This window comes from Episyrphus balteatus, chromosome 2 (genome assembly GCF_945859705.1).
Source record: "Episyrphus balteatus chromosome 2, idEpiBalt1.1, whole genome shotgun sequence".
Taxonomy (NCBI): Eukaryota; Metazoa; Arthropoda; class Insecta; order Diptera; family Syrphidae; genus Episyrphus; species Episyrphus balteatus.
Genome location: NC_079135.1, coordinates 44,045,981 through 44,106,928, shown reverse-complemented (window position 1 = coordinate 44,106,928; position 60,948 = coordinate 44,045,981). Strand labels below are relative to the sequence as shown.

At 30.3% G+C, this 60,948-nt stretch overlaps 1 protein-coding gene across 1 annotated transcript; it reads left to right on the top strand.

Moving 5' to 3' along the window:
* Positions 1 to 4,116: 4,116 nt before the first annotated feature.
* On the top strand, positions 4,117 to 34,539 carry LOC129912141 (uncharacterized). The gene is made up of 3 exons (XM_055990265.1): positions 4,117 to 4,220; positions 30,298 to 30,772; positions 30,863 to 34,539. The coding sequence occupies exons 2-3, from the start codon at positions 30,309 to 30,311 to the stop codon at positions 34,419 to 34,421; spliced, it is 4,023 nt and encodes a 1,340-aa protein (XP_055846240.1). The 5' UTR covers positions 4,117 to 4,220; positions 30,298 to 30,308; the 3' UTR covers positions 34,422 to 34,539.
* Positions 34,540 to 60,948: the final 26,409 nt, after the last annotated feature.

The window sequence follows — 60,948 nt, the reverse complement described above, 5'->3', positions numbered from 1 at the left end:
GATTTTGATAAAAAGAAAGGTAGGCCTAAAAACTCCTGGTACAAGCAAATGCAAAAACACCAGCATTCAGTTGGCCTTAGAAATGGAACAATACAAAACCGGGAGGCTTGCCGCCGATTTCTGAGGTCAACCCGGCGAACCCCACAAGCGGATCACTAGTGTGAAGCAGTAACGTGGGATAGTTATGATCCCCTCGACATCGAGATCATAACAGCGCCGAGAAAAAAGGAAAAAGAAGAAGAAGGCAATATTTGATTTTTCATTTTTATTAAATTCGAAAACAATGAACTTCTTAGGATATTTGCCGATTTGAAAGCTATACGAACATTATCTTTATTTCTTATTGGAGCATTTAACATTCTATTGGAAAGATTTGGAATGTATACAATACTTTTGTATGAAAATGGAGTAACATTTACTACTGAATTTATCTGCAACAATGGATTGAAATATTGATTCAGTAATGTTTTTATTATATTTAAAGGAAATGAATTGGAAAGTAACGTATCCATAATTATTTGTATGTTTTTTTGACGAAAGACAATGTCACTGATATCTAAAACTCTATTAACAAAATTTTGAAAACAACGGCAACACCTACAATATTTGCATACACCTTTTAAAAAAGCCAGAATCTCATTTCTATCTGTACAATTTAAATCCACTAAACTTAATCAAGAGTTTTTGAAAGAATTGTCCTCAACTCAATATTTTGGAAAAAAATGACTTTTTTCAAACTTTTTCGTGGTAAAATATGAATTTATTTAAAAAAAAAAAATTTGGTCAAATATAGGTATAATCAGTTGAATCCCGAAGAGGAAAAGATAATATATATACATTAGGGTGTCCGTTATTTCCCAAAGTGATGTTCACCCCCCAGATCTAAAATTTAGGGCCTAAATACGGGGAATTTAGCAAAAACAAATTTTTTGGGGGTCATTAACCCGTGCCTCTAAGGTCATACTTTCCCCATACAAATTTGTATGGGAAATTTTTAACTCATACATAAAATTTTTTTTCTCTCGAGTTAAATCATCTATTTTTAAAATGTTTGTTGATTCTGGTTGGAAAATAGTTCCTTTAAAAGATTACATTCAAAATTTCCCGTTAAAAATTTTTTTTATATTTTATTTCGGTTTTTGAAATTATTAGCTGTTTTCGTAGTTTTTGCTTTCACCTATCACATAATTTTAAATGTAGATTTATTGGTTTTCAATTCTTTTCAAATATTGCATTCAAAAATTTGTGTATAAATCAAAAATTTTAATTTTTTTAAATTTTTTTTGAAATTTTTGCCGTTTTTATACGTTTAAATTTATTTTTTTCGAACTACAAAAGATATGTTTACAATATTTTTATTGAATTTTGTTTAAAAATTATTCACCTAAAAAATGACATCAAAAAAGTTGCAAACAAGAAAGGGTAAAGTATTTAATAAAATTTATTTAATATAATAACGGCAAAAATTTCAAAAAAAATTTTAAAAAATTAAAATTTTTGATTTATACACAAATTTTTGGATGCAATATTTGAAAAGAATTAAAAACCAATAAAACTGCATTTAAAATTATGTGATAGGTGAAAGCAAAAACTACGAAAACAGCTAATTTCAAAAACCGAAATAAAATATAAAAAAATTTTTTAACGGGAAATTTTGAATGTAATCTTTTAAAGGAACTATTTTCCAACCAGAATCAACAAACATTTTAAAAATAGATGATTTAACACGAGAAAAAAAAAATTTATGTATGAGTTAAAAATTTCCCATACAAATTTGTATGGGGAAAGTATGACCTTAGAGGCACGGGTTAATGACCCCCAAAAAATTTGTTTTTGCTAAATTCCCCGTATTTAGGCCCTAAATTTTCGATCTGGGGGGTGTCACCCCCGAAAACATCACTTTGGGAAATAACGGACACCCTAATATACATATATGTATGTATATTATATAATTTTTCCAAAATATTGAGTTGAGGACCATTCTTTCAAAAACTCTTGATTAGGTTAAGTGGATTTAAATTGTACAGATAGAAATGAGATTCTGGCTTTTTTAAAAGGTGTGTGCAAATATTGTAGGTGTTGCCGTTGTTTACAAAATATTTTTTTTTGTGTTTGAAGTCAATTTGTGAGAAAATTGCATTTATCGCCTAAACGATGGAAGTTTGTACTTCACCTTCATATAGTTGTTTTCCTTTAATTGCCTAAACAATCTTTTGGCATTAGTAAATGTATAAAATTTAAGCAAAATTTTTGAAAAATTTTTTTTGTTCACAAAAATCTTCATTTAAATTTAATTGCGTTTTTGGGTTCGTCTGTCGGGTGTTTGGGCGCGGTTAAAACGTCTGTCATGGGTGTTTTTGCAATCAGGGAGTCAAAGAAAACAGAACGGGACTAATTTTAAGTGGTTACCCCAAGTCCTTGCTTTTTTATTTCGCGATAAAGATCGTGATTTAGGACTCGTCTGGTGGGAGTTTGGGCGCAGGTAAAACGTCTGTCATGGGTATTTTGCAATCAGGGAGACGAGGGTGTCAGGATCCAATTATTTCCAGGTGGTTACCCTCACTAAATCAATTTTCAGAAAAAATGTACTTTTGATGGACTTTTCCTCAGCAAAGGCGCAGACAAATGCTGGCAGACGTTCATTTTCGTCATCACCATGACTGGGACTTATTCTAATATTAATATGAATCGGTTACCTCTCACGCAAAAAACCTGCTCCCGGCTCTTAGACTATGTACTTTAGAAAATTTTATTAAGTAATAAATTACTTTTTTGGAGACTTTATATGAGTTCTTTTAATAAATGATATATAAAGAATATTTTCTTATACTCATATAATGTTGTTTATTTATTAACAAACGTTTTCGAGAAATCTTCTCATCTTCAGGCTTAAGCAAATTATAAATATTATTTTAAAAATTTTTTTAACACAAAAATCAATTTATAGAAATTTCTTAAATTTAAAAAAATTAAAGTAATTTTTAAAAAAGTATCAAATATAAGAAATGTATGAATTTTAATTTGGTTTTAATACAAAATAAGATCAATGAATATATGCGTTTCAGAATTTTGTCTCAAATATGTCTTTAGCTATTAATGGTTTCAAAAAGTATGAAAGGAAGATCGTTCAAATAATTTGTTTTTATTCATATATTATTTGTAGGTACGATGAATATATATTTTTTCGTATGCATTTAATAATTTTGAAGATGAGAAGATTTCTCGAAAACGTTTGTTAATAAATAAACAACATTATATGAGTATAAGAAAATATTCTTTATATATCATTTATTATGTACTTTAGAATGAAATAGAACTTTTTTGAGAAGATTAATTATCACAAAGGGTGCACTATTAAATTTTATGGGAATATTTTACTTATCGCCAAGATCAAAAAGAATTTAGCTAATGTAGATGAAGTGATATTTTCTAGTAAGATGCGATCAACCAACAAAAATACCCTAAGTCATAAGAAAAAGCATTAAATTATGTGATATCAATCACAAAAAAAAAATTATATCTTTCTTGGACCAGAATAGTTTATATCATCCAAATCATTCCAAAAATACCTACCTACTTCAAAAAGAAAAATTCTAGCTCACAAGTGTATGCTTTCAAAATTTATCAAAAACACTTGTTTGAAACATTTTCCACCCTCTCTTTCAAAGAGCAAAAAAGAAATAAAAGAAAAACAAAACAATATCAATACAACCCAAAAAATAAAAAAATCCTCTCGCTTATGTGTGTGTGAGTGTGGTACATGCTCGCTCAGAGTTTTCCAGATGATACGTTGTTTGTTTTTTTCTTCTTCTTCTTCTATTTTCCAACCACCCCCGTTCATTGTCCTTTTTTTCCTCAATTTCTTCTGTCACACGTTTTTTTTTTCCAACAAAACCGAAAAAAAGAGAGAATCTTATTCACATTAGTATTTGTCAATTCTTCATTTGTGTGTACCTATACAAACACATATTCTAAACTCTAAACATGTATTAAAAGAAGAAATAAAAAGAAAAAGAAACTGAAAACTTCACAAAAATAAAGGAGAAGGATATTATAATCTTTGTATCCTTATGGGTTCTTGCCAAGGCTATTGAAATGCCACAATTCAGTCTACAGAAAACGCGTTCGTGAACAAGAAGTAGCCGGTTGTGGCTACACTCTCTCGGCGTGTAAGGTTTTTGTCGGTATGATAAACAAGTGATACACCCTGTTAGAGTTCTGTAAGTGTTTCTTAAATAAGAATTTTTTTGTTGTTTGGTTTTTTTTTATTTTCTAAAAATTCATCTCATCGTTAATTTGCATTTTTAATGTAAATTAATGAACGTCAAAGCAAAAACGATACAAAACTCAATAAAAAGGATAACAAAAAGGATGCGATATATAAAGAAAAAAAAAAATTTGAAACTTAAAATAAAAATTCTCAAACATCCTTAGTCCATTTCTACTACTTATCGATTTAACAAAAGGATACAATACCCGACAGAAAAAAAAACTAAATAAAACAGGATACTTCGATACGAACTCCTTTTTCACTTTTTTGGAAACATTTTTTTTTTTTTGTAATTTGTTTAAAGCGCAACACAAACACCTACGCGTGATTGTGATTTGGATTTCCTCCCCAAAAAAAATTGGGCATCCCCTATTTTTTGTCCTTTTCCTCCAATTTTTGGCTTCTGTTGCTGCTCGTGTATGTTGTGTGTTGTCCCGGTGGTAACTGGTGAGGTTTGAGGTGCCAAAGGACAAGGACCAAGGAGCAAAAGCAAACGAGGGAAGGGGTGGGTGGATGGTGATTTCAAGAAATTAGTATCTACCTGCCTACCTTGTTTCCGAGGGGTAGTTAGTAATCGGTAATAAGCCATTACCCCTCATGAAATATGAATAAAAATATGTATATTGGTGCTCAGAGGGTTGGGGTGGGTTGCTGGGGTGATTTGGGGTTGATCGAATTCACAATTTCAATACATTCCATCAGCTCAACCAACCCCCCTCTCCCCGGTCCCATTTCGGTAGTGGAACACACTAAAACATATCACAGTGGAAAATAGTAGATGAGTTGATGCGAAAGAGAGGATTTTTTTTGCAGCAGCGTGCGGGGTGATGAAGGATATCTATAAAAAAAAATTCTTCGACAAGAACAAGAAAAATACAAAATCAATATACTGTTTTTTTTTTCTTCTTCTTCGTTGTTGTTGTTGGGTTACTGATGATGGCTGGCTGCTGCTTCTGTTGTTATTATTATTACACACTCTTGCACCCCCTTTTTGAATGTTTTGCTTTTGATATACCTACGTACACTTACACGCGTACACATAACTGGAAAATAATATTTTTTGAGTGTCAGAAATGGAAAGAAAAATAATTTCATGCCTTTGCCTCCGAACGGGAAAAATATCAAAAAAAAAAAAAAAAATTATTACTGGCCCTTTTTTTCCCTCTTTTCTTCTCGTACCAAGGCATTATTAGGGGGTGATATAGTGGGTGGCTTGATGATATTTCTTTTTCACCCATTCACGGCGTATAAAGTGTCGGTCTAGGGGTAAAGTTAGAAGGACGAGTGCGGGGATCCGTTTTATACGATATACATACAATTTTTGTTTATTATGGACTCTCGAATACACTTGCAATTTTTTTTTTTAGACTTTTCATTAATTTGTTTTCGGTTTTTTTTTTTTGGTTGGTTGGTCGGTTGGGGGAATTTTTTCGATGGAAAATCGGATTTTAGTGCGTACGGTTTTTGTAGTTGTTGTTGGCATTATTGGGGGTTGATACAAAATGAATTGAATTTTTGGTTTTTGTGCTGGGGGATGGGGTGGGAGTTTTAATGCTATGATGGTGGGGGATGATTTGATGGTGTTTATTGTGTAGAAAAGAGAGAGAGAGAAAGAGAGCGAGCGCGCGCGAAAGTGAGAGTCTAGCCAAAGATGTATGTAGATATTTATGTAGATATAACAGAGAACAACAAAAATATGAAATTAATTTTTCAGTTGGTTGAGAGAAAGTGAAAATGAATAAACGCGCGTATCATTGTGTGTGGGCGGTAGCAGCGTCGTTGTCGTCGACCGCCTAAGATTATAATTAATGAATGTGGTTACTACCTTTATTTTTTTATTTATTTTTATTTTTTTTGTGTCGATTTAATAATGAACTTTTGCATATAGATTGCGAAATTAATCAAAATAACTTAACAGTTAAAAAAAAAAAGTGATGATAATTTTTTTTAAACGTGGAACAATAAAGTGAAGAACTACATACATACATACATGCGTATGATTGTATTTGTGAATTTTGTTTTGATTTTTTAATGACATTTTACAAAAAATAAATAAAACGATAAAAAAGTGAAAATTAAAAAAAAAACATTTCCATAAAATGTGATCAGCCTTAATGAATTAAACAAATATGTAGGTTTTTTTTTTTTTAATATGGATAAATAACATTGTGGTTTGTATTAAACCTTTTGATAGTGTAAAAATAAACCAACATCCTATCTTCCTTTCTTGATACATATTAAAAAAAAGTGTTTAATTTTTGATAAAAGTTTTAAAATCCGAACAAAAAATTATTGTTGACACAAATTTTAGGAAATGGTGTCTTCGTTTTCGAATAATGTGCATGATGTGTTGATTAAAAATGGTTTTTAAGCAACATCAATTATTTAATATTCTATATTTAACTGGATAAGGCATTTTTTTGGAGTACGTTTGGATATTTCTTATTATACTAATCCATGCTTGAAAATAATAAGTAGGTATATAGGTACGCATATTTTAACAACCGCCAGTCTAAGTTGGTTTGGCTTCGGACTTGAAGTTTCATACGAGTTTTTTGGTAATTCACGGAAATATTCAAATATTCTATAGCAACAATCGAATTTACAAGATCAAAATCTTGTATTTTCCATTAATTTTTTACATACTTCCGTAGCGAGAAGTTTTGAACTCGCAGGCACCTACAGTTCCATCAACTAATGTAAATACAAAATATCCTATAGCCTAGAGTTATTATTTTAAACATAGAAGTAGCTAAACCTACGAATATGCAAGAATTCTGCATTTTTTTCAACATACTGGATAAACTTCTGTCAACAATCTACACTCACAAAAATGTCGTAGGTAATATTCTCCAATAGAGCTGTAGCAAATCACTTCAGTAACGAGTAACGAAACGTTATTTTCTAAACAGTATCGTTACTCGTATGTTTCGTTACTGGGTACTGATGTAACGAAACATACGAAAAATACGAGATACGAAACATAAGAGTAATGACGCTATTCCAGTTTCAATTCTAAATGTATGAGACACGAAACGAAGTGATACACTCAATTTGTCGCATTTGCATTTCGCATATAGTATCGGTATCGTTACCGTAAACAGAATGCTAACTCCAGATAATTATCTGGAGTTTACTTTTGTCTCGATAAAAACAGTAGTGCCAAAAGGTAATCGCTGTGTTATGGATAATTTATACAGAAAGTTTTTGGTTTTTCAAAAAATTTGTTTATTTTCCGTGCAAAATTTTCAACACAAAAAAAGCAGAGAAAACGAGGTTTGAAAATCACTCTCAATAAAAAAAATAAATAAAAAATTGTTTGACATGGTTGTATTGAACTGTAAATATTTCGAGATCTACGCTATGTACTTTTCAGATAAGGGTCTTTAAAGAATTGTGATAAGATTACTGAACGGATATAAACATAAAACTACCAAAGTTTTGTCGAAAAATTTGGAAAAAATTCAAAAAAAGTTTCCACGTTTGATTAAAAAAAATCGAAAAAAATTCAATATAGCTACCTTCAAACTCTTATTACATGAGAACGCCGCAACTTATTTTAATGTTTATGGCCTTGTATGTAATGTAGCTAAGATTATACCACAGGTTTTTGGTTTAAAAAAAAAAATAAAAATTTTTAGACCTTTATACCAACTTTCGAAACATACTTAAACTACCAAACATAAAAAACGTAGCAAATACATGAAAAATACGAAACATACGAAAGTAACGAGTAACGATATTATTGATGCTGGTACTAGTATCAAAAGTAACGTATGCATGCGGGTACTCATTTTGTCGTTACTTTTACAGCCCATCTCCAAACTAATATCTAACTGCATCAAACTAACGGAAATAAGCTGTGTTTTCTTGTGCAAACTGAAGGAAAAACAAATTGGAAATGCTCACTGTGTGACTTGGCTTACAAATGTGTTCCATGAAATTTTCCAGGATCTTGTTCACACTGGATTGAGTCTTCCGACTCATTTTGACTGCTTTTTAAATCGAACTTCATGGTGAGAAAAAGATTGCTTAGTTAGTTATGATTTTTGTAATGCTTTAAAAATTTGCGAGCTTTTTTAACAGACTCTTTTAAAATTCCAATTTTTCCAGAACGGTTCAGTTCTTTCTTCTACTTTAAAGGTAGAGCAAATGAGTGAATAGTTTCAAACACCTGCTGATTTCCTTTTTTTAGACAAAAATACATAAATGATAAAAATGGATAAGAAACGTGAGAATTTTTTAAGAATCTTATTAAAACAAATTTGGCTGATCTCATTATTTTACTTAAAATTAAACTTCTATTGCTCCCTTGATATTTCCTTATACATATATGTATGTTTACCTATTTCGAGTAGGACCAACGAGTTTTTTTCAATTTAGCCTCTCAGAAAATGCATTTGTATCCAAAACCATTGCAAGAAAAGATAAGTCTTTATCCTAGCCTAGTGCAATCGGAACGGTATTTGAACACCCCTCTTTTCATATTGCTTTTCTTAGATTTATTTTCTTTGTCACAAAGTCGTGCCGACTTTTCAAAAAAAAACTTTGCACAATATTTTCGAGAATGAGATTTGATAGCCAAAGAAGGTATATAATAGTGTTTCCTCTGCCAGTGAAAGGATATTTTAATCTCTTCTTTAACTGGTATTAAGTAGTATTCTGATTCCTCTGCAATCTTCTTGGTTTTCAATTTAGTCTAAGAATATATGATAATATTCTTATGTGTGAAAAGACAATAAAGTTTTAATCCTTAAATGATAATGATGCGTGACCGATATCACTTTTGAAAAAGGGCTTCTATCATCAACATCAGATCCGTGATATTTTATTATTCAATGTCAGATCCTGAGTGTATTTTGCTGTTTACTGATGAATTCAATGTGATGTTTAACTATAAAATATTTCCTCCCTGTGTGTATCTTCAGTTAGTTCGTACAGAAAATTGGCTTTTTAATTTGGTCGTTCTAAGAGTCGTCAATTGATGACGTTATTTATAAACGTTAAAGTCAAATAAGCCGAATTCATTAGCACCCGCGAGAAAATTTTGAAATTTTGCAAATACCTATCGAGCTCCTTCCTTCTAAATATGTCAACAATATATTACCACTGGTTCCCCATTAACACACAAAGAATACGACGCTTTTTGGTTATACCATACTTTTAGACACCACCTTAAAATTAACTATTTGAGCTAGCAACATCTAGCTTTAGTTTTTGAATTTTTCCATTAGACACTTAAAACCGATAGGTACCTTCCTACTTACTATCGGTTGTAGAAGTGTATTGGAAAAATATTTCATATGTTTTTTTGAAAAAAAAAAACAATACTCTTTTAGTAATCCAGTCAAATAAGGGTTTAACCTCGAAATGAATGCTAATAGGAATTTTTTTGCTCAATATCTTCGTTTTGGCATTCGTCAGATTACCTTGATTTTTGGAATCAGCATTAAAAAATACTTGAAATCATGAATCATATGTGTTTATAATACCATCGTCTATTTATTGTTAATTTTGAAAATCTCCATTTCGCGATTTGACTTTGAAATTGCGACTTGCGGACATGAGATTTTTCTAGTCTTTTGAGGTAAGTTAAAGAATGGCAAAACGAACATATTTCCCAAAAAAAAATTCTATTAGCATTCATTCCTAGGTTTACCCCTTTTTTCACCTTATTTGACTGTATTATAGATCAATTTTCCCAAAATGTGTGTCGTATGTGATATCATACTATTCGGGAATCAAAATTTTTTTTTGGTCCACATAGTTTGAAGTTTCTTCAGTAATAAATAACATAAACAACATAATAAAAAAAAAACAACATAAATAATGTTCAATATTGTCCGAAATTCACGCTTTTGGTAATTTTTAGATTAATTCTCTCTTTATGAAATGTACTTTTGTAAGTCCTTGATTCAAAATGTTGGATCGAAAATGGCAGTTATCAAAAGTCAACACCCAAACAACATGTACAAAAATTGAAACGAATTCAACTTTTAAATGGAAAAACATTAATTGGACTGGAAAAAATATACAGTTTCGACAAAATGTCCGATATTTGAAAAGCATTATATTGTTAACAATGAGGACGTAAAACTTAGGATGTTCATTGCGCCAGATCTATTAACAATTTTATCAAAGACAACAGCTACCACATTTTGACGCACGGTATTCTTAACAGAGTTTACCAGGATAGAAGACTGTCTCTTTACATCGAAATCATATAAAAGAATTTTTTTTATGAACCTGGTTGTGCAAAACTTAAAGTTATTCGCAGCGAAATTCAAATTGAGAGCATCGTAGTAAACTTCATTCGGGGGCATTCAAAATGAGTACTCTCATGCTAGTAGAAAATTATATTTTTTTTTTTCAAAAACCACAACAACATTTAAAAATCTTCAAAATCTTCCCTTCTTGTTTAATCTTACTTATACCTACTTATACAACGAGAACGTGCCTGCCTTATGCCTACAATTTTAACTGTGATTTGACCCTTTCGATTTATACCCTTAATCCAATACACTAACAAATACATAATTCCATTGTTCAATACAAAAATGATTTTTACATTTCATTTGAAAAACCAATTATATTCTAATTGTTGGTCATCGTTTTGAATATTGGGGTGTCACAGACAATATTACCAAAAGGAGTGAAAAAAAGGTAACGCACTTTCCACTCACACGAATACAAACTTAACCACCAGTAAACACAGTGCCCTCATATCAATCATTAGGGAATCCAATTTAAAACGTCACATGTCATGTCAAAATTTCCTTCAAACAACAATAATAGGTACCGTTGTTCGACCAACTGCCAATGGCGAGGCGTTAGTGCATAGGTTTAAACTGCTTGCGTGATGTAAAACTTTTTATTTTGAGGGGTGAGTGACCCTTTTTTCAACATTATACGAATCAAATAAAGTCTATTCAAATGAGTTTCGTGTTATTTAAAAAAAAAAGTGAAATGAAATGTTGAAAACATTCCATCGTATATACCTTATCCAATTGTAGTGTTTTTTTTTTTTTCATTTTTTAAAGCCATCTAGCCATCAAAACAGAACAAAAAAATAACAGTAAGAGCCCTCTTAGCTCTTCTAGAACTCAAATATTATCTTTGAAATGACAAGAATGTAAACATTGTAAAACACCCACCGCAAACGAGTGTATACCAAAATACTTACAACCTCGAGTGTGTGTCAAGCATTTTTCTGTGGGGGATGATTTTTATATTTTTTACTCCATAACAATCCCGCTCTCTCTCTCGTTTGCTTCGTTCGCTCTCTAGAGCAGACGCACAGGCACAAACATAAATCCACGAGGGATGAATATGTATGATGATGAAAGTGAAAGTGGATTTTTGTATATTTGGGACATAAAGAACCTTGACCATTCTCCCCTGGTGCTCGGCTATAGCTTATGTCTAACGCAGTTATGGTATAGAGGGAGCCAAAATCGAAAGCCGGCTTTTTCGGGCTCCAAGTGCGCAGAATCATTTTTTGGGAAGGGAAAGTCATGAAATCAGAGAATGATTTTCACTTTCTATGAATGATGCATTTTAGATGTGGTGGTTATGAACGGTGATTAGTGATGGACGACGACGACGACGAGTCCGTTAAATGACGTCGTAAAATTGCACTTCTATTATGTCGTCTATATGTTAGTTTTGTTGAACATTTTGATGACTGTAGTAAATTTTCTCTGGATGCTTTAGCTTCTGACAGCGCAGTACTTCAACACATAGTAACCACCTCAATGGGCTCTAGTTTCTTTTTTATTATATTCGATTTCCTTAGCAAAAAAGGGATTCACAGACTTATTCGTTTTGTATGTTTGTTTAACTGTGGCATTTAAATTTAAGAGAAGTCAATCAGATTTCATGAAGTAAGAAGTTGACAGGGCTATTTGAAGTTGGCACCCCAAAATGCTAATTTTTTTTTTCAAACCTGCCTGGTTTGATTGCCCAACATTAGCCCAGGATAACTCAACTTTTTTTTTCTTTATTCCACTATTTTTTCAAAAGATACAGGAAAAAACCTTTTTTCATATCAGAAACCGAAAAAATTGTGATTTTTGTTCCTGTGAAAAAATCGTTAGTTTGAAACCGTGGTTTGTTTGCCCAAGGTTAGCCCAGGATAGCCGAACTTTTATTTTCGTTTTCCTACGCTTAGTTTAAATTTATAGAAGAATTAAATTTTGTTCACAACACAAAAAAAAAAAGTACGCATACACCACAGTGACCCTTTTTTAAAATTTATAATTAAGAACAATTAAATCCACTGGTGTTTGCATTGCTCCTCAAACTTTATTTATTTGAATTAAAATTTTTACTTGTTTGAGTGTAGTCCATATAACATTCTTGTTAAGAAGCTTAAGTTGACATTTCACCTTAAAAACCACAACATACAAATATTTTTTCAACTGTAAAAATCATTGATTTTTTTGATTTGCCATGTAAGCCCCTAGAAAAGCTACATGCTTAGTAAAATAATTCCAAACATTTTTCAAAAAGTAACAATAAATATAAAATGGTGTGAAGTGATTTCTTTTTCAGTACACGAAAAAATTTTTTTTTTTCTAATTACCAACTTTTTAAAAATCAAAATTTGTTTTTTTTTTCAGTGTAAAAATTGTCCCTTTTCCATTTTTTCTCAAATTCTAATTCCAAAAAATTACATCACTTTTTTTCGTTAGCCCACCATTAGTTCAAAAATTTTTAAGGAAGGGCTAGCTAAAAAATGTCATGTAATTTGTTGGAATAAGTATAGGTTGTTAGTTGAAAAAAAAATCTAAAAAGGGCAATTTTTACACTAAAAAAAAAAAAAAATCATGTGTGCAATTTACACGTGGTAGAAGTGAAACCTTAAATAATCATTTTTCTTGAAAAAAAAATAGAAAAAATCTACCTATTTTTATTCTATCACCTTCAAATATGTACATGTTTTTTATATGACAACCTATATAAATTTTATATCATCTGAAAGCTTTTTGTCTTAGCTCAAAATATATATATCGATCAGGTCTATGGTCTATCTACAAAAAGAGCTAGAATTTTTTGAACTCGATCAATTTCCATAAAAAAAAGCGAAAAAAACACGGATTTTTATCTTCTCACGCTATTAAATGCATTTTTTCCCTAACAACCTATACAAAATTTAATACCATCTGAAAGCTTATTGTCTTAGCTCGAAATATATACATATCGATCAGACCTATGAGACATCTACAAAAGAGCATTTCTTTTTATGTTCTCATGCTATTAAATCAATTTTTTTGTTTGACATCCTATAAAAAATTTTATACCATGTGAAAGCTTATTGTTTCACCTTGTATAGTGATGTATAAATCTTATTTTAAAGATGTCTACAAGAGAAGTTAGAATTTTTTAAAGTCAACCATGTCGAATTTCCAGACTGAGACTACGGTACTTCCTACACTGGTAGCTGGTCATCGCCTACAGATCTCCACAGGTGTTTTGAGGTATTTTAAAATTTTTTTCAATTTAAGATTGTGTAACTTGTATAGCACGTAACGTTATGTGTGATATATCAAATAAAAGGTTATGTTATCAGCATGCGTATTAAAGTTAAACCAAATTTTTATGTGCACTAGATCAAAAGATATAACGTGTGTTGGAAAAGAACATCTTTTTACCGTTATCTCCGAATTTTGAATATGAAATTAATTGAAATTTTGTACAATTATAATTTATTTAATTACCTATCTACAGTACAAATTTCATTCATCAATCTATTAAAACAAAAAAGTTATAACAAGTTGAAGTCGTGTCGCGTTTTCGTTTCATCTTGTTTCAAATCACTACGATCACTACGATACTACTAATTTTGATATCGATTTTGGTTGCTCAGATATGTATTTTAAATACTGTTAATTTTTCTTGCCCATGATAACACAAAAAAAATGTCAATACTTTTGGCCGGACCTATCTATCTTTATGTATTTTGACGTGCTGAATCCGAATCTGAAGTCAATTTTGCCCAAACACCCTCAAAATTTGATGAAATTTAAAAAAATCATGAAAATTGGGGTTTTTTGCAATAAACTGAAATTTGTTTCTCGAGTAAAAAACCATAACTTCCACAATTTCTTACTGTTTTTAATGAGTAAAAGCTTTATTGATTCAGAATAAATAGAACAATAAAACTGTTTATAAAAAAAAGCTTAAAACGGTCTCCGAATTCTAAAAAACTGTGAAAAAATGTTCTACTTTTTGATTCAGCCCATAAAATCTACACTCAATTAGGTGATTGAGCATAATAAAAAATATTTTCAAAAAGAACAAGTTTTCCTCTGTTCAGAACTGTAAAAAAAATCAGAAAAATGGCTGAGTTAAAAATCATTGAAATCTGAAACCGTCAAAAAACCGTTTTTCAATGTTTTCAGATTTCAATGATTTTTAACTCAGCCATTTTTCGGTCTATTTCTGATTTTGTTTACAGTTCTGAACAGAGGAAAACTTGTTCTTTTTGAAAATATTTTTTATTATACTTGAAATTTTGAGGGTCTACGAAAAAATTCAAGTGCCGAAATATGATGTACTCAGTAATACCTACAACGTCTGCTAGGTCATTTCCAAAGTAATTGACATGATTTTTATTTTGTAACACAGGGTTATGTATTTTTTTGTTGTGATTACAAAATGAATTTTTAAAAAAATAGTTATTCTTTTTAGTAGCCTATCCTGGTTCCCATTAAAATTACAAAACATCATCATTAAAAAATACTTGACTTTTGCTCTCATAATGCCTCACTTACCTCATAACTTACGCAATTTGAATCTTTCGAAAATCATTAAAAACTGTTTCATGCTCAATCAAACGAGGGCTTATGTTGTTTCTTAGAACGGTTTTACTTAAGGGGATGGAACCTATAAATCTAACCGGTTTTTATCCTGAATCCGAACCTTTTCGTCAATTGATAACTCAGTTCAAACATATCGGAAAATAGCTTAATGTCTGATTTACAATGTTGCGAGACGATGAGACGAGTGTGAGACGATATTTTTTCTTGGTCACTTAAATCGTAAGCTATTCGGTAGTGAAGATTTTTTTGGGTAATTGTTTATTTTTGACAGGATATAGAAGAATGTTTGTGAAAAGAAAAGAAATTATTTCGCCAAACATCGCAAACTGGATATCAATTTTACTCTTGCAACGCTCTCGTCTCGTCGTCTCGAAATATTGTGAATCAGGCATGACTGTCATTCTTTTTAACTTCCAACCGAATTTTGAAAATTATGGCTCATCGATTTTAAGAGTTTTTAAAATTTTGTTTCCAAGATATTTTTAGTAGGTACCTCTTACACCCTTATCATTCCTTCTTCCGAGTCACCGAGTACCCAGCCGATTTATAAATAAATTTCTTAGTTATGTATGAATTTTCAAAACCACAAAGGATTCTTAAGAACGATGCATATGAAGACATTTTCAAAAACCTAAACCACATTCTTTTGTTTTTAGACCAAACCCTATTTAAAAGAATTTCATCATTATTAAATCAGTAACGCTCCAAATTCTGATTAAATTAAAAAAAACCCTTCTCTCTTTCAAATATGTTCGCTCCATAAACGTTTTGAATAAATACCTTTATAACTTGCTTATCTAATTCTTTTAAAGGGTAGGTATGTATATAATCACCAGCGAATTAAAAAATTCCTTAAACTCATTTGAATTTGAAATTTTTAATTTCAAAAATTCTTTAAATATTTTCTTATTGCCTCTAAACCTTTTTCGAGTTCTGAATTTTAATAATCCAACTTTTAAGAAATATTTAAGGAAATACAAAAAAAAATTCCTTTGTCTGCATTTAACACCCTTCTCATTATAAGTAAGCTATAGCTTGATGCTCATTAAAATTCTGTTCCGCATCGTACCACACTGTATGTGTACCTACCTACTTACAACGTTAAAATACGCACTTTTTTTCTTCAAAATACCTCCCCCTACAAATAAATAAAATACCAAAAAAAAAAAAAAACTTTATCCAACACTCACACACTTACGCACCTTCAACTGGTACAATACCGCTCTCTATACCTCATACCTATCTATATGTATAATATATATTCTGTACCTTGTATTACTTTTATATTTACGATTCGTTTCAGAAAAAAAAAACCTTAAGATTCGAAGGTGGGGGGGGAGTAAAATTTCTAAGAAGATTTTTTTTCTCAAAAAAAAAAAAAAAAAAATAAATAAAGAAATATTTTCCTTTAACTTAAGAATTTTTCTTCAACGCCAAACCAGCCCCTCTTCTTATATCTGTTTGAAATATACAACAACACAAAACAACTGAAATCTTGAAGCAACCCTGTGCATGTTACACCACCCCCTAGCACCTCCATGCTCCCCGGAAAGTTGAACAAGAACATGTATACTATTCATATCCAGTTACAATATTATTCTGCAAAGTCCTGATATACTGACTTTCATTTATTTATATTTTTTTTTTTTGGTATTGTGTTGTGTTGCTCCTTGTGCGACTTTCCTTTGTGAAAAATACTTTCGAGCATAATTTTTTTTTTTTTTTTTCTTATTTTGGGCAAAGAGACGACCGTCGACCGACGTCGGCGTCGTAGTCGAGGACAAAAAAAAAAAAAAAGACGAAGAATTGTGTGTCTAGGGTAGTGGGTGGTGATGGTGATATGATATTGGTGAGGGGGTAGGTAGTTGGTTGGTGTACAAGATATCTTCAGGTTTGTGGGAGAAGGGAGATTTAAGGAATTTTAGTTTTGGCAATTTCAGGAGCGAATTAGAGGAATTTTGAAAATTTTTCTCAAACATCAAATTCCAAGTCATCTGTTCATAAAATCATACTCTGGAAACTTTAAATTCAGGAAGCAAAACGCTCAAAATCTTCGAAAAAAAAAAACTAATATTTGGAAACCCTAAAGCCAGAAATCCCAAAAATCTAAAAATTCTGAGTATTCTATAGTATAGGAAAGTTAGTAAAAAAAGGCATTTTGTGGAACGAAAAACAGAAAGGCTGAATTTTTCAAATCTGAAAGAGGGGTCTTAGAAAAGCTTAAGTCCTGGTTTTCGTAACGCTACCTCCTGGCGAAATCCGCCATTTTTGAAAACGCGAATCGCTCTAGTTCTCGAAAACTATTGGTTCTAGAGAAAAATAGTTTTGGTACAAAAAAATTAGTAAAAAAACAGGCATTTTGTGGAACGGAATATAGGAAGGCTGATTTTTTTCAAACAAATCTGAAAGAAGGAAAGTTTTCGGGACGCCCCAACCTCTTGACGTAATCCGCCATTTTGAAAAACATTAATTAGTCCATATCTACTAAACTATTGGCTTGACCGAATAAATTACTTTACCAAAGTTGTAATTAATGTGCATTCACTGTTTTTCGGCGATGACAACACTTTTAGGGTTATGTCGTTTAATTTTTTATTTTTTGTTTTTTTTTATTTTACTTAGTCTCTATGATAGTTACATATCTTGTAAGCATCAAATGAAATTCCCTTAAACCGAACAAAATCCAGACAAAAAAAAAAAAAACAAAAAAACCCGAACACACTCAATCAAAAAAAAAAAAAAAAAATACCTCAAACTACAAAAAATATGAAAATTACAAATCCCTTACCTAGCAAAATTTCTAAAAAATCATTACCATTCTTTAGACCATAAAATCTAGTTAACCAAATATTTCGAAAACCGAGAATCAGAAAACTAAAATCTAATTCGGGAAAATTGAAAACATAAATAAAATGCACGACTGGGGTCGCACGTACTTGCTCTTGTAGTTCAAAGTAACGTTATCTAAAATAGCTATTGGAAATTTAAGATTTTGTTAAGTGTCAAGAAAAAAAAAATCAAAAAAAAAAAAAAAATTGCAAGTTAAAAAAATTTAGGTAATTAAAAAAAAATTTTCAAAAACTTTTAAAATTTTTTTTTATATTTGACACTTCAAAATTATGTCTGTAAATTTTAAATAAAATTGACTTATGCTTTGATGAAATATATGAACTTAAAAAATATGTCGATTTTTGACAAACGGTAACGCCATATTTCCGTTCTCCGCATTTTTTGAGAAAAACTAAAAACGCAGTTTTGTTAGAATCAATAAGTCTATTACGTATACCAAATTTAATCGTAATCGTTAGAGCCGTTTTCGAGAAATTTGAAATACCTCGAAAACGTTATATGGGAGATATGCGTTTAAATGGAGATATTAAAAAAATAAAAAAAAAAAACGGGTCTAGGGAATTACACAAAAATCATCTATACCAAGTTTCAAGCAAATCCATCCATCCGTTTAGGCCCTAGCTCGATGTACAGATGGACGCACAGACGCACACACGCACAGACCGACGGACGGCATGACGAAAACCACTTTTTTGATCTACTCCATCATCGTTGTTGTTGGTTTTGATTAAAACCTCAATTTTTTTTTCTACACGAAACCAATACTTGCCCTATAGAGCAAGTAAAAAAACATATGAAAACTTATAACAGAGAAAATTAGATTTATGAAAACTCCAAAATCAGAAAATTGAAAATAACCCAAAAATAAAAATCAAGATATTTTTTTCGGAAAAATCCAACATGCAAAAAGCTATGTTTTTGTCTGAAAAACCCAGAACATTTAGAAATATCGAAAATCCAAAAAAAAAATTAAAACCCGAAATCCGGAAACTAAACCAAATAAAAACCCGAAAATTACGGAAAACTGATCTTCAAAAAAAAAAAAAAAACACCAAAGCCCTTAAACTAAAATCCACACTTCGAAAAATTTTGAAAGTGTAAAAAACATATCTGAAAAACCTTAAATACAGGTAAAAAAAACCCTAAAACTGAAAATCTTCTATCTTAAAAGTACAGGTTTTTTTTTAGAATAGTAAAGAATCCTTATCATAAACACAATACTCCCCAAAAATTTAGAAAGCCAAACAAAATTTTAAAACTGAAAGTACCCAAAATATACCTACCTATAAACAAAAACCCCTCAAAAAAACTATCTATGAAATTGAGATAAATAATTTGGGCTTTTAAAAGTATTTTTTTTTTTTTTTTTCAAATTAAGCTTTTTCAAATCTTGGGTTTCCTTAATTTACTCGTATTCCTAAGTATTTATAGCGCCCCTATTACTAGTTTTAATAGTTCCCAGTGCGTCACTTTATAGTCAACTCCGCCAATGGTCATTTAATATGAACGTGTGGTTGATGCAAAACCCCCGACCTCATTAGTTTTCGGGATGCGAAATACTTTTGGATGAAAAGTAAAAGTTTCAGTTTTGCACGCATTTCCTCTCGCTCGTGCAACATCTACTATCTCATTCTCTTTTTTTTTTTGGTTTTATTTTTTTTTTTATACTTATTGCCTCCCCCTTGGTGTGCGATATTATGTTTTTTTGATTTTTGGACTCCTTGAACCGAAATGAAATAGATGAAAATGAAAACTATGTGCTATGGTTGCCACAAGAGGGGGTGGGAAAGAAAAGAGAACAACGGCCGACGACGGACGATAGTGTAGTAGCAATCTAATGCCAAAGAAGATGGAAATTCAAAGAAAAAGCTGTCAAAAAATATAAGAAAGAAAAAGTGTAGAAAAAGAATTTTCTTTTCCTCGGGAAGGTAGTTTTTCGTGAATTTCTCTTGTACATTCGCAAAAGGAAGATGAGAATTTGAAATGTGTATATTACTTAGTTTCATACACACACACTAACACACAATCACATGAATATGTATAAGTTTTGTGTTGTTTTTATTTTATTTTTTTTTTTGTTGGTTGTTGTTAAAAGAGGAAGAGGATTTTGTTGGGGTGATAGCAAATGTTTTGGGTTTTTGTTGTAAAATCACAGAGAGGTGCCTCGAGGAAGAATATTCGGATTTATCCTTTTTACTCTTGAGGAGGCAATGAAAAAAAAAAAATTCTGACGTAGAAAAAAAATATAACTTTCCTGGTCTTAATTTAATACAACAGAAAATCAGATGACCAGAGGGGAGAGGTGAGTTGGACATTGCCGGGCAGAACGGTGAAAGTAAAGTTTTATCTTTTGATTACATACACTGTACCAGTCAACCATCCAACCATCCCAAAACTCGAACCCGGATCCGGATTCAGAGTATACATCAACGGATATGAGATTTTGTGTGATGGATGCTAAGTCCATGTGTGATAGGCATACGTAAGATTAAATGAGAATCGCAATTTTTTTTTTTTTTGATTTTATTTTATTTTTGTCTTTGGGATTTTTTCTATTTTCTTCGTTTATTTTAACGAATTTTTCTTTTAGTGAAAATGGCAGTGGGTTTGAATTAGAAATTATCTTTTCCCTAGCGTTTGCAAGAAATAAATTAATATAATTATTTTGAGAAGATTTGATTTATTTATGTTTTCGTTTTATATTTTTTTTTTTGTTTAACATTCTAGATTGCATATTTTATTTATGTATAAGAAATAAGATTTACTTTGCAACTAGAATTGTTTTATGTGAAGATAATTTATCTTAATAAAGTTGGGTACTTATGCTCTTAAGTTGTTCTAAAAATCATTTATAAAGTTACATTTCAAGTCAAACGCCAACTTTACACTTACACTTGCATTTAATGCACTGCGGGTGGAGATATTTCCTCAAAAATTTTAACTTGCCCCTTTTATTATTGTAATTTTAATCATTGCGATGTAACTTCCAAAGTTATTATTTCGACAAATCTTACACAAATCTGCATATTTTTAAAAAGCAATTTGTTGTTTTTCTGAGTAGGTACTTATGTTCTTGTAATAGGCGAAATGGGACTTGACGAAAAAGTATGTAGGTATTTTGCTTTAAGATAGTTATGAATTGGAAAAGATTTTCTAAAAAAGGAAATAAAAAGAACAAAACTGCATCGTCGCAGGAACTATGAGTTCTAAAAGTTCAAGTTAATTAAAACTAAATTTGTTTTCTAAATAGAAAAATAGTATATAAAATAACAAAACACGTAAAAATTTTGTTTAAAGCATTTTATTATGATTTTCTTTACATATTTGACTTTTTAAATATAATGAGCGTTGATATTTTACATTTTCCTTAATTAAGGTGTTTTTTTTTCATGTGGGATTTACTAAAAACTGCAGGATTTCGATATTTTTTGCTGTTTTTGTCAATAACTTATATTTATTTCGATTGCAAATAATTCAGCAACCAGACCTCCAAGAATCAGCTATGAATAGAGCTTAAAGACACGTTTCTTTTGATGTCTCACTCGATGGATTTGGAGGAATTTTTCGAAACTGCCCATTTTTTAGTCAAAGGGTTTAGTTAACATTGATTTTTTCTCAAAAATCCGAAAAAAAATTAATTTGTAATTTTTTTACATTAATAGTTCATTATGAACTCGTATTTGTGAACCAAAACTTGTTTGGAGATTTTGATCCGAAAATATCTGCTTCCGAATATAATAGATATCATAAAATGTGTTTAAACTTTTCTTAATAAAATTTGGTGTCATATGAAAGATCACGTTATGAGAAATATGTCCCCCAAATTTGAGCTTAATATGAATAATTGTTTTATTTTTGTACAAGGTCAACCGAATCTAAAAGGGTTTTTTTCTACACATATTTTTAAAAAATCATTTTAAAAAAAATTGTACGTTTGTGCTAGAATTTTTCTGAAACCAGATTTAGATTCAGGATAGTCAAATCTTTCATAATTTCAAAAAAATTATTTGAAGGAGAAAAAAAAGATACATTTTGCAGACCAGTGTTTTTAACAAAGAAAGTAACATTAGTTGAGGTGAACCAAAATATGGGGTTTTCTTAAATCATCGCTAAATGGTATCAATTATGAAGATAGAGTTACTTTAAAGCAATTTTTCGCTGGGAATATAAGCAAGAATGACCCCTTAAATGTTCCTAAACTTATTGCGGAGCACCCTGTTAGGTACCTATACTTTGAAAAATAAAGAAAATCTTAAATAAATTTGAGCTCAAAGAAGATTTGCAATTTGATTTTTTTTTTTCAGTTTTGATTTGTTTACTGAAAAGTGCAAATACTTTTGCGTACAAAAAAATTGTTCAAAGTGAGTCAGTCATTTGGAAACAAATTATAAAAAATGTAAAAAACTGTTTTGTGGGAAGTAGGTAGGTACCACCTACCGCTGAAAACGATTAAACAAAACAAACATTACTTAAAGATAGACCTTTTCGAAAACTAACACTTGAATTTTGTAATCAAAATCGTAGGAAGTCGTTTTTGAAAAAAATAAACTTTTCACAAATTGGTATAGAAGAAACCTGTTTATATAAATCTATTATATATATTAAAGTTTGGTTTTGTTCACGTTCGCTAACCGGCCACACCGACTGACTTATTTTCTTAATTTTTTTTTAAATCAAAGAGGCATAAAAGGAGAAGGTTTAAGGCAAACAAAAATTAAGATTTTATAGGGTGAATTGCGGTTAACACGACATTGAAAAAAGAGGCTATTTTCTAAACGGTAAGTCGTAAAGAGTTGACTTTTTTTAAATGATAGACAAATTTATTCAATAGTTAAAAAAGGTTGAAAAAATTCAAAAAAAATTCAAAACCAAGTTGTGAAGGTTTTTTTTGCAGTCATACCCCTTCGACAAAAGACTAATTAGAGGTACGCAAAATTTTGCACAGAAATTTGAGTTACACCATGAGAAAGATATTAAAAAAAAAATTAGGGGTCTAAAACGGATTTTTTTCATAGCCCCTGAATTTTGAAATAAAAATTTTTGAAAAACAACCTAATTTTTAGGGACATTTTTGAGTAGTCTTTTATTTTTTTGGAATTTTTAAAAGTCAGCAAAAAATCTCAAACTTATAGGAAATATAGGTTTTAATTATGCGCATGCATAAGTATTTTGCATAGGCCATTTTTGCTAAAAGTTTAAAAGTTAACATTTTTAAATTCATTTTATGAATTTTTCAAGTTTTGATCCCCTTTTTCATTTGAAAATTAACTAATTACGTAGTCGAAAATTAGAAATCAATACAAGAAATGGCTGAACGAAGTCCGCCGGGTCAGCTAGTAAAATATAACTCAGCAACCAGGCCTAAAAGAAACTCTTGTGTTTCACTAATGAATAGGGCTTAAAAAGACCTCGCTTTTGATGTCTCATTCGATGGATTTGGAGGAAAATTTCAAAAATGCATTTTTTTTCACTCTGAACATATCTTTAAATTATAACTTTTTTCGAGACTTTGCTTGAAAGTTATCTGCATCTGAAAGTAAGTAAGAAAGTAAGAAAGAAAGTAAGTAAGATGAGTTATATATTAAAAATTGACAAAAAAAATCTCAACAAATTTCGTCTGTAGGTACCTGTTTATAGGTATATTGTTATTATAATTGAATTCAAAAAAAAAAAATCATAATTCTATGTTGAAAATAATTCTTAAATTAAACCTTGCATAATAAAAGGACACAAACAACATGTTTTTTTTTTTTCCACGAAAACGTTTTGTTTTAGACTTTTGAAACGTGATATTTAAGAATATTAATATCTAATATTAGGTATTAAATATCTTAAAATGTTTAACTTCGAACTAATTATAGTTTTTTGTTTAAGCACTAAAAATAAGTTTTTGTTTTAAATTGTTAAAAAAATTATCAGTACCTAATGTTTTAAAAAATATCCAATTAATTTTGAAATAGTTTTCCCTACTTAAACTTCGTTTAAGACGAATTTGTTTCTAACTTGGACTTATTCCTTATTTTTTGAAACCCACTCAGTTTTTCAAAAAACTATCGCTATCACGAAATTTTTTTATGTCAAAATTCTCTCTTACTTTTTCAATTTGTTGCCTTACAGTGTGTATGTTCAAATCTTTAATTTTGCTCTTCATTTTGCCTCTTCGATTTTTGCATTTTCATAAAAAGAGCAAATACCCTGTTCAATGCTAGTCACAATACAAAACTAGTAAGACTTTATAGTAAATTTTTTTAAACAATTTATTTTGATTCTAGTTCGATTTTAACAATTTTTAGTGGAATAGCCTTAATATGCATAATGTACAATAAACAAAATCCAAATTTAAAAAAAATAGTTACATTTTTTTATATTTAAAACTTTTGAATATCTTTTTAAATCAATTTTCTGGATATTGATTTTCTTGAAACTTTAGTTTAAGGTGCTTATTAACAATTTCTAAGAAAATGGCACACGAACTTTATTTTCAAACACAAAATTTTTTAACGACTCGATAGATAGACCATAAGGATTCAACCTCGGAATGAATACTAATACCTACTATACATTTGCTCTTTGCTCAATGTCTTCGTATTCGCATTCTATAACTTACCTCAAAAGTTCTAAAAAATCTCATGTCCGCAAGTTGCGGGATTTACACGGTAAAATTTACAAAATTTAAAATTTTAAAATTAAAATTTCAAAGAATGTTTTTTGTGAAATAATAATTCAAAATGTTTTAACCCTTCTATCATTCAACTATCAACATATATTCAAAAGCTTGTTCATCCCCTTTGATAATAACAGATATTCCCCATCCATACTCGTATACAATTGAACTGTTTTCTGTGCTATTAAAAATTCAATAAAACCAAAGATAACACCGATAAGGGCGAAATCGTATAAAACTAAATGTTTTTAATCATATGCACATTTCACAAATCATACACCATGACAGACTACTACTAGACTATATGTATTGGAATATTATGAATGTATATCGGTTTATAGAAGAGAGAGGGATAGATCTTATCACAAAAAGGCATAACAACAATTTAGATATAGAGGTAAAGGCATTAGTATAGTTGTTATAAATTCGCCCCCTCATCTATCAGCAAGAGGGTTTTCGTTTTATATATTTGTCAGAAACAAGACCATTTGAATTGTCCAAAGTCGAATTGTCCGTCGTCGTCATCTATTATTTGTCCCCGAATCAACTTGAAGTTGACCAAAAGATTCAAAAATTTTCAAAAAAAAAGTCCATGCATTTACATCACTCAACATTGATTCATTTTATCAATAAAATTACTTTTGTTCCGATTTATTCAAAAAAAATAGAAAAAGAAAATAGAAAAAAAAATCTGGAAAAACTCACCCCTAACGTGATATTTTTTTTGTGAGATTATTACAATTTTTGAATGGAAAAAATGTGCAAGGGGCGGAGTTATAGTTTTCCACTTTTTGAGGAAAAACTTATCAGTTGTGAGGTTTTGGGGTGTTTTATCGGTTTTTTGAAATTTTATTATTTTCTTTTTTTTTTTTGTATTGCATTTTGTTTTGTTCCTTGTTGTTGTTGTTGGTAATATCGGCTCTAGAGGGTTCCCTCGCTCATATTTGCCAAAGGAGACTTAAATCAGCGGAGGGCTATTGATTGCGCAGTTGGAATTTTTCATTTCAGTATTTATTTACACTTTTTACAAAAAGGACATCCAATAGGTGTTTATTTTTTAACGGGTCGCATCGATTTATTATTAAAATTGAATTCGCGAAGTATTTTTCATTTTTCCAATCAGTTTTTTTGGTAACAAAGCTTAATTTTTTGTCATATAAAAAGTGTGAAATGGTGTTACAAGTTGACAAAAAGCAATCAAAACAAATGAGTCAAGTCACTGTATGATGACAGTTTGCACTTAAAGTGAAAAAAAGTGTAGGTGCGGCAGTGGCGAAGAGTGCGAGAAGCTATATGTGTACCTACTTGGGAATAATAATAAAAATAAATTGAAACCTCATATAGAAGGACAACGAACGGCGGCGGCGGCGACAAGGACGAAGATTGTCGGCAAATAAATACAAGTAACTTTACATGAGTACGTACTACTGGCCGATATATAAAATTTTTTAGATGTATGTGTTGGAAATTTATGTTCTCATTCCTGGTCTAAAGGTCCTTGGTAGAGGAATAGAGAGAAATTCAGAGTGCCACCCTGTTTACCACCCATCACCCTATAACACCCATCTTCCCTTATTAGTATCCTGGTTCATTTGTTGCCGGTCGCCCAAGGTCCTTACTACACCACACATATAAACTCCATTCCCACAAAGCAGGAGATCGTCGTTGTTGTTGGACACAACCAACAACGGGTCTGTATGATGCGGTGGGTGGTGGTGGCGGGTGGCAGTGTAAAACTATCTTCCATATGGAAACTTAATTTATGTTTCCAACATATCGCATAGAATTTGTTTCATTTTCTAGTGAAACGAAAGGAATTTATTCCTTTCTTCCTTTTTTTCGGTCAGTCAAATGTGGAAAATAAAATGAAAAAAAAAAAAAAAAAATAAGAAAAATTCTAAGGGAAAAAGAAGAAAGAAGAGAGATTTTCTTCTTTTTTTTTCTCGGTTGAATCCCATTAAATTGGATGACTCTCCTATGTTGTTGTTGTATTATAGAAGCAAAAAAAGTATATTTGTAGATATATTTATGCGAGAGGAAGGATATTGGTAAAAAGTTTTCTATTTTCCAACTTTTCTTACACTCGGGGGTGGTATAGTGGTGGTCTTTTCTTAAATATAGGAAGCCTTACATTTGAAAGAAAAAAAAAAAAAAAAGAAAAAATATAAAAATAAAATAAAGGATGCTTAGAGCCTTGTCCAAACATACATACATTCTACATAGTAGAATATAATGTTTGAATGTATAAAACTTTGGAGTAGATTTGTATTTTTTTCTCCTATATCTATATCACAATATTCATAGAAATGTGTGTGAATTGGATATGTGGATGGAAGAAGGCAAAAAAATAAGGAGGCAGCCAGCAAGTGATGGTGTGATATTATGGGCGATAATTATAGAGAGACAACCTCTCTTTCTGCACAATGTCCGTTTAGAAAAAAAAGGGTCAGTTTTTAATTAAAGACTGTGATGTGGCCTTTTGAAGAAAGAGCTTTTTGGCCTTTCCTATGGGGCATCACACTAATAATATGGAGTATTGTCTGTTGTGTATATGTGTGAAATATCTATTCAATTTATTTCATTCTTTTTTCTATTTCTATTATTTTTTTTTATAGGAAAAATTTTAGTACATTTAAAATAGAATTTTCAACATAAATCGATTTTAAGTATTAAAAAGGATTTTTTGTTATATTTTTAATACATTGATAAATGTTTGACTTAACAATAATTGATATTAAATCAAGGAATTCAAGAACATTCCGATGACTTTTTGAAATTGAAACTCAGCTTTTTACAATTTGTTTTGTTATCAAGCAACTTAAAGATAATTTATTTTACTGAATAAAACACGAATCTTTCATTGTTTACTATAATTTTCTAGTGGAAGACAAATGTACCCGTTTGGATTTGGTGTTTAATATTAGTCAATTTTTTAAAGGTATACTTCTTACTTTTTGGCTAATATCAAAATGACTTATATTAACCAACCCAGCGATATTTTCATTCACATGCAAATATTTTTTAAGACATTAAAATTACGTCAGTCTGGCCTATTAAGACTTAAAAGCAACAAAACTTTAAGATTTCAAGGAAATGTTTACCTATAAGCAGGGAATATGAAGAAATTGAAATTATAACTAGCCATGAAAGCTTAATCAATGAGTACGAGTAGAAAGGTTGCAAGACCTAAAATAAAGTTTTGAATCATGGAATTTCAAGTTATAGGCCTGACAAAATACAAATTAAAAAAAAAAAAACAAATTAACTCAACTTTTAAACATCAGCATTTTTGGAGGTGTTGACGGTGTATAGATATCCCTTTCTTCAAATCTTCCTCTATTCTTTTGATTTTATTACCTATCAAAATTGGATCCGTGGACTACTTACTACTTCTGGCTGCTACGTACTTCAAATCTTTCCATAGTTAAAGTATATAGTTCGGAGCACTTCCAAGCATTTCGAAGCAACCTCACAGAATTCACTTGATGAATTGAAAACACTTTGCAAAAAAATCGAAAGAAAAATTATTTTTAAATGGACACAAAATATTCAATTTTTTTTAGTGTTCACTGTTTGAGTTATATGCGAAAACAATTATTTTACGTCATTTTACTTATGCTTTTGCAGAGAATCACATAATCTACAAACTTTTTTCTAACAAAAGTTGTGTTTGACATACACTGAGTGAAAAGCCACCATAAAACAACGTGAAATCAATGGAAACAACATTGATTTAACTATTATTCGCAATGATTTTGCGTTGAAGATGAACATTTTAAAATCAACCTGGAAAAAACGTTAATTTTTTATGGTTTCGTATCTTGAAGTCACGTAAATCAAAGTAGTTCATCTTTGAAAAAACGACGTTTCAACTTCAATTTATTTTTATTCCCTCAGTGTACCTCACACAGGGGCAAAATGCATGAATTCTTGGCAGAAATTATTTTATGTTATTAAACTGTTGGAAAATGAATAAAAAGCATATATCTAGTGTTTATATAATAATATTATATGTTTTAATGCAATTTTTTTTTTTTTAATGAATTCATTGAAATTTGAAAAATTGAATTGTTGCCATGACATCGCCTGAGTGCCGCATATGCTCAAATAATGTTCGCTTCGTGTCGTAATAAAAGTATCACTTAACCTGATCCTACAAAAAAAAAACATAGAAACAGATATTTAAAAAAAAACATAATTTTTTTAGTCAAACTTTCTAAAAAGCGCAAATATGCGCAGCTTTTTATTGATATATCCACAATAACACATGATATATTATCAAATAAGACTAATTTCGAAGATATGATTTGATCTGATCATAAATAGAGCTTTAGATGGAAAAAAAGAAAAATATAATTTGTTCTCCAAAACTACACTCAACTTTCAAAAATTCACCAAAATTGTATTAAATCACACAGAATTATAATTTTACATAAACATCGTTAGCAAACCTGTGAGGGTTAAATCCATTTAAAAAAAAAATATAAAAATTAAAGCACCACTAAAAATTTGACTTGAACACTTGTTCGTTTTTTTCGATTTAATCGCAGTTGATAAAATCACTTCTCATAATGCACAAGTTCAAACGAATGACGTTGACGTGGTCAACTTGCAAACAGTATTATCACAATTTTCATCTGTTTGCATAGTTTGGATATTTAACTGTACAGTCCAGCAATTTTTTTTTTTATTCCCCCACATTTTTTTTTTAATTTCTGCCAAGAATTCATGCATTTTGCCCCAGTGTGTGCCTGGTGTAAACTATAATCTCCCATCTCGGGAATTACAATTTCAGTTTTTTCTAGAGGCCGTATAGAAACCAATATTAGGTACTTTATCTTCAAAATGAGAAAATTTAGTAAAACTTACCAAAAATTTAGATGTCAACCAATAAAAAAGTTCTTTTAACAAACAGTAATAAAGTATCCAATTCCTAACACTTTTCGCTGTGTCTCGAGAAAAACAGCTTGCTATAGTAATAATTGTATTATTTAGTCAAAATTTTCGATTCCAAATAATTCAAAATTTTATGATATGGTTTACTAAATTATAAAACTTAACTTATAATTTTATGTGAATCTGAATTTTGAGGTACGTATGTTACCTGCAGTTGTTCTTAGTTAAAAAATTACTAAAATCTTTTATTGTCTTCTATCTTTTGCTCGAGAATCTCTGAATTTATAACCTAATCGAAAATACGTTGAAAGGTTTGCTTGCATTTTCCTGAACTTTTAAAATATCCCTCGCTTTTCAATCATCATTTCCAGACGATCGATTTCTAAGTAAATCAAGTTCCTTAAACCATAATTATGTGTGTCCATCATTGCTCAAAAATAGAAAACCCTCTAAAAATTTGTCTTTCCTTATTTATACTCCTAAGTTTTTAAGACATGATGTTTTTACAATCGTCGTTTCTTTTCCTGAACCCAAGAAGAAAGAATTAAAAAAAAAATTAAAACCCTCCCCCTTTATTTGCTCAGCCAACAATAAAAATTACAAAAAATGATATCTCCAAGTAAAGAAGTTACAATCAATCAAAAAATCAAACTCTCAGTGTTATTCTTAATCAAAAGTGTCCACTTTAACATGAAAAATTAAATTTTGATTGATTTATCGACCCCTATTTCCATCTTACTTAATATTCACTTTATCTAATCAGTTTTTTTTCGTCTTCTTCTTTTTTTTTACAGTAATAACAAAGATGGCTGCATCAATATATGCAACCCCACCACCCGATTTGAGTAGCGAGGACACAGCACTTAGTGATGCATCAAATTCATCACATTTGAGTAATACAAGTTCCCACCATAGCAGTTCAAAACACTCGACATCGCGTGAAGGAACATCGTCGAATGGTGGCGAACGCAGAGCATCATCAGGTGGCGGTGGCGGAAGAGAAACAACAGAAAGAATAGGATTAGGAGGAAATAACAGTAGTAGTAGTAAAAAACATCATCACCATAAGAGAAGTATTGCTGACGTTTTAATGGGTCATAATCAAGCATTAATGGCACAAGCACTCACATCATCTAGTTCAGCATTATTGGATGCCCTACAATTTGATCAGTCAAAGAAGAGACGAAAACAAACGACACCCATACGATTGGCGGCGTTAAATTTGAGTGCCAAAATTGGAGAAGGTGGTGACCAGAATATGGATAATGCTGAACAACAGCAGATAGATGGCGCCCAACACGAGCACAATAATGGAAATGTCAAAGAAGAATTGATAAATCACCATGAAGAAATTATACAAAATGAAGACTATGAAGATAAATTGACGAAAATATTTCTTCCCAAACTCGTTGGTCAATTGAATCCATTCGAGTTGTTACAAAGAAACATATCACCACTGGAGAATTTCCAGGAAAATACAAGCAAACCTAAAAGTCCCGAAAGGGAAGAGAAAAATCAGCTTCAACAACAGCAAGAATCAGACGCAATGGCAAATTATTCTCAGATATTCTGCAAGGAATGTGGTGAGAATTTCGACTCGGACTTGAGGCTAAGGTTTCATATTATGCAAGAACATGCCCCCGGTAGCCAACAACAATATGATGGCAGGAGGAATTTGTCTGATGAACAGCAAACCATTGACATGCTTTCATCAGTGAAAGTGAAACTTGAAAGAAATGATGAAGATGAAATGACATCGCCCATGCAAGACAGTCGGGCTTCACAAAAACCCGAACAATGGATGTCATCAATGCCTGCTTTGGGATTTCCATTTCCTCCAGAGGCAGCAGCAGCTGCTGCTTTCTCCAGTGGATACCTGTCACAGCTTCCACTTTTAGGAGTTCCCTCAGGTTTTCCATCTGTGGATGGCTTGACCCGCCCTCCATTGAGAATATTTAATCCCGAGGCTTATTGTGATCTTTGCAATAAGGAATTTTGCAATAAGTACTTCCTCAAGACACACAAAGCCAACAAACATGGAATTTACGATCCCACATGCACTTCCACAGATTCGGGAATGACAAATGCCCCTTCCATGGGAGCCATGAGTCAAGTTTTTCACCTTCAGTTGCAACAACAACAGCAAATGGAACAAGCAGCACAGTTTCAAGCTGCCCAACAGCAACAACAACAACAACAGCAGCAACAGCAACAACAGCAACAGATACAACAACAACAGCAACAACTACAACCACAGCAAATAGCTCCACCAGCTCCCATGATCCCATGCGATGTTTGCTCGAAGAAATTCACCAATATTTTCGCCATGAAACGGCATCGTACCAAAACTCATGAAGTTCCACCACCCACTTCCATAAATCCACCAAACATCACCACCACCACAACCATCTCTACTGCCAGTTCAAGTCCCCAAGAAATGAAATACGATACCGAAACAGTAACTACCCCATCACAGGGGAATTCCATCAATGACAAGGATAACATCCTCCCAGAGAACAAGGACACTTCAGCGTCCGCCTCGTTATCGGGTAATCTCCATTTGCCAGAGGGCTTTAGAGAAGATTTTCAAGTTGAACAAGAAGATGTATCCTTCACCCCACAGCCACGTAAGCTGTCACCCTCATCACAGCAACAAGCCCGAGAATCAAATTTCTCCTTCGACAAGCTCAAGCGATTAGGTGTATTAAATCCAGAGGCATTTTGCGATCTATGTTGCAAGGAGTATTGCAATAAATATTTCCTTAGGACACACAAATGGAAGCGACACGGAATCTTTGTGCCACCAGATGATGCCAAAGATGATATCAAAATGCAGTGGCCATTCTTTGCCATGCAAACAACTCCTCTCAATCTGATGATGGCCAATGAGAAACTCATGGAACAAAAGATTCGTTCGTCCATGGAAGGTATGGAAAAGGACTCGGCCAAACGGTTGAAGTTCGATATGGATAATAAAACATTGAATGGTCAAGTTGAGAAAGATAATGGCCTCTCGCCACCTGGTGAGTCATCAACCGACCAAATGACACCACAACAACAAAGTGACTCTGAAGCTGTAGGTCTGAATCTGCAAAAGCTCCAGTCGATGATTATGCAACTGAACGATCTCAATTGCAAACGTCCAGTTCCTTGTAATTTCTGTGGAAAGGAAATGGAAAACCAGTACGTTTTGCATGCCCACATAGCCACAGAACACTCCATGATGGACAACAACAATGGAAGCAATCCTCCACCTTTCATGGGAATTAAGCTTTCTCCCGCTTCATCTCCATCGGCTATGCAGGGAATGTCACCTAGTGAAGTTTGCAAGCAGTGTGATAGGGAATTCTCCAATCTTTTTGAATTAAAACAACATATCGCTGAGGCTCATCCTTTGTCCGGCAGTCTTAGCAACAATAGCCCACTACGGGATGGCTTTGTCACTCCTGAGCGACCGATTAATGCCAGCTCTAGTGGCCCAACAACACCTGGGATCGCTGCTGGCCAAATCGATCGAACTCGTGCTCCATACACTATCACACCAACCAGCAGCTATTGTGAGATCTGCAATAAGGAACTTTGCAACAAATATTTCATGAAGACACACATGCAACGCATGCATGGCATTGAAATTGAAAATGGCGCCCAAATCGGAGGAGTTGTCTGCAACATTTGCAACAAAGAACTTTGCAGCAAGTACTTTCTGCGAGTTCACAAACACAACACGCACGGCATTGTCGATGAAGGCTCTCCTCTGCCTCAATCTCGGCAGAGCAATGGCATAGAGATGCCACAAGATAACCCCGATATGGTCAACAGTTCCTTCCCCGGTGACTCTAAAGCAGCTGATTTAGCAGGAGTCGATTTCAACACCAGATACTTTACCCACTATACTGAAGTGTGTCCGCTTTGTAGTCGGCGATTCCGTAGTGCAAAATGGCTACGAGCTCATTTGATGAGCGATCATGGCCCATCTGGAGTGGATAAGCTTCGTGAAATGGAATTACAGCTTGGAGCTGCTTTTAGTAAACCAACGAGTCCAACTTTGAAAATTCCAAATGGAAACAGCATGCCTCAGCAAAACCCCCTTAACAATATCAATTCGAATCTCTTGGTGAAGAATCCTTTCCCAGGGATCTTCGGTGCAGAAAATCCACTTCAGTCACCGCGATTCAAAGAATATCAGTGTTCACTTTGCTCATTCTCCACACCGTATTATGCGTTCCTATTCATCCACGAGCGATCACATTCAATTCTAAGTGGAACACCATCGGCTCCATCTGTGCCAGCCACATCGCCACCAGATGCTCCCATCAAATCTGAAACAGCGGTCTCAATAGCCAAAGAGATTACCAATACTGCTGATGTTGCTGGAAATAACCAGACAACAAATTCAACTACAAAAACTGCTGTGTCCTCGTCATCTTCGTCATCCTCTTCAACGTCTTCGGGGGGAACTCCGACAACAACACCAGCCTCAACACCGGTACCGCAAACACCACAAGAAACTGCCAAACGAGATACACCATCAGCGGTGCCGACACCAATAGTGTCGTGTCCAAAAACGAATCTAGCAACTTCTGTGCCCGCAACATCATCTCCATTAGCAACATCAACAATTACAACAACATCAACATCATCATTTTCATCATTTAACTTCGATGTCAATGTTTTGCAAGAAGTCGCAAATAAGTCTAACCGACCGGTAGCTTATGCAGTTCCTCAGGATCAAAACGGAACCTTTGTTGCTAGCAACGAATTGATGCAGTCTTTTTATGTTCATGAGAACCCAACATTAGAGGGTAATAACGATGGATCATCGAATAACAACAGGTTTGTCCCAGCTCTTATATATTTACCAGTTAGGGAACGTATTTCAGGTCCAATTACTGTGTCATTTACTTTGACACCAGCATAAATTTCTTAATTTTTTCTATAATTTTTTTAATTTGTAGAAATATGTCATAAACAAATGTTGCCAGATGGGTTTTTTTTATTCTTTTTTAACAAATCTTCTTAAAATTCAAATAAATAAAGTAAACAACATTTTACATAATATATATTTTTTTTCACATGAAACTAAACCTAAAGACTGAGTGCGAAATTTATTACTTAAAACAAAAAACATTTACCAGTCATAGAAAAATTAAAAAAAAAAAATTAATAAAGAGAAAAAATGCATCTGGCAACAATTTTATAATTTTAGTTTTAAATTTGTTTTTTAAATTTAGTGATTAATGAAAAAAGTTCCTAAAAACATATATAAATATATAAAATAGAGTTTATATATTAAATTAAAAAATATATATAATATTAATTCTTAATAAAAAAAAGAAACATGATATAAAATTTCAGATAGTTAAATCAAAGCTTGAAAGTATATAGGAATAATATAATTTTGATTTTAAACTATATTTCTATTTAACTTATTATTTAGTTTTTGTTTTTTAAATAAAAAATGAAGATAATGAAAGGAGTAATTTTTTTTATTAAATATACATAAATTAAAACTGCTTGCTCAAGATTTTTATATTTATTATTTATTTTTCTTCAAACTAAAATGCATACATTTTTGGATTTTATTTTTCTGGAATGCACGGAGGTTCATTTAGCTTAAAAGTTTTTTTTAAATTTTTTTTTGTTGTTACTTTAGTAGCCTTGAATAAAAGATAAATGGAATATCAGTTTTTTATCAGAAAACAAAAATAAAGTTGACTTTTGTCAATTTTATCCCCAACTCTCCTAACTTTTATGACGACAGTTCTTAAATTACAAAATCAGTATGACAGATGCAAGTTTTGTTTCGAAAAAAAAGTAAAAGAACAGAACTGCCTTCACTGGGCTCAAGTTTCTTAAAAAAACTTGGTTCGTTTCTGATGGAAGTAGCAAATATCAGATCTGGTAAATGAGAGTTGATTTTTTTAAAAGTTCTCCCAAAGCAAACGTTCTCCAATTTTGTAACTACTAAGTACCTTAAAAGAAACGCAGATAATGACAACTCTTTAATTTAAGAATTGTCAGGTTCATTAAATTAGAGAGTATTTGATTCATTTCTGCTTGTTTGAAAATCCTTATTTTGGTTGATTATTCTTAATATAAAAAAGAGGTTATATTTACATTAAACTGTTATACTGATATATTGTTATACAACAGAGTGTAGAAACACAGATTCATCTTGATTTAAATCTTAATAAGACACAGTGATATGGTCAAAAATACTGTTATACTGTTATACAAAAGATCGAACGTTTGTTCAATAAAATCTCCCTGAAAAACATAACATGTATTTGAGATTGATCAATTACAAATAAAAGTGTCACCTAGCTTCTCTCAAGTGACATGTGACTGTTATATTTTGTGATGAACTGTCAGTGTCAATTTGCTACAATTTTATGACCTGATATCCAATATATTTGTACTAAAAAATAACTTATTTGTTGAGTTTGAAGAATATACTCCGACATTCCAGAAAGAAAAATAATGTAAAGAAAAAATAAAACATTAAAAGCATTTATGTATAACACTTAATTTTTCTTTTTTTCACTGTGTAATATCTTGTGTATATACATTTTTAATAAATAAATAAAACGTAACAAAAAAAATTAAATTATAATCAAAAAAAGGTATCTCAGGGCAAAAGTACAATTTACATCCAGTAAACGTAATTATTACTTACTAAACAAAAAAGACAAATGAAAAAAACAAATAACTTAAAAACACATATAAAGCTACCTCATATACAATAATAAATTATTATTATAAATTAGGAAAATTACCTCATTTATTATTAAATTTTATTTTAAATTTTTTGTATAATTTTAATTTAATATTATTTAAACTTTAAGTATTAAATGTAAAAAAAATGTCGTCACATTCCCATAACAACAAAAAAAAAAATAGTCATATACAAAAGACACATTCCAAAAAAAAAAACAATGTCCTAGTCTTTATTTAAACAAAATCTAGTCATAAAAATCCCAAAGAAAAAAAAAAGCAAGTCTTCGCTTAGCGCAGCTTAATCCAAACTAAAATTTAAAACAAAAATAAGAAAAAACAAAAAATAAATTATTGTTTTTTTTTTTCAAAAATTTCTTCGTTAAGTTTCTTTCCTTTGTAAATTTTTTCTAGAACTTAAGGTGTTTTTTCTGGAAAGAAAATTTTTACGAAGAAATTTTTTTTCATGAAAAAAAAAAATTATATTTTCCATTCGGTAATTGCTATTTACAATTTAAATTGAAATTTAAAATGCTGTGTGCCTTATAGCAATTGCTGTTAACTGTATAAAAAAAAAAAAACAAACATTATGTATTAAAATAATTTTTAATTTTGAATGCAAATTTTTTTACCAAATAGAACAAATTTTTTGTTAAAATATTTTATTTTTTATAATATAATTTTATATTTAATTATTTTATTTTAATTTAATAAAAAACAAAATTGTGAAAAAAATTATGATTTTCTTTTATTTATTTGTGTTTAATTTTTTAATATTTTAGATTTTTTATCTTATTTTTTTATTGATGACGACAAAACAAAATTAATCCAATTTGATGTCCGGAGATTAGATTCATTTATCATCGTTTGAAGGGTTTTTTGTTTGATATTCTCTTTCCATTACAAACGAAAAAAATGTAACTACAAGTAGTTAACGTAAATTAAATGGAAGTAGGTACACAGTTTTAAAATTGATTGATTGCATTCCACTTTTTTTTTTGTAAAAAACTTCAAGGAGGTGTGTTAAAGGAAGTAATTTTTTTATTTTACAAATGCACCCTTGGTATTCCTTTCTATGACTCGTGTTGAACACACTCTTTTCTTTTCGTTCAATTCAAATTACATAAAAAACCCAAAAAAATAAAACAAATTTTTAGCAGGAAATAAAATCCACCCCATACTGTGTGCAACAGAAATAATTATTCCCCTATTTTTTGGTAACACCACTGCTGGTGTTGGACAATGAAAAATAGTTTCTGTAACAATACAATAAGAAATAAAAAAAAAAAAATCATTGCAATGTGGTTTATCAAAAAAAGAAAAAAGTAAACAAAATACGGGTAGAAAATATTTTCATGTTGTTTTCACTTTTTTATTGAAAAGACGAAACAAAAAAAAAAAACAAGAAGAAAAGAAAATTATAGGGTATCGTTAAGTCAAGGGTACCAGCATTTTATTGGTTTAAACTATCAAATGATGTGACTGACTTGACTATTATTATTATTAGGATGTTTTCATCAATTGGATGACAAATTTTTAAAAAGACCAAACATACCTACCTAAGGGAATCGCTCAATTGAGATTAATTTATAGGAAAAATTAATGTGGGAGAAAGTCTTAAGATTTTACATTGGAGTGTTGAGAATAATTATATTATTATACCAATAATTGATATACTAAGGAAACTGATTATTCTGATTCGCTGTTAAAAACGAACCATAATTTAAAATTTGGAAGATTTGTTGAAGATTAACAAGTTTTTGATTCAAAAATTAAAAGGATCCTTTGGAAAAAAAATTGTTTCTTAAAACATCTAACTTATCCCTCATTTATTTCAATTTAAATCAGAATACTAAGCATCTAGCAATATAGGAGTTTTATCTGAAAAGTAGATTGAAGAAAAATGGTCTTGACATATTGTTCTTCTGAACGACTCAAATATCTATGAACAAATTCACTCGAAAAAATTCAATTGATTATATGCCTTGTACGAGTAATTTCATAGAGTAAAAACTTTGCAGCAGTATGGGAGTAAGAAAGACCCTTTCATAATTCACATCAAATAAACAAATTGTAATTTGACTGAAAAAGTAGTCTTAGGCACTTGTTGGAAAAACAAATAAAGTAAATAGACATCCCTTCAAAAGCGAATTTTTTTTTAAGAAATGGAAAAAAAATTGGTAGGAATTTTTATAAAATCAGACTAAAAAACTACATTATTCATACAATTTTGAAAATGTAAATTTTTTAGTTGTTCCATTATAACACTTGAAACAATCATTAGTTGGAAAAAATGCTGATAAGTTATCCTATAAAAAATGTGTGATACTCAGCTATTTTCAATCTTGAATATATAGGCCAGTCATTATGTCGGAAAAAACGGCTTAGAAATGCAAAATGACCGAGAAAGCTAAATTTTGGATATGTTGTAGAGGATGCTTAAAAAAGCTTAACTTGAAGTTTTCGACCAAGATTTCCTATGAGCTTTTTCCGCCATTTTGAAAAAAGGATAAAATTGGTTTTTTGACAATAACTCGGCTATCTGACGAGATGCGAAAATTTTACAAAAAGCTTTTTTGTAGCTTTTAACGAGTTCTACAATTCATGCATACACTTTTTTTGTGTATCATGAACCGTTTTCGAGATATCGATTAAAAAAGTCAAAAATTTAGGACATGCCATTTGTTTTTTGGCATAATCTATTTTTGGGTGATGAATATCGAAAAAATTATTAAAATAAAATTTGTAGACCACATTCAGACCTACAATGTCGTATTTTTATATTTTTTTTTGGACAAAAATTACGACTTCCAGCCGGCCGCAAAGTCGTTTAGTCCGCACCCACCGCCAAGCAAGCCGCCGCGCCCGTTTGGTTGTAAAGAAAACAATCATTCATGTTTTTTTTTAATGTTTATATTATTATATCAGTAACACATACATACAAATGAATGTACTTATTTAATAAATAATGAGAAGAAGATGGTAATGGTTTTTTTGTAATCCTCAATTTTGTAAATACAGTATACCGGCTTTTTGTGTTGATTGTGCATTTTGTAATTTGCTTCAATCTCTATATTATTTAGTTCATCAAAATTGCAATTAGATCAGTGCCAATAATTTTTGAAAATAAAAAAAATTATTAGCAGCATATTGGTGGTTGGAAAATTTAGGATAAATGGTATATGAAAGGGGAAAAATAAATTGCCCACAAACTAATTGGTGGAAAAGGGTGGATGGGCGAAAAAGTGGGGTTGGTGTCAAAAATCGTGGTTTTTTACGATTTGTGTCAAAAGTAGACCTCCTATCGAAAAAAGTTAAATGCAAAAGTTGTGGATAATAAAAGTGTCATAACTTTTACTCAAACCATTTTTTTATATAATCTCAAAAATATTGAAAAAATGAAAAAAATACGATATTTTTATTTTTTATTTTTATCTTTTACCAAAATGGTTTGATTTTAACAAATCTTGGTTAAAAATGACTTTGTTATGTTTTATATCTATGTTTTTTGAGCAAAAAGTTAATGTTTGGATTTTTGACGAATTTAATTTGAAAAAATAGCTTATTTTTCAATCCAAAAAGTTTTTGATTTTTGAAAAGCTTGGAATGCAGTTACTTAGATTAAAACCTTTTATTTAAGATTGTATGGAAGAACTATACTTTTAATTTAGAAAATATTGAGAAAAATTGAAAAAAAAAACAAAAAAACGATTTTGAAGATCGTTTTTTCCTTAAATGACAGTAATATTGGCGAGAAATAATTTTCCATAGAAACCAAATTATACTTTTCTAATGGCCTTTGACCTTCTTAATTTCATTCTAGCATTAGAATAGCTCTAACGTGAAAAGTTTTTGAGATATTGTATATTTTGAACGTTCAAAACACTATTTTTGTGATGTATTGGCATGATAATATCTCAACTTGATGTGATAGAATTTTTCTGACTAAAGATTCGAGCTCATAATACAATTTCTAAAAAAAAAAAACTTTTTGACTAATGAAATCGAACAAGGCATTCACCCACCCCCATTCCCCCAATTAGTTTGCGGGCAATTTATTTTTCCGCTTTCATACACCATTTATCCTAAATTTTCCAACCACCAATATGCTGCTAATAATTTTTTTTATTTTCAAAAATTATTGGCACTGATCTAATTGCAATTTTGATGAACTAAATAATATAGACATTGAAGCAAATTACAAAATGCACAATCAACACAAAAAGCCTGTATACTGTATTTACAAAATTGAGGATTACAAAAAAACCATTACCATCTTCTTCTCATTATTTATTAAATAAGTACATTCATTTGTATGTATGTGTTACTGATATAAAAATATAAACATTAAAAAAAAAACATGAATGATTGTTTTCTTTACAACCAAACGGGCGCGGCGGCTTGCTTGGCGGTGGGTGCGGACTAAACGACTTTGCGGCCGGCTGGAAGTCGTAATTTTTGTCCAAAAAAAAATATAAAAATACGACATTGTAGGTCTGAATGTGGTCTACAAATTTTATTTTAATAATTTTTTCGATATTCATCACCCAAAAATAGATTATGCCAAAAAACAAATGGCATGTCCTAAATTTTTGACTTTTTTAATCGATATCTCGAAAACGGTTCATGATACACAAAAAAAGTGTATGCATGAATTGTAGAACTCGTTAAAAGCTACAAAAAAGCTTTTTGTAAAATTTTCGCATCTCGTCAGATAGCCGAGTTATTGTCAAAAAACCAATTTTATCCTTTTTTCAAAATGGCGGAAAAAGCTCATAGGAAATCTTGGTCGAAAACTTCAAGTTAAGCTTTTTTAAGCATCCTCTACAACATATCCAAAATTTAGCTTTCTCGGTCATTTTGCATTTCCAAATGTATATAATGACTGGCCTAATAATGCCGGAACAGGGATGCATTATCAGAAAATTTTTGACCGGTGCTATAATATCTTGATTAAAAAGATGTGGAAAAATGTCGATTTCGATGTTATTCTGCTTCGACATCAAAAGGAACGGTAACTTGACAGTTTTATCTAAAATTTCAAACATCTAAAAAAAAAGCGCTTCAATGAAAACAAAATACCTTTTTTTCCCCAAAGAATCGATTCTTTGAAAAACTCCTCTTTGAGATGGATTTATAAAGATTTTCAAAAACAATGCAATTTTGACAAATGCAAAACGTCAAACCAAAGTATTGGAAATTACACAAAAATCATCTGAAGCAAGTTTGAAGAAAATCGATCAATTCACTTAGTGTGGCGTACAAATTCATTAAAGTAATAACATTGCGAAATTTTCGACAAAAGTTAGTTTTTGACAGTCGAAAGGGTATTGTTTTATACATGTTTCGACATAAACTACCTAATAAATTACAAACAGTATAGTACCACTAACATAACCTTTTATTTTTCAAAATATCTATAATTTCAAGTCATGGTAGTGAGCTCCTTTTAAATTTAGTTCCTAGAAACTATGTAAAGTTCTAGTTTTTTTTTTTAAATTTGTTTGTACACTTGTATTGAAAGTTACTTCGTAAGGATAAAAAGAAAGATTGACGAATGATTCAGAGTCACTTCGTGGTACTTCAAAACATACCCTAAGTTTTTGAAAAATAAATGACTTTTTGACTTTTGACTTCTAGAACAATAGCTTCTAGAATTTTCTTGTTAGAACTTCAAATAAGGCTATGAATGTTTTATTTATAGACTGCCCCCTAATTTTCAGTCAAAATAAGAGATCATTACAGAATTTTCGGGGTTGAAAGTTTTAATATTTTTTATTTCGCTAGAGATTATTAGTTCGCCAGAGCAATGGACGGTTACGACATCCCAACGGTCTGTAAGCTGTGTCCATGTTCTGTACCTATTATCTCTGGCGACAAAATATTTGAATGACTTTAATTCCATTTTATCTCATCAAAATAAAATAAAATTTCCTTCAAAATCATAATTTCTTAATTCATAAATACTGAATTTGAAAGAAATTTAGCTTAATTTAGGAAGTAAATGGATTTGAGAGACATTGAAAAACGTTTATCGCAATTAATAAAGTTACAGAACAGCAGTTGTCCTGTATTCAAATCCAGTCCCCAATAGATAATTGAATTTGGTTTAAAATTAATGTCAAACAAGCATCAAAATGAAAATCGTGTTTCAAGCTTCTTGAATAATTTTTTTTTCTACGGAATTTTTTTCAGAAGAACGGTAGCATTCATATAAATAACTTCTTTTAGGATCCGAGTTTTTAGTACCTCTTCCTCTTAAAATAATTTGAACTCTTCAGAAATGTAATATGATTCACTAAAGATTTCTCTGACAAAAGATGCATTTGATGAAGTTTTCTCCATTCTATAATTCACCAATCAAAAGCTAAGATGACACGAGAAAATATTCCTTTCAAAGTGACTAAACTATAAATAAAAACTGGTCGTATTTAAATCATTGGTATCATTTCTACTTATTTTTTTTAAGACGGGATACGTTGCCCTAAAAATTTAAGGCCTCATAATGCACCTTCTAAATCTACGTAAATTTTAATCTATAGATTTTATTTGCGAAACGTATTAAAAAAAAAACTAACTTTCACCTAAAAAAAATGTGTTGATGCCTGCTGCGCGATTTCCCTAAATCGAGAAGGGAGATTAAAAATTTTTCAATACAAAAAAAGGAAAAAAAAAACTGTTAAAAAATCCATTAAAATCTGTTTTTTTTTTTCAAATAACACAACACGCATTTCGAACGCATTTTGCTTCCGGTCAAACGCATCCATTATAATCCTGAAAAAAAAAACTCCTGCATATAAAATTTGCAGCTGCATTTTCCTAATTAAAAAAAAAATACATGTGAAAAGAAAAATCCATACATTATTTCTGTCCTCTTAAAAAATCAATCAATACAATATACAGCCAGCCACACACATTATAATATTTAGTAGCAGTAGTCATGGCTATACCCTCGCTGTCAATAAAAATTTCCCAATCATGGTCATCCGATACAGTTACAAAAGGCTCTCTGGTTCTTTATTTGAAAATCTATAATTATATATTCTACCATGTCACGTGCCGTTTTTCAAGGGATGCAAATTATTTTTTTTCCTGTGTTTTTCATTTCAAAAAAACGAGATTAAACTTCTTCCCCATACAATTTTTATAGACATTTGATACGAAATGACGAAAATTTTCACTCTCTATACAAGATGATGACCCTAAAGGTCAATGTCAACGTTTGAATGCATGAATGCATTCAGTCATTTTAATAGTTTCTATTTGTGATGAAGGAAAGGAATTTTAGTTTTATTTTTTTTTCTGAAAATGTCCTGGAGATCTTTACCTTTCTGATGCACATGTCCCTTGGTGTTTCCTTTCTTCATTTCCATTTTTATTTGGTCTTTTGTTCCGGATTGTTTTTTTTTTTCCTGTTTTTCCATCTTTTATGTAACACATCATATTTTGAATATAGGGGTGCATTTCTTCTTCCTTTTTAATACCTATACAAAATTTTGTATTTTTACCCAAAAATTATAATCTGCGCACCCTTATTGATTTTATTCATTTTTATGCAAAAATTGTATCGATTACAATAAAAGCAAAAGCGAAGATAATAATTTATGCAAAACAAAAAGGAGGAAATTAAAGTGAGGAGCGTATGCAAATTAATTTTGAAAAAAGTATTACAAGGGCTGAAGAACACGCAGTTGACACACTTCCTTACTTTCTTTTATTCAAATTGGTCCTTAAACAGTCAGAAAAAAAAAATGTACCTACATCCTTCGAATCAAATTGGATTGATTACATAAAACTTTTGTAGAAAAAAAAAATATTTAACAAAAAAAAGAATATTGATGTGTGAATGTAAAAAAAAAAATTCTTAAAATATTTCCAAACATATTTATTTTTAAAATTAACAAAAAAAAAAAAAACAAACATAAAAAATAATTAAGTACCTTAAAATGAGCAAACAAAATCAAAAGGATAATGTGAAAAATATATATTTCCATTATCCACCTTTAAAATAAAAAAATCTTTAACAAAAACTATTTTTAAAATAAAAAAAAACTTAGTAAGTAAGAAAAAAAACATTTTTTAGGCATAGTTCTAAAAAAATCAAATTCCATAATTAAAAATTTGCTATAAACAATGTTTATAAACAAAAAACATTTATTTTTAATATTTTAATTTAATTTCCTAAGTTTTGTAATATTTTTATAATTTAATTATTTTAAATAAAAAAAAAGTATATATAAAATTTTATTTTACATCTTTTATTTTGTATTTAAATTTTTAAATAATCAAAATATCCTTTTTATTGTGTGTTGTATATTTTTTTATTTGTATTTCATTTTTTTACTTCGTCAGTTTTTTTTATATCTTATATCTAAATAGAATTGACAATATATAAGTGACATCTAGTCAGTTTTCGTGACATTTTCTTTCAATGATTATGATAACCATCGAAGTGAAATAATATAAAAGAAAAAATTTCCGTGTCTTGTAAGAAATTTTGATGCGGTGGTACAACTATACACATGAGGGAAGGTAAAGTCAAAGAAAAACTAATGAGAAATAAGTTTGGTTTTTTTTTCCTGGTTTCCTCTTCAGGCTATATCAATGTATTTGTGTGTGTAAATTTATTTATTTATTTTTTTTTTTTGAAGAAAATTGTTTGAGTTTATTTGATTTGATATCTCCGGATATTTTATTTGTTGCAAATTGTGTGTTTGAAATGATGTTATACTATGTGGAAAGAATATTATGTGTGTAGGTATAGATAACTTTATTGTTTGTTTAAATTGGGATTTTTTTGTTATTTTTTTTTTGGGTAGAGAAAGTTTTATTTCCTTATTAATTTGATATGTGAATTCGAATTTAAGGAAAAATATCAATTTATTATTTTCAATGTAACGGATATAGTTAGTATGGCATTCTGAGTCCTTAACATTTTTGCAAGCTACTTCTATTTTTATTCAAACAGTAAGAGTATTTTTTTTTTTAATTGGCGCCCAACGTAGGATTTTTTATTTAATATGTAGGTACTTGCAATCCTATTATTTTTATTTGTAAGCACTGTAATTTTATAAATTAAGTCTTATTCATTGAAAAATAACTGAGATTTATTGTTAACTGGCGCCCAACGTAAGATTTTCCCTTATTATTTCTTTAATGTATGAATGTTTGAATTTTGATTGCTTCGTTGATTTGTTTCTCTAAACTGGGTACTTGAATAAGCCTCTTCAATTTTCGTTTTTAAAGGATGTTGCGGTTCCGTTGTGGGAGTGACAATTTAGAATTTCTCCAGTTATAAACCAAAAATTAAGTAAACGATAAAGAGTAGCTGAATAAAAAGAAAGGTAGGCCTAAAAACTCCTGGTACAAGCAAATGCAAAAACACCAGCATTCAGTTGGCCTTAGAAATGGAACAATACAAAACCGGGAGGCTTGCCGCCGATTTCTGAGGTCAACCCGGCGAACCCCACAAGCGGATCACTAGTGTGAAGCAGTAACGTGGGATAGTTATGATCCCCTCGACATCGAGATCATAACAGCGCCGAGAAAAAGGAAGAAGAAGAAGAAGATAAAGAGTAGCTGAAGTGGCGAAAGTGGCAAGAGCAGTAACGACTTTGAATTCCGCTCTATGGTGTTTTAGTAGAGAAATCATATTTTGACAAAAAAAAAAGGCATTTTCTCAACAACAACAAAAATAAGTGGCACCCAAAGAATAAAATCATAAAGGAAACTTAATTTAAACGTAAAAACTTATTTTGTTATGGAATATACACAATTCGAGAGAAACCTGAAAATGTTTGTTTGATAAACATTAATATAAACCAATATTAAATTTGTATAAAACGCATTATATTTTTTAATGTAATTTTTGGGAGTTAAGTAGTAATATATATCTTTCTATTCCATGCATTAAATAGTCTTTTAATATAAATGGCGCCCAACGAGCGAAGGTAGATTTCAAAAATTTAGATTTCTATTTAAAAAAAATTGTCTTAAATTCGACAAACATGACAGTTTTTTTTAAATTATCTTACTCACATAACCAATTTTACGCTTATGAAACGAAAAAAAGAATGGCTTACATTCAATTTTTCAAATAATTATTAAGTTCATACTGGTTAATAACAGAAAAAGTTCTAAATTTATCATATATCATATCTAAGAATCTTAAAGAAAAGAAAAAAAAAAAAAAAAACTGGCGCCCAACGTGGAGATATAAATTATGATTTTTCACGATGTTCATACAAATATTTGGCCTTCATTTCGATAACATTACATTTTCTTTTTTCAAAGAAATAGACTAAATTTTTACATAAACCAAATTCTGATAAAATGCTAAACATAGAAAAATAAGCACTTTCGTTCAGTTTCTCAATCAAATATACTCAATGTCATTTAGATACAATAAAAAAAAACATTTCATCTTCATTCTAAAGTTATATAAGTAACTAAAACAAATATTGAATTTTTAATTCATCATTTCAAATTTAGACTTAAAACCTAAATGGCGCCCAACGTAGGAATCACAATTTTGTTTAAATTTATATTAATCAATGAACTCGTTTAATAAATGTAACTTATTTTTAACAAAAAATGAATTTCAAAATAAATTATTTCACAAATATCTCATTCAAAAAGGGAAAAGTACTTTCATCTTACCAACCAATCATTTTTTCAGACCAAAAAAAAATTGAAATTCCTCCTGGATTATTCAGTAAAATTTGTCATTAAATCCTTGCCTTTCTATATAATGTATTTGTATACATATAAACAAAACTCCAACCCTTATACAAGTATCATACATCCCTCAAACAAATTATTCCACCTTGTATTCGCAACAAAAGAAAAGAAATTCCCTTATACACCAAACATATGCTTGGTTTGTTTTCATCATTGTCCACGTATCATTTTCAAAGTAAATTGGAGAGTATCCCTCTCTTTCGTTTATGAAAGTAGTTGATGTAGAAGATTCTGCCTTTAGATATCATCTTTTGGGTTTTTGTAAGTCCATCTCATTTTTAATTTTCCAACCGAAATGAATGTTTATCCATCATCGGATATTGCCTCAATTTGCCTTACAGTCGACTGGATTTGTTATAATATGGTTTTGTAGGACATGAGTATATATAATTTTTTTTTTTTTTTTTTTGCAATACACCAGAGCAGATCATAACATTTATAATATTATTAAGCCTCCCAGTTCCTCATGCCCAGAGCTCATATAAAAATATATATATTTATATTATATGTAGTATATGCGCCTTATATTTCGGACAAGTATGGAATATAAATTCCATTGTTGTCCTAACAATTTATGTCTCATTACGAAATTGCTTTTTTTTTTGCTCCTCTCTTTACGAGAACTCGTTATAAAGTTTATTATCTTTCGAGCAAAAGGAGGGTAAATTATAAAAATTACCATAAATTTTGATATAATATACAAACAAAGTTCTATAGAAAACCCAAAAATATATTAAAAACAAAACAAAAAAAAAAAAAAAATACTTTTAATCTATTGGGGAATGAGTGATAAAAAAAAGGCTTCACAAAAATAAAAAAAAACACACCTACAACCATATTTTTCACCTTTATATGAACTAAAAACTTTTATGGAGGACAAAAAAAAATCAATAGCCCATTTAATCTAATCACCTGAAAATATGACAACAACAAAAAAAAATACTAACCCAAAATTGGAATAAATTATAAAAAAAAAAAAAAAAATTGTGTTTGATATCATTAACACAGGCTTTGTCGACATTCTAAAAAACTTAGACGTGTACTATATTTTTATTTCTCCTTCCTCTGCGTGCCTCTAGGATAAAAATATAATAAAATACGAGTAGGTATATGTGTGGCACCTGCCGTTGCGTTGATTGTTGTTGGTATGCGAAGCGGTGTGTATAGATAAACCCTCTGCCGTGCAATTAGAAAACAACTTTTCTATTTTTTTTTTTTTTTTTTTTTTTTTTTGACAAATGAAACTGAAATTTAATTTAATGGAATATTATGAACAACACACAATATTCATTTGCACACACACACACACAGTGGCAGTAGTGAAAATTAACTTTTATGATCCTCCCCCTACTATTTTTATAGTATATGCTTATATGGCTTATATGTGAGTGTCGTCAGTCATCATCATTGGCACCATCAAAAGGTGCAATCAAAAGTAATGGTGCGTGATTCGAAATTTTCACTTTCAAACTAAAACAGACGAAGTGAGTTGAAAAAAAAAAAATATGGAAAACGGACAAATACACACACTCTGATGGTAGTAATAATAATTTTATTTGAATTATTTTGTTGTTGCAGTCGTATCCTTTTTTTTTTTGGTTTGTCCTTTCTGATGTAGGCATTAATGGCAAAAGTAATGGGTTCATAAAAAAGTTTGTCCTTTGGGATTTAATAATATTTTGATTATCTCTCTGTTCATCTTACTGACAGCCTAAGGGAAAGTATTTGAATTTTGAAAAATAATTGAAATTAATGTTAAACTCCCATTTTAAAATTTGAAATGGCGCCCAATGTGGGAATAACAATTGTTTTGGCTTATTATTTTGAAAGGGTTAGATGTTAGTTTGGTATTTAATATTTATTCATAGTTGGATACTTGTTATGCTGTCAAATGTACTGACCTTCCATATTTGGAAATGGCGCCCAACGTGAGGATATCAGTTTTATGCTATTTTAAATTCAAATATTGTAATTAATCCTTTTTTGTTAAAATAAATGTTGTTTTTTTTTCAAACGTGACCTTGGAACCTTGTAAACTTTTTCTATGTATATTTATGTATGTGGAAATTATCCAGAGGCAAAAAACAAAACCGCTGAAAAACAATACTTTCAATCAATTAATAAAACAAGTAAATTTAGAAACCATTGAACAAAGTACTTAATCCTGAATTTATCTTTTTTTAAACGGATTGCACAACAGTTAAAAAACATTGGCACCCAAAGCGGAGAGGTTACAAGAACTTACTCCCCCCGACACGAGTTTGCAATCATGCTAGCAATGTCCCATACGCCAATATTTTTCATTATAGTTTGTCAATTCTTTCAAACCTACACACTACTCAGATTTCGGATCTGCTTAAAGAAATATATCAGAGAAAAAAGAGAAGAATTTTTGGTACATACTTAAAAAAAAAAACTGGCGCCCAACATGGGGTGTCAATTTTTTTAAGTTCTATGTGCTCTAAATAAAAATTTAGCCTTCACTGCACTATCACTTTGGTAAATACAACAACTTTTTTACAGGCTACTATGGAGCCTTTGGAAAACATAGATAGATGCAAAATCGTATGGGATAAAAAACAAAGACCCAACGTGGAGCAGTTAATTATACTTTTTTAAGAATATGGTTGCTGTCCGTCACAAATTTTCCCTTCAATTCATTCTTCAATGCATTGTTTGAAACTTATTGCTTTAACTGGGAAACAGATTCAATTTCAGATATGAAACTTTTATTTTCGAAAATGGCGCCCAAAGTGGGCAAAACAATTTTGTGTCTTAACAAGTTTCAGGTAGCTCATACAAAATATAGGAATGAGCTAGCTACAGTAGCGAGCAAAAAAAATGCAAACGAAAAAAAGTTTAAAGAGTTTTGAAAAAGAAATAAGTTACCAAATTTGGCATATTGAAACTGTTTTATGTTCATTAAACAGAGTCAATTTGTGGAATATTTTACTCCAAAACCATTATTTGGTCAAAAGTCTACCTAAATATGCGTTTTTAGACGAGCAAAAAAATGCAAATGTTTTTATTTTTTGCATTTTTTTTGCTCGCTACTGTATATCAGATTAACACCGACATGACAATTTGATAAACATGTCCAATCTTTCTAGTTTACTGGTTTTATTTTCAAATATTAATTTGTCGTAAAAATAAACCCTTGAGTAACTAATACTATAAAAATAATAAATAACTAAAATAAACTAGCACCCAATACAATCACAATTCAAGCACACTACACCTTAATTATCATAAATACAAAATTTGGCGCCCAACGTGGGGCAATAGGACAATCGATTTAGACTTCTTATAACTTTGGTATTATTTCACAGAATCAGAAAGGTATCTTAAATAACAGAAGAAGTTTAAATATCAATCAACAATTAAGTACTTAGTCATTCTTAAATATAAATAGATGATTCTGATATATTAAAACTGGCGCTTAACATATAAAAAAAATAATTTCTATTCTATAAATTTTACACATTCTAATATTTCTTCCATTCTAAATGCATGAACATGCGACCCCTTCGTGCATTTAAATAATTATTTTTCGAAATTAAACAAATTCATTGAAGGGAGGAATTTTTACTGAAATTTATTTAAATTACTTCTGATGTGTTCTATGTGCGCTGTTCTGTATGTAAAATATGAATTATGATTTTTTTTTTTTTGAAAAAAAGGCCTTCATACCTACTCATATTTTATTTACCGACATATGTGTGATGTGGTTTGTTGGCTACAACATTGTATATCCTTAAAGGCTATTGAATGGAATTATAATGATTGACAGGCCGGTGAACGTTGTATAGTTATTTGTAAACAATGGGGGTGGAAATCGATTATTATATATATTTTTAAACATGGAAATTGAAATATTTCGTGACATGAGTTTAAGTGAGAGGATTTTTAAATACAAAAAAAAATATAAATTTATTGAAAGGGGGTTTGAGAGCTGTCAAAAATGGGATGAAACACGTTATGTTATGTCATGTTGATTGTTCAATGAAGGAGGGAGGATTTCATTAAGTGAAAGTTTAATCGAAAATACAAACCTTTATACGCAATTTCTTTGTTTTCACTTTTTATTAAGTTAAACGGTGATTTAAGAACACAAAATTGAAAGACTAATTTAAAAAATGTACTGTCCACTTGGGACAAAGATAAAAAAATGTATGGTTTCACGTTGGGCGCCAGGTAACTATGCATTTTTACAATTAAAAAACGAAGATGTTAACATTTAAATAAGAGCCGTAATGCACTTCAGAAAAAAAATATTATTTCATTATGGGCGCCATTTTACAATAAAAAAATTTCTTCATTAAAACATCTGCTAGGCGTTGGGCGCCAGTTTTAAAATATTTAACTTCTTTATTTTTAATATTGCACAAAAAAAATGTTAACATTTAAATTTCATCAAGAAAAAATAACAAAAACACACCGATTTGAATTACAGAAAAAAATGAAAACTGTTTCACGTTGGGCGCCAATTTACAAACAAACAAAATTTCTTCCGTTTAATGGCAAAACAAAGAAGTAATACATATTATATAAGAGGAAAAAAAAAAACGCGAAACGAAACCTAATTGGTTCTTTAAAAAAAAACCTCACGTTGGGCGCCAGTTTTAAAATATTTAACTTCTTTATTTTTAATATTGCACAAAAAAAATGTTAACATTTAAATTTCATCAAGAAAAAATAACAAAAACACACCGATTTGAATTACAGAAAAAAATGAAAACTGTTTCCCATTGGGCGCCAATTTACAAACAAACAAAATTTCTTCATTAAGACATCTGCGTTTAATGGCAGAACAAAGAAGTAATACATATTATATAAGAGGAAAAAAAAAACGCGAAACGAAACCTAATTGGTTCTTTAAAAAAAAACCTCACGTTGGGCGCCAGTTTACTTAATTCCTTTAAATTTCTCAATTTTTAAGTTCAAAATGTATGTACGTTACATAGGATTAAAAAACATATTGCTGTTATACATCAATTTGTAAAAAAAAGAAGAAAAATCTGCAGTGACTCCTCCTTGGGCGCCAGTTAATTTTTCAAAAAAAAAAAAAAAATTAAAGTCAGTTCCAGTTAAAGTACATGTTACTCATAAATTAACTATAAAATCTCACACAATTTAATGCAAATACTTAATTACTATTCTCAAAGGCCTTTCAACTCATATGCTCCTTCCCTTTTAGTTTTCTAATCATAATTAGAAACTCAGTACCAAGCACAAGGCACCAAACAACCCACATCCGACTCTACGTCTTACAATTACTTCACGCTGTGACCATCACATACTTCAGCCTCCACCTCCAGAAGGAATTTTTTTTTTCTTGCTTCCATAAAATTGTACACAGGAAGTGCAAAATGAAAAACACTTACACAACCTAAGGCAGAAAAAAAAATCCTTTAAGTGCTAAAGTCTTCAGGATTTTTTTTTTTTCATTGCCTTAAGGAGGCGGGAGCATAACAAAAACTGCCACAAACTTTTACCTAAAACTATTTTCCTGGAGAGAGCTTAAAAAAATAAGCCCAAGAAAAACTAAATATATTTCGAAATTTATTTTTTCTCCCCTCCTCCTTTCATTCTGTCAAACAGGCCTGGAAAACTCTTGGCATTACATTACTTGTTTTGAAATATAAAAAAAAAAAAAAAAAAAAAAAAAAATACAAAAAAAAAACTTAACAGGAAAGTAAAGTTTCCACATCCTATATTCGTCTTCATCTCTCCGGCCACCAAACCAAAACCACTATATATGTATGTAGGTCCAGTCCCAGAGTCCAGCAGTCTCAATGCCAGAAGCCATCCTAAAGTTGATAGGAAAAAATCTTAAAAGAAAAAGTGTTTTAATGTATGTAAGTGAGTGAGTGTGTGTTTGTGTGTAAATCTGATGTAAAGCCTACATATTGCTACTGCTGGCTGATGTTGGAAACTGTCGACCATCATCCCAACAGCAGAAGAGCGAGCGGAGATAATGGGTTCAAAAAGGGTGGCAGGCGTTGTATAGTTGATCGCTCATGTGGTACACACAAACTCAAGACGACTTAAAGGCACGAGAGGAAGAAAATGTAATTTTCATCTAATTTTTTTTTTTTTGTATTTTCATTTTCTCCTCTGCTCCTTACCAACCAACCCCATTTGATTTTTCTTAACAAAAAAAAAAAATAATTTTTTTTTCTTACTTATATTTTATTTTTATTCGTTTTTTTTTTTTTTTTTTTTTGACCTTAGGAGAAAATTAGAAAGAAGGCAATGTGTGTGCTGCGGAGTATGTACGAGTCCTTATTCCCGTTTTCCTTTATATTTTGTTTTTGCCTATTTCCCTTTTCAATTTTTGGGTGAATGGACAGGAGATACATGTTGTGTGTGGGGGTGGGGTGGTAGCAGCGGCTGGTTAGTTAAAAAGAAAAAAAGAAGAAAAATCTTACTGGTTTACTGGTGACGGGTCCTGATCCTGATGGGTGTTTGTAAGGGTGGTGGTACTGAATATGGGAGAAAAAAGTATAAAATGCTATAAATTGTATATGTATGCTCGTACATATACACACACATAAACTTACATACATATACTTTGAACTTAAATAGTGCGTTCAAAAAGAATAGAAGTTGAAAAAAAAGTGTTGCAAATGAATGGGCGTTAGGGTAACCAGGTCCGCATTTTGTATCAATCAAATTATAAGGGACTGTTGTTGTAAAATGGTGAAAAAGCTTAATAGTTTTAACAATTTAAAAGCAGTAGTTTCACGTTGGGCGCCAGTTTACAAATATAAATTTGTTTTATATAAATGTTTGCATTTCATTTCGAAATAATTTATCTAACAATATAAAAATTACTGCTAGAAAAACCAACAAAATTGAACGCGAGCGCCAGTTAACAAAAACGATTTTTTTTTCATTGAAACGTCATACGAGCCTCATTTCACTCATTAATAAACCGTTTCATCAGAAATAAAAAAAGGTGAGAAACTCACGTTGGGCGCCAGGTTATTTTTTTTTTTTTTCATTTATTTAACAAAGCATGTGAAATAATTTTTAATGGTTTTAACAGGTACAACGAAATACAAGAGTAGTTTTTATTTCAATAGTTTTTACATGTAAATTATATGTATATCGGAATCAATCCCTAAAACACAACTTGAAGTATGTTGAGTTTGCAATTTAACGCGAGCAGTTTTTTTTTAATTCACAGAACTCATTTTGCACAAATTGTTTTAGGCTTTAATTGATTGATCAGGTCAATATAATCTTTAAACATCCTGAATAGTTCGATATCCAATCCTAAAGTGTTTACTTTTCAAATAAAAAAAAAAATAGATAGTTTCATGTTGGGCGCCAGTTTACAAAATCTACATTTTTGCATTGAAACATCTGCATTTTCTTATATAAATGCTGAGAAAATAAATTCATTTTTGAATTGAAAGAAAAAAAAAACACATAAAAACACACAGCATTTAATACATATAGGAAAAAAATGGTTCACGTTGGGCGCCAGTATTTTACCCTAAGCTATAACTCGAAAATATACTATTATAGATTATGCCATGTATTACAAATGAAGACTTTTTTTGCCACATTCAAGGCCCAGAGTGGATTATTTTCTCTAAATTACTTTCAAGTTCCTTTTTCGTAAATTATTTCTATTACCGCACTACACGAATGTTGAAATTTTCAAATTCCATTCTCAAAAGCAACTCCGCTCCAGTAAAATTCAATGTGTGAATGTTGAAATTCAAAAATTATGTGGCACACAATGATGGGGTTGTTTTGTTTGATGGGGCTTAAAAGAATTTCTTCATCTTGCTCCATCATCAGCATCATCGTCCAGGACCAAAGGATTCTTTTTCATCTTTTTTTTTCATTATTTTTTGTTCATTATTGAAAATCAATATATATGTAGGCGTGTGTGTACATACGAGAAATAAGAAAAAACAATGTTTTGTCCACCCACCCTAAAATAACAATGCCCTGTCACTATATGAAGGAGATTTTGATGAGCCAAACATTCTCATTAAAGGTCCTGGAAATGGTCTAAATTTTTTCGACAGTTTTTTTTTCCATCTTTCATTTGGGGCAATGGCGTCTTCCACCGTCATCGTCATTGAAAGTATATCTCATCCCGATTTTGATTGTGTTAAAATAAAAAAAAAAAAAAACTTCAACATGATGATCATCATAAATACTCATATCCTTTGGAAGAAATGATTGAACAAGTGTGAATAGAGTGAGAAAGAATGAGAGAGTGTGTATAGAGTCCCATCAGAAGGTGCTGTCGAATGTGAAATCAAACTCCAATGAAGTGATGAGAAACACACTTTTTTTTTTGTTCTGTTCGTTTTTCCTCCCGCCTTATAAAAATATCCTTTTGCTCCTTGTCTTCATTTTTCTTTCCAATTATTATTTATATTCTTCTATATTTTTTGTTTTTTTTTCTTTCTTTTACTATCATTTTGGGTGTTGAAGAGAAGATATAGAAGTCTTCGGCTGATCTGATTGTGTTATAAATTAATCTATGTAAGGATTCTATAAGGACACACATATAAGTATTGGACCGGGGGATATGAAACTCTCACAATTATATCAGATAGAAAGAAGAGTAGAGAGAAAAAAAAAATTAATAATATTTTTTTTTTCTTAGATAATATTTAATAGAAAATTTTTATCTTACGAAAAAGAAAAATATATATAAATTTTCACACACACACTAACAAACAGATGGCGTTTTATACGCGCATACGTAGAACAATAAACATATGTGTAGCGATATACTATATGCGAAAAATGGTGATTATATTAATAATCACCATCAGTGAGAGAGAGCAAAAAAAAAAAAAAAAGTGGTGAGAAAAAAAAAATAATAAATAAGAAATTATTATATGTGAAGAAAAATTAAGAAAAAGCAAAGAGATGTATATCTTTTGTGTGCTAGCTAGAGAAATCATTAACCATAGTGAAGATACTATGCTCTATAGTCTCTATATGAAGAGACCACATCACACCGACACACCACCTCTTGCCTTTGGTTAAGGATGTCCGTTAAAGGACAATCACGAGTTAGGTGATATGGTGTTAAGGGGGGTGGAAGAGTAGGAAAATTAATGGTATGGGTATAAAACAGGATGCCCTAAGGAAAGAAAAATCTTTAATTTTGTGAAAGACTGGGAAGATTGACTTTTTTCCAAAATCGAGAAGGTTTGAGTTTGAGAATGTGTGCAGTTTTTTTTTTTTTTTTCATTTTGTTTCAATATATAAATGAGATAGTCGAAGACTTTCATTTATTTCAAAATCAAAGATATTAGATTGGTACCTATATGTAATTTTTTGAATATGTATAGGTTTTCAATGATGGCTGATCAGAAGAAAAGTGGCAATTTATGTTGGTATAAAGACTTCAAGTTCGTTTTTTTCTGTTATTAAATATCTATTGTTTTGAAAGGGTTTGGTAAATTAGTTCTTAAATGGGAGGGGTTTCTTTTAACTACCTACCTACGATGCACTCAACGAAGGTAGATTTTCTTGTTAAATTATTTTTTGAAAGAAAATATTTTTACGTTTATTGATTCTAGTCTCTAGCCAATGAAAACTTACTCTATTGGAAAACAAGGGGATTTAAAAATGAATTAAGAATCTCACAGCAAATTATTTTGATTTATCCAATTCACTTGACATCCGTTCAAATAAACCAAATATAGGAACTTTATCTACTATAGTTATAATTTCTTCCATTTTGTATAATTCTTCCTCCAAAGTTTACCAAATCAAATCAGTTATTTTTAAAGAAGACTTTTGATGGACTGGAATTTAAGGAAAACAAAATATACAGGAGTAAGGGACTATCTTCCATCATTTAAGCGATAGATGCAATTTTCTCACAATCTGACTTCAAACACAAAACAAATATTTTGAAAACAACGGCAACAGCTACAATATTTTAAAATACATTTTTAAAAAGCCAGGAGCTCATTCTTATCTCTTAAATTTAGATCCACTAGATTTAATTAAGAGTTTTTGAAAAATGGTTCTCAAACTCAGAATTAAAAAAAATGTTATTAAAAAAATTTAAAATGACTTTTTTCCAAATTTTTTCTAATAAAATATGAATTTATTTGTAAAAAATTTTTTGCCATAAATATTATCAGTTGAATTCCGAAGCAGAAAAGTTAATATCTATCACACTATTGAAAAAAAATTAAAAATTATTTCAATTTCAATGGGTTTATTTGATAAAAACTGAATTTTTGCATTGATTTTCTCAAAGATTTTGGCAAATAAGAACTTTAAACTTTTGCTATTTAACTTTCAACAATAAAAGCTATTGAATAAATAAAAAATAACTTTATATTTAAATGTTGAATTAAAAAAAAAAATAAGTTATTTTTTTTTTTCAAAACTTCTATTAAAAAAAGTTCTTCGAAAATGAAATACTTTTTAATTTTTTTCATTAACTGTAATACATATTGGGCCCTACCAATAATCAAATTTAAAGCTGACTTTAATTTTAACCTTAATTCTACATATTTCAAAATACCAAAAACCAATTTAATAGTCAGGTTAAAGGCTAAATCTAGGTTAAATTTTATAGTTGAGTTTCCCAACTATAAATTTTAACCGAGCATTAGCGTTTAACTTGACTATTAAATTGATTTTTGGTATTGTGAAATATGTAGAATTAAGGTTAAAATTAAAGTCAGCTTTAAATTTGATTATTGGTAGGGCCCATTGACATTTCCTTTAATAATTTCAAATCATAATAAATGTGGCCTAAAAAATTTGAAAAATAAATGCATTTTATATTACGAAAAAGTTTTAAAAACGACATTTTAAAATTTTGTCAATAAATTTTTTTTTTTCAAAAATCTGAGTTCAATTACCATTCTTTCAAAAGCCCTTCATTCAATTAACTTAATTTCAATTTTACAAATATGACTAGTTTCTAGCTTTTTAAAAATGTATATTTAAATATTGTAGGTGTTGCCATTGTGTTCAAATATTTTTTTTTGTCTTTGAAGTCAATTAATAAGAAAATTGCATCTATCGCTTGAACGATAGAAGATTGTCCCTCACTCCCATATATTTTTTTTTTCTTGACTTTCCTAGACAATCTTTTGCCATCAATTAATTTATGAAATTCAAGAAAAAATTTTGAAAAAAAAAATTTTTTGTTCACAAAAATCTTCAATTAAATTTAAAAAAATCAAAACGGCAACACCGGCAATTTTTAATCTATAGACCTTAGAGTATTTTTAATAACCGACTTTTGGAAAAAAAGATCATCAAAATCTAAGCTGTTCGGCCGGGTTCCCTAATATTGTCAATTTTTGAGCTTTAGTTACTCCACTAAAAGCTGCATCCACACATTATGTTGATTTGTGATATGATAATCAACCAGCTGAATCAACAAAGTGGAGTAAATGTGGACATGTTAATCAAAAGCGCTGCTTAACTTTTGTTGACCCGAACGCAACCCGATTGAAATCGGTGAAGATGAAAGAAAGTAACGATAAGTGCGAATTTGTTTTAAACTTTTGACAGTAAAATGGCAGTTGAATTAAAAAATGTAACTGTCATTCAACATCAACAATAACACGACAACACTTAACTGAGAGTGTGGATGAGCAGAACGGGATCCCCCCGTTTATTAATCGGATCTGCTCGTTGAATTGTCAGGCTCGCCAGTTGATTTGTTAGATCCTTAAATTGTTTTTTTTTTCAGGTTTGCCTGTAAGGTGGTTGAATTCATTTGTTGATTTACCGGGTTTGCCTGTCGATTTGCCTAGTTGACTTGTTGATTTGCCAGATTCGATCGTAGGTTTGACTGTCGATTTGACGGATCTCTCCGTAGCTCTCCAAAGCCGTGCACACATATAACAGATATTTTTTTACAAGTCTTTTGGATAAAATACTTCATATTTCCAGAATATAAAATCAAATTTAAGTAGGTTCATTTTTCTTAACCCCTCAAATCTACAGTAAGAGTATTTAAAAACTCATTTGAAATCCATACAAAATCAAATGGGAAAATACCTTTGAAAATCCTTTTTCAAAGACAAGTCTGTTAGATTGCAAGAAACTGGAAGGAAAAAGGTAGATTGCACTGTAACCGCAACGTCGGTCGTAGATAACAAAAAGAAAGAATGAATGAGGAAACCACTCAAATTTTGATCCATGTAGAAAAAACATGAAATCAAGATTTTCGGAAAGAGGGGTGTTTGTTCAATCTTCGGTAAATAAAAATTGAAAACAATTTTAGGACTAAATACCTGCACATAAATTACAATAACAATCTTTTCAGCCTTTTTTTCTGTTTTTGAATATCGTGTTCCAGTTAAAATAGAAAAAAAAATACTTTAGACTTAGGTATAACAAATACTCTAGCCTAGGTCATCAATACAATTTTCACCGTATATCTTATCATTGGGACCTCTTTTCCTATCAAAAATTATAAAAGCCACTTCAATAGCTAATAAACCGCACTTTCATATTATAGTGTTTTCATAAATGCAAGTATATTTGAAGATTAATCTGGAAAATCCACAGTTGGGCGCCATTTAATTCTGTTTTACTTATTTTCAGCAACTTTTTATTAAAAATAACTGCAATTTTCAAACTTAAAACAAATTTATTTACTAAAACAAAACTTAGGTATTGAAAAAGCATATAAAGAAATATGGGATAGAATTTAAATTAACAAAACAAAATCCACATAAAGTGAAATATTCACTTCTGAAAAGTTCCTAAAAGAATATTTTACCTAAAAAAAATCCAAAGTTGTCTTTCATTTTGCATTAAATAGAAAATACCAAAATCAATTTATCTTCACTATTACACTTTATTTCATAATAATCTCCTCGTACTGTCATGTAATTATCTCAATTCATCATTTTAACACCCATTACCTCTTTTATATTTCTTGTATCTATCTATTGAACTTACTTGAATACAAAAAAAAAAACTGATTTTACCAACCCTCAGATTATAAAAACTCGACAAACATACTCGTACACATAGCGTCTCTCGATCGATCGTTCTATTTCTAATCCATTAATTACATGGTAGTTTTACAGATATTTCCAATAATCCCTTATTTTAATTAATGTGATTTAGTCCTTGAACGTAAGAATTTTATTTTATTTTTACTTTTTTTTTTGTTATTGGTTGGCTTTTTGTGTCAACACAAGGGAGTCTTAAATCAAATGTGACATTTATTCAGGAAAATACCTACTAACGTTTATTTTTTTGTACCCTGTCAGGATATAAAAAAAATGTACCTAACAACCATTCTACTTTTTTTTTGTTTTTCTCAACAACAAAAAAAACACTTTCGTTTAAAGTCTTTTTTTATTTTTTTTATTCAAAATGATTTTCGAATTCCAATAATTGGGGTGAATTTCAATAAAAATCGACTAAAAATCACCCAAAAAATTGTTGTTTTCTACAAAAAAAAAAAAAAATGATATAGGATTTGTCACACAGCCAGCTGGTATACCTAACTATATGGGTGCCACATAGCAAGGATTACCTTTATTCTTTTCGTGCGCACACAATGTTTACTCAATGTCAATAATTCTGTACTGTGCCATCAATAAAGTAAAAGATTTTCAATTTTCGAGACGACAACCCTCTCGTCTCTACTAGAATGTGTGCCGAGTTGATGCCGACCTCATGTGACATCAGGTCGGCCGGGTTTAATTTTTAAGTTCTCCTCGCGTGTCAACCTTCTTCACCCTAAACTTAAAAAAATAAAAAAAAAATTGGAAAATTTGTACCCGTTTTTGGGTTAAAATTGCCAAAATTACGAGCAAAAAAATATATTTCTTATTGTTTCGGCAAAATATCTGCAATGACGCATGGCGAATCTTTTATTCGTGTCGTCAGGGTATTAATGACCCCTTTTTCTCGCAGATTAGTCACATTCTTCTCTAGAATTTTTCTAACTCTTTCGATTCTTTTGATCCAAAAAAAAAAAAATTCTACAGAGAGGGTTGAAAAAT

Excerpts from the sequence above, each read along its gene's own strand:
- LOC129912141 (XM_055990265.1), top strand. The coding sequence starts at position 30,309 with ATGGCTGCATCAATATATGCAACCCCACCACCCGATTTGAGTAGCGAG. Across the intron at positions 30,773-30,862 it reads GACCAGAATATGGATAATGC|AAATGAAGACTATGAAGATA; the intron begins TGAACAACAGCA and ends AGAAATTATACA.